The sequence below is a fragment of the Lactuca serriola genome, chromosome 1 (assembly GCF_051521515.1).
Source record: "Lactuca serriola cultivar US96UC23 chromosome 1, Lser_US96UC23_V15, whole genome shotgun sequence".
Classification (NCBI taxonomy): domain Eukaryota; kingdom Viridiplantae; phylum Streptophyta; class Magnoliopsida; order Asterales; family Asteraceae; genus Lactuca; species Lactuca serriola.
In genome coordinates, this window is record NC_136408.1 from 132,808,183 (window position 1) to 132,880,271 (window position 72,089).

The window sequence follows — 72,089 nt, forward strand, 5'->3', positions numbered from 1 at the left end:
TTTGACAGTATCACGAAGCCTCAAATAGTGTAGTCACTTACTTGCAGGGTCGAATCTATATGTACAAAAGAGTAGCACCAACTCCTACTCGTAAACCTAGTCTATATCAAAATGTGAGTATTGTATACACTACTCGCGGCGGGTGTTGCTCTGAGGGCCATGAAATGAAGATATGAAATTCTCTATTACCCTAATCTTCACTCTGGCTTCTGTCACTTGAAGTTTTTCTTCTATCATATGTCTTTCTAATGCGACTTGACGTTCTGAAAACTCTCTAACCTCGGCTCGAGCTGCGGTCACTTCCTCCGGAAGAGCCTCGATGTGGTTTCTGGTCTGATCATGGTCTTTGTCCATGCGACGAAGGCGAATTGCGGTGACCTTAGTGGTGGCACCAACTTCCTTGATGTGGTTGACGGATGCCCTTGCTTGTTCACCATGGTGAGCGATGCGATGAACTATGAAAGGGGGCGCCCTGTCTGCTGAGCCCCCTATGTCGAGATTATAGAAGCCTCGTTCCACACTATAGGGAGGGTGTTGGCCATGTTCCTGGCTTCATCTCTTCAAATCTACCGCTCATCGAGGCGTCGGGCCCTGAAAGTTTCGTCTGGGAGCGGGAACAGGATGTGGATTGTAGACCTGTGGTTCCGAGTCGGTGTCTTCCTAATCCTCCTCCCCATCTTCTTCCTCATGTGAATCCTCTTCGGGGTCTTCCTCAATCATTTCCTCAGGATCCTCTTCGATCTAACCAACATTTCCCTGCTTAGGGAAATAGAGGTCTCCGGGTATATGAAATCCTGCCATGACGTTTGTGCAAGAATAGGAATATGAGAAATACATGAAAAACTTAAGTATATGATTCTGTAATATTTTTAAGGGATAATGAATTTTTAATAAAAATATTCTTAATAAAATTTTTGTGATGTGACCCATACCGGGTCCTCCTGTAATTACTTAGTGTATATACTGTATATAATCAAGATCGAATAGACCGTCAAATAAGTAGCTCTACTCTAAGCCCACAACGAAACAAGGAACAAGATTTAAAAGTGGAATCACAAATCTTGAGTCTATAGAATCTTAATTATATATAGCCTTAACATATACACTTTGCAATTATAGATCTACCAGTAAGGGTCCTTGGTTTTTTTATGTGAAGGATTTGATTTATTCTGGTGAGAAGGTCCTTTACGATTACTAGTTTTAATAAATATCGAGGCCTAAACATTGTTGTTACGGTTCTTATTGAATCATAAAATACTCCTATACTATTTTGAACTTTTATGTTTGGTTCTAGAGTTTCTTGGAACGTGAGGTTGGTAAGTTTTAGACTTGTTGCCCACCACGACTATTCCCAGGCATATGCTAGTCACCTCTCGGATAAATATAATTGATCAGGCTATATTCATCCCAGACCTAATTAAATATCCCAAGGCATACTCATAGTGTTTAACTCATCCTTTTACTTTTTTTTGTTACTGTTACGACACTGAACTTAGTGAGTATGATTGTACTTATACTTTTATAAAAATATCATAATATTTTAAAGTATACTGCTACGAAAATTTTACTTCGGAGAGTTTTAGTCCCATTATATTTATAGTTTGTATATCTTACATGGTTTGATATACTTAGTTCACTATAAACAATGCTCTCATACCAATTTGTCACATCCCCAAACATGGATGGCGGAAATGTTCGGGGGTGGATGACGTCATATACAGTTTCCTAACAACTGAGTAATAGTAAAAAAAAAAAGGAAACATAACAATCATAAATATAAATGAAAGAGTTACATCATTGTAACTATTAAATGTTTTAAAAGCTAATTAGAATATGATGGCAAAAGATTTGTTTGACGCCTTAGCATCCCATCCACAAAAGCTGGTGGCTACCCGTTTTAATGATTCCGTGAGAATACAAGTTGTATGAAAATGTGTCAGCAATTAAGTTGGCAAGTTCATAAGTGGTTTTTATGAGAAAATGTGTCATTTTTCCTGGTGAAGTGATAGAGTGTGTTTTCCAAAATATCTGATATTTTCCTTTAAGATGAGTTGTAGTCTTAGAACCCTCGAGACCGACATGTATAAGTTTTTTGTGCTTAAAGTTGGTAGTACTTAGTTTTAGTTTACATAAAACCATTTAAATATATTGTTCTTGAAATTCTCGTTGTAATGTACTAGGAAATAGCGTAATGTAGTTATATATATATATATATATATATATATATATATATATATATATATATATATATAACTGTTTAGATGTTTGTTAGCCCCCTAAATCAAAATATATTATTAATACCCCACGTAAGATATTATAACCATGCTAGCAACTAGTTGACCTGTGATGGCGTTCTTCAGACGTCGGAATGTTATGACATTTGTCACCCCAAACCTATCGGTCTAATTGTAGCTAACATTTTAGGTATGGGATTGTTAGTCCCATATAAATCTACACATAAGTATTACACTCTCCCTACAAAAGATTATGGTTAATATAGTACATGACTTAAGTTATGTACTTAAAAGTACAGTGAAGCCAAATGTCTCACAAGATTTGTATCAACAGGTTTACGTATGAAAAATCTCTTTTTCTTGCAAATGTATGTATTACCCTTTCATAGTGTTTATATAACGTAAAAATAATTATATTTTTATATAATTATTTCCTGGTCTCAAAAGGGTTAAATAGTGTGAATGTTCAACAAACTATACCTATATTAGTTAATAAACTCATGTTTCGTTGAAATGAAAACTTTTGCGTTTTAAACACTTTTGCATGTAAAGATTTATAAAGTTGATAGTAACGTTATTCAACCTATTTATCAATTTCACATAAAATCTACATAAAATATGAGAAATCATAAGTAGCGGTTTGTATATTAACACAAGTTTCCTTGTGTTTTACTTGTATCCCCCTCCCTTAAAATATAGAAAATCTTGAAAAGAGTAAGGTTATGAACTCATCTTATATGAATTTACAGTTTGATAACGAGGTGACGGTGATGATCTTTAAGTTTAAACACTTGAAGGTACTCGTATCCTAATCGTTGTTAACACATAATAATGTGTAAATTTGATGAACAAACATGAAATGTATTTGTAAGAACACTAGATTATATGAGAAATACTTACAACTATCCTTGAATCGGCTTGGAAGACGGTATTGTTTGTGAGAGAAAACAAGAATGGGAAGAATGGGTTTGAAGACTTTAGAGAATATAAGGTGAAGTTATTTAACTGTGAATGAAGAACGGTGAAAGAGTTTCTAATTGTGGTTTATATATGGGATAAGAGTGAAATGAATTGACCGTGAGTTAATGTTTACATTGGTATGTGTACTTATCAGGTTGGGAAGGTAATTTCAACCAATCAAGTGGCACCATTTGACCACCATTTGGTGATTTTTTCCAGTATAGGGGTGATTTCGGTCAAGGCATGACTGAAATCCGCTTGTATACTCATCAAAATGTTGATTTCGGTCATGGTATCATCCAAGGAATAGTTTTCAGTCCAAGCAAAGAGATTTCAGTCGTAATGGGCCTTAAAATAGGTGCTTTCGGTCTTGTGGTGTTTCCATGAGGGGTGATTTCGGTCCAAGGCTTTGGATTTTAATCCATAACAACCGAAATTTCATACCATTTGATTCCCAAAATCAAAATCCCTAAAGCAAAATCCCTAAAGCATTGTAATTCATTTGACTTTTGTTGAGTTGAGTTGTCTTACGTTGTCTTATATTGTCTTATGTGGTCTTGTGTTGACTTATATTGACTTTTAAAGGTTTATTACCACATGCTTTTCAAAGTATATATTTATATATTAACTTATATAAATATGCCCTTTTGTCTTTCAAAGTTCTATTGCATCAAAGTTACGTTGCGAATTCACTTGTACACGGTAGAAGTTTTGACCTTGTTTGTTTTAGAAATTTTCAAGTTGTCACACCTCGACCGTTGGTCATTGAGTTCTTCATTCTGTAGGGGTTATCTGAAAGATTCTAGGAGTGATGGTTAAGTCCAAGGGATGTGTCAGCCTATCATCAAGTGCAATATGTTTTATGTTCTCTTGGCCTTGGGTATGTTACCCTCTTTGAGTGTGTGAGATTTTGGATTCAGCTGACTCAGGTTTATAGTGGCATTTCGAAATACTCTAAGAGTTAGATGCATTTTTGTGGAATCTTTCTAGTTTTGATCAAGATATGAGGTCTTATTCCGAGAGTTCATGGAGTTAGATATCAAGGTCGTGATCATCGAAGTGATGATCTCGTACCTCTCCTACTTGGCACTTTGGTGGAACCTGTCTAGTAAATCCTGGTGCATCTCATAGGGATAGTAGTCCTCATAGGAGTTTTGGAGTTCTACAGTCATAGTCGCGAGCATGATGCAATTGATTTTCGTAGCATATCGCTCGTAGGCCTCAATGGTAGTGATCTCCTTGGGAGTAGAAGTGTTGACATTTACCTCCTTCAGCTCCTTGTCGAGGACATACTCCGTGTCCTCGTAGCGGGTAACAATTCGAATATTGTGGATCCAATCGTTGAAATTGGTCCCATCGAAAATCACCTTCCCACAAAAACTCATGAGTGAGAACAAGTCGAAAGAGGTTGAGCCTGAAGCGTTGTTGTTGTTTGAGTTAGACATTTGAGAAGGAAAAGAGACAAAGTTTGATTAGATAAGAATCCCCAATTAAACACCCAAATGAGAAATTATGGCTAGGATCCAACAACATTATTTTCTATTTAGAAGAGGGATGTCGTAATCTGACCAGCAAATAAGTTGAAGGTAAGTGAATGACGATTCACTAATTTCCACCATGAAAAATGAAAAGGAAATTAACTTTTAAAAGTATTCAAAACTCCTAGATCTTTTGAGATTCATTGAACTTTTCAATCGCATGTTTAAATCTCGATATGCCCTTCAAGTTTGTGACCGGGATACTGCGGATCACAAACAAGGTGTGAATAACCATGAAAATGTACTTGGTGCTCCCAATGTTACAGTTACCTAATGAATGTGCCGGTTAGCCACACAGGCTCTATTGATCTATGACAAACATCGAGTCACCCTTTCCTACCTTTTGTAGACCCAAATTAGTGTGTCGGTTAACCACACACGCTCCACTAACGTCTTGGCAAGGGTACACAGTGTAATTTCATGGAATAGCATCATTTTAACATTTTTCCTAAAGTAACTAAGATTAGGAATTTTATAAAAAACATTTAGTTACTTTATTAATCATTATACTTTTAATAAGAAATTAGTTGCCCTATCCTACCCGTTTAGATGCCCTATATATATATATATATATATATATATATATATATATATATATATATATATATATATATATATATATATATATATATATATATATATATATATATATATAATCATTATTCTTATAATATTATAATAATATAAGGGTTGAATTTTAAACTTGTAAAATTCTAGGGTTTAGAATTTAAATATTTCAAAATTAAACTTTTAATAATAAAAAAAAATTGATTCTAAAAATTGATGGCAAGTTTTGAAACATTTCAAAACTATCTAGATCAAATTTTAAATAATATAATTAAACAATTAATTAGTGATTATCTGATTTTGACCTAATCTAATTCCATGCGAGATAATTCAACAAAATAATTCAAATAATTAAGGTTTATCATATAAGGCAATAATTATGTAATTAATTGATAAATATATTTTATTTTGACAAGGATAATCAAATCATATTAATAAAAATCAGAGTTTATCAATCAAAAACTATTTTGGTAATTATCCTAAGTCAAAATAAGCCAAAATCCGGAAAATCCCTCTGTCTGACACTCTAACTTGCCGAGTCACCGTTTGGACTCATCGTGTTCATCTGACTCGTCGAGGTCGTCAGGGGACTCGACGAGTCTGTCAGGCAGAAGGCAGATTTTTCGATTTCAAGCAATGAATAAACACACAATGCATCAAAAACAATAGAAACCAAACAAGGCTCTAACACCACTAATAGGGTTTGAGCAATACAACAATCCTATGATGCACATGCAAAACCCAAAAGCTTTGGATCTAGGTGTCTCTATTGTACATGCAAGTTATCCAAGGCTTATAAACCTTAGATCTAGCATACAAAATCTAAAATAATAACTAAAACAAGTTTAGATGATTACCTTTCACAAGCAGCAAGAATCTTCAACTTCAAGAGCTAAGTATCACAATTGTAATATGTCTAATGGCTTACAAACACCAAGGCAAGAAGATGATCTTTGAAGAGATGGAATGGAGGCTCCAAATTCGGCTCTAGAACTCTTGGGAATAAGTGGTAGCCGATTTTGGGTGCCATATGGTCCTTTATACAGGTGTGCTGCTAGGGTTTCAATCAAAACCCTAATTGGATAGCTTAGGCCTTAAGCAGTCCAAAGAACCTTCTAGAATAAGGTCGTGGACGAAATCATAATGGGCTTCCACTCTAATTTCCGTCCCCTTTATATACATGAGGATCTACAGACCAAATTCAATTACCATATAATTGACAATATCAGTCCCCTTTATTTAATTAATCTCTTTTAGCCACAAAATTAATTCTTAATAAATTCTTGACTATTAATTAAACAATATGATTTCTCTTTTAATATATTTTTCTTATAATATATAAATAAACCATAATATCCTCTCTCTCCATTAATCATCCATTCAAGTTGCTTTGGTGAAGGCAACCCGAAAGGACCATGCTACAACTAGGTCAAGTACATACCAAATATAGTTATGGACTTAGACACTAATCCAACAAAGCAAACATCTCATGGTTAGAATCGTCATTTTAATATGAAAACACACGATATGCTTTTATATTGAAATTCAGATAAGAAATGTGTTTAGTAAAGAACCAGTGGGCGCATAAAGATATTCCTAACTTTGTATTAATGAGACATAGTTAATCATGTAAAACTAAATGCTGACTATCTAAGGCTTGGGTTGTGTTTTGTTTGCAAGAAGAGTCCCCAATGGCATTTTTGTTATTTCCGGATGTAGCTTAGTACGCTGGGCGTACACCTTGGTACGTTGAGCGTACTCAGTTTCATGCTAGTACGCTAAACGTATGTTGGTACACAAGCGTACGCAGCCAGGGTACAAACCCTAAATTTTAGCTTTTGGACCATATTTAAGCTCCTTTATAGCCTTATGCACCCTCTTATATTCAAACCCTTCCCTTATTTCAAAACCCTAAGGAGTGCGAGTGCTTTGTGAAGCTTGAAGAGCCTATTTTGGTGTCATTTTGGTTTCATTTTGGTGGCTTGGTGTAGAAAGAAGAACCTTTAGGTTGTGGTGTTTCACTCGAGACTTTGGATCCAACATTTGGTCCTCGATATTGCAAGGAAAGACCATGGGGTGGCTCATGGCACTTGTATGTTTTGTGTATGTGGTATTTTGAGGAATTCATTAAGCTTTGTTCTTATAGTTTATATTTATGATTGTAGGTACTTCCGGTTCTAAAGGGAAGGGCCCAACGTAATGACATAACATCCTCCCCTCACGATTTCCGCATTTGAAATAATTATACTATGATGTTTTGAATATTATGATTTTATGTTGGTTTTGAAAAATTAATAACTGATTTGATAAACTTTCAAATGAAACTTTTCACCACTATTTTGGGCTGTTACACCTTGACTCGGAAAGTATTTCCAAGATGAAAGATTTAGGAGAGACAATATACATTCTTGGAATATAAAATCTATGGATATAGATAAAGATGAATGTTAAAGTTTTAAAATCTTTATGCGTAAGTTGACAATATCTTGAAAGAGATCAATATATAAGATTCATTTGGAGTACTCTTGACATTGCCACATGACACCATTTCCAACTTGCCTCAAAAGAACCTAGCACATAGGTTTGTGCTTGATATAATATCTCATATTCGATTTGCTTTGATACATTAATTCAACATTTATGCCATATTATACACAAGGCTATGTATATGATTAATGTTATGAGCATATCATAAGATATCAACTTGATACAAGGGCAAGGCATTAGATGACTATAAGGACACTCTAAGAGTATTTAATAAAAACTAAGAGAATATACAAGAGATAACTAGTTTAAAAGATCTTTATGTAAAAAACTACACAAGATGCTAACTTCGATATATATATATATATATATATATATATATATATATATATATATATATATATATATATATATATATATATGAACTATAATTAGATTATGAATTCATTATTAATGAAGTATAAGTTTTGTTAGAATGAGGTCCATGCAAAACACAATATCATAGTCCACTACAAAATAAGAATACACTACTTTAGAAGCTATAATCAAATATGATTGGATAAATGAGTTCATGGTAAAACTAAGTTGAGACCTTCCATTCAGGGATGAGCTAAAAATCTTTTATTTAAGAATCCCAAATGTGATTCTTTGTTATTTAAGAATTTAATCTTTTAAAATTGGGTTATTATTATTGTATTGGGGAAGCCCAAATGTGATTATTCATGTTTAGGTCAAAGGAAGGACTTTCTTAATAACCCAATTTTAAATAACAAAGAATCCTTTTTTGGGCTCTCCTAATCCAATTTTTGGTTTTATTGGACTATCCCTACAATACAATAATAACCCAATTTTAAAAGATAAAATTCAACCATTCTACGCTCCCGTTCCGCAAGCTTCATCCAACAAAATAGGTTTTCAGAATACATTGCGGTCCGGAAACACTGAGAATTCTCAAAAAAAAAAAAAAAAAAAAAAAAACAAATAAATTGGGCCTAATTCGTTTTCCATGGACTATAGTCCTCTAACTGGGCTGCAGTTTCGTTTTGGGCTCTTCCCAAATTAACTTTTTCATATCATTGGACCAGTCCAAGTACATCAAAATGGACTCTAGAAATGATCGCTAACTCTTTTAGTTTTATGTTATAGAAATGGTCCTTCAATTTTTTTTACAAACCATAAACACATATTTCGTTTAAAAATTTGGTGTTTTGCTAGTTATTATCATGCATAATTTTCTTTTTTATATATGAGACTTTCTACCATGCATCGTTTTGTTATATATAATAACTATTATTTGTAGGGTAGCAAACAAAAATAATGCTAACCTACCGATTAAAAAGATCATTCTTCAGTTCTTTTTAGAGTTTTCATTAAAATATAATTTTTTTTTCAAACACTCATCTTTTTATTTTTTTTCCTCAGACCAAACTGGAGCTCTTTCAAATTGGTTTGACTGTTCGGGTTTTTTCCCCCGGCTTTGTAATTAGTTTTTTGAACTAATGTAGTGATTTAATGGATTTAATATTTAACTCACATCCTTTAAACCTGCTTTAATTTTTTTTCATACTATATAGTGCTTATGTACTAGTTGGCATAGCATCATTGTATTGTTGTTTGCGATTATAGTATTAACGGATAAAAATCATTTTAGTTTACTCTTTAAAATATGACATAAATTTTATGACAGACTTTTTATGCCTGTCATAAAAGCCCTGTATGTCGTAATTGGTCTGTCAAGAAAAACCTTTTTTCTAGTAGTGTCTCCCAAACACAGAAGCCAACTGTTTTTTTGATTTTTGATGAAAAATAATCACATGCTAGACCATCCATAAGAATGCAATATCAATCATCTTTATAGATCATAACATATTTTCAAAGTAGACATCACTAACATATGATATCATAATGTTAGTTATCCATATATTTTCTTTGTTTTACTATATACGTTTATTGTTTACTGGTTGTGAGACCTATATACTATACGGGTTGGGTAAACAAAAAAAATTAATATGAAGGTTTAAACAAAAAATTATTTAAGTTTCAAATTTAAAATTTGAATTTAAAAACAAACATATTTAATATAATATATGATTAGTAATATTGTAATTTATTAACTATTTTCATTTAAAACAATTATTAATTGAGGTGTAAATGTCCTGTATTAATTAATAAAAGACAAAAAAAATGAGAAAATGACAAATGTAAAAACATTTATTCAAAAATATTAGAAAATGCTATGTGTCCAAATGAATGAGACAATGACATATGAAAAAAAGAATTTGATTTATTAAAAGGGATTATTAAAATTTTTATTTTTAGCTATTAATCGTTTTTAGTAGTTATATAAATGAATGTGTTAATAAAATTTTATGCAAATATATGAAATAATAAATGAAAAAAATATAGAATCATACCTAATTATGTTTGCATGACTTTCCACATCGATAAATTAGACCATCTATATTTGTAGTTACCTCTCACATGGACTACCAGTATGCTCTAGAAAGTGGTCTCCACCTCAATAACTATTTTATAAATATTTTGATTATTTAGAAGCTTAAATTATTCATTTAATCATAAATATTAATATATTATATTATTAATTATTTGATAAAAAGTTATATGTAAATAATTAATTGTTGACAAAATTGCAAGAATGGTCCCTGTGTTAGGTCGAAATTGCCACTTTGGGCCAAACATGTTTGGACTAGCATTCATGGTTCAAAAAATTTCATTTTCTTGCCATTTTGGTTCAGTTTACATTAAACTTTTTTGTAATGATGATTTTGTCCTTGGTTTTGCTTTTTCATTTTTTTTTATTTATTGATATAGTTTAATATTTAAAAGAAAAACAAAAAAGAAAATACATCTCTCTCTCTTTCTCTCTGTCTCTCTCTCTCTCTCCTACCTATATTCCTCACTGTTTTCGGCTAGAATCCTCCAAAACCACTGGTCATCGCCGCCACACCCCATGACCACCGATCAAGTCCACCACCATCATTGATCAACGTCGATAACAACACCTGTGAACACCTCTACTAACACCCTAGCATCATATGAAAGTCAGATCGAGCTATAGATCTAGACTGAGAAGGCTACAACCACCACTACCAATCAAAATGTATCAAAAGTGTTTGTTGATCGGAAAACAAAAGAAGGGTGGCGGCGACGATACAACGGATAAACTAGAATGAACAAATATCTCCAGTGATGACGGGCGACGATACGACCATTGGAGCTTCCCCAAACCAAGCTTGGGTTTTTAATGAAAGGGGTCGGACGGAGCTAGGGTTTGCAAACCCTAAACTAGTGAAGGTGAGAGCAAGGAAACGATGACGTAGTAGTTGTCGGCGGTGGCTACCTATGTTCAAAGTGGAGATCTGGTAAGATAGGGTGTTCAACGGATCTTCACCTTCAAACAACCACGAATCCGAAAATGTTGTAGATTTGGTAGGAGGACGCTGATCTACACCTTTTACGACGAACACGAGGACGTTGAAATCCCTTGGGGGGTTTTGATGCCTTTCCAATCTTCGTCTTTGAAGCCCTTCCCTACCGCTGAAAACCCTAGCAACTCAATGAAGATGATGGTTGAGCCGCTGTAAACTTTGAAGTTAGGGTTTATTGGCGGCTTGGGTTTTCATTTCTTGGTGCCTAAGTCGCTTTGTTAGAGCTAGGATGATCAATTTGTCAGAGCTAAGAACAACGGAATAGTGGGTGAAGGGATGGGTGTTTGGTGGTGCTACACGACTGGAGGGAGGCGGGGAGGGGTTGCGAAGGTGGTGGTCGGTAGTCTCCTTTCTTCGTCGGAGGAAGAGATGGTGAGAAATGACCGGGCCAACTTTTTTTTTGTTAAGAGAGAGAGAGAGAGAGAGAGAGAGAGAGCTTTTATTTTTTGTTTTTCTTTTAAATATTAAACTATATAAATAAATAAATAAATTGAAAAAGCAAAACAAAGGGAAAAATCGTCATTACAAAAAAGTTTAAAGTAAATTGGACCAAAGTGGCAAGAAAATGATAACCTTCGGACCATGAGTGCTGGTCCAAACCTGTTTGGTCCAAAATGACAATTTCGACTTAACTACAGGGACCATTTTTGCAATTTTGTCTTAATTGTTTGTAAGTTTAATCATATATCTATATTTACATAACAAGAACTTATATATATATATATATATATATATATATATATATATATATATATATATATATATATATATATATATATATTACTAGGTTATATTGTACATAGATAATTATTATGCGGACGTGTGGACAGTGTTATTTATAAGAATTACTAAGGGAATAAGTTGTTTAGTAATTTGACTACGTTCAATCTTATACAACTATCGTTATTTTCATGTATTGTCACTAATTCGTATTCATTTTTGTTCATACATATTGTTTTCTCTCATTTTTATTCTTACAAAATACGACTCAATAAACATTTTGACAACATTATGACGGAATGAGAATAATAATAATAAGTCTATAATAACCTTATAGACGATTTAATTAGTGAGAATGTGTAAGAATGACAATAGTTATATAATATCAAACATATTTATATTATATAACAATATATTTTCGTTGTCATTATCACAGAATAACACTGTTCATACGTTTGCACAATAGAAATCAATCCACATTTGAACCTATATATATATATATATATATATATATATATATATATATATATATATATATATATATATATATATATATATATATATAATATGAGGTGTGTGTTTAATAATGTGATGGAGTGTGCAATGCTTTCACTAGTTGCAAGATACATGTTGCAAGATGTAAGATGATTGACAATTAAAATTAATCACATGTTGCAAGATGTAAGATGAATTTGCAATTAAAATTCATTTGCAAGAAGCAAAGTGCATGGTATTAATTATGTCAATTTGGGCTTGCAAAGCATACTGCAATTTAATTTGAGAATGCGATAGGTAATGTCTCAATAACACCACACTCATTATAAAAAGCAGTAAAAGTCATTAAAAAACGACTTCCAATAAAAATGAGTTATAACTCAGATTAGGATGTACTTGGAAAATAGTGTGGGGTGTCTTTAAAAATCCTTCTTTTTGCGATACATATACATTCGCTGTGTGTATATATATACCATGCATGCATGTCCAAGGATCATACATTCTATCTTGAGACATTATTTTCTAAACAATAATGGAAACTCAACATATTATTCGGTTAAAATATCCCTCCTTGTTCCTGCTCCCCGAAAGCTCTTTTTCCACAACAGTCAAATCACCAGCACGTCTGGGCCGCATATTCCGCCATGTGTTACTAGCTTCCCACGCCTCTGCCCCAGCCCCTAAGCGGGAGAAAGATGCAAAAAAACGGGTCGTCATTACAGGTATGGGTCTCGTCTCTGTGTTTGGAAATGATGTTGACATATACTACGATCGTCTCTTAGATGGGGAGAGCGGAATCAGTTTAATAGATAAATTTGATGCATCAATATTCCCAACACGATTCGGTGGCCAGATTCGTGGATTTAAGTCAAATGGGTATATCGATGCCAAAAGTGAGTCTAGACTTGATGATTCTCAACGCTATTGCATTGTTGCTGGGAAAAAAGCTCTTGAAGATGCTGGTCTTGGAGGCCACGAACTCTTCAAGGTATGTAATTCCTTAGTATTATTTTCAAGACAAAATGCAAAAATGATTTCTGTGGTAAAAAAATTTCTGAGTTTTCGTCCAAATTAACCTTATTTTTTTGGGATCATGGATTCGTGGTTCTTTTATCCATGTTTTTATGTGAAGGTTCCCTCCAAAAATAAAAATGACTATTATACTTTTTTATTTTTATTTTTATATTTTTTAATATCTATTTTAATATTTTAATAATTAAAACAATAGAAGAGGGCAACACATCATCATCATCCCCCCCTCTCTCTCTCTCTCTCTCTCTCTCTCTCTCTCTCTCTCTCTCTCTCTCTCTCTCTCTCTCTCTCTCTCTCTCCATTGAAGCTACCACCAAACACCATCATTAGTTTATGTTCTTCATCTTCTTCCCCTTTTCACCAAAAATCGTATCTAAATCTGATGAACACCCACGAACAAAAATCGTATCCAATATATGATGAACCCAAAGCAACCCCTTTGTTCACAAACTCACATGTTCAATTTTGATTTTGTTCTTGAAGAGAGGAAAGAGAGGAAAGAGAAGAAAGAGAGTTCGGATCCACCAAAGAATAGCTTGACATAAACATGTTTTTAAAATACACAATCATATGTTTGTTTTCCAGAATCGACTTCACACAACCATACACCCACACATATTTGGGTTTTTAGATTCGAATTCACACATACACACATATGAAGTTTTCAGATTCGATTCCACACACCAACACACAACTACTTTTTCATCTAAAGAGAGAGAAAAGAGCTCAAGATCATAGATATACGATTTTCTATTTGATTTTGGGGTTTATTCTTGAGAGTTCAAAGTAAGAAAACTCAACCCCACATATCTGCAACGTATAATTGCAACTATCAAGGATTTTGATGTTGGCTGTTTTGGCGTCGATTTTAAAAGAGAAGAAAGAAGAGAAATCAATCTATTACAAGAGAACGAAGGGGTGCGATTTTGCTGGAGTGATGATCTGATTTTTTGTGTATGTATGTGTGTTTATCTGATTTCGTGTGTGTGTTTTTATCTTATTTCGTGTGTGTATGTGTGTGTTCATCTGATCTAATTTTGTGTGTGTGTTCATCATATCTGATTTCGTGTGTGTATTCATCGGATTAGGGACGAACTCAAGAACAGACCCATATTTTGTGTATTGATTTTGTTTTTGCGATGATTATTTTGCGAAGATGAAGTCACAGAAAAGGTTTAGGTGGAGATAGAGGTGACAACCATAGTAGTGGCTGACTGTGGTGGCGAGGATGGTGGTCAAATGATGGTAGTGGCGGACGATGTTCTTGAGTGTTCTTGAATCTATGAATATGTTCTTGGGTGTTCATCAAACAAAAAGAGAGAGAGAGAGAGAGAGAGAGAGAGAGAGAGAGATCCTCAAATTTTCTAATTAATAAAACTTTAAATTAAACAGAAAAAACATAAAAAAAAAAAAATATATCATAAAAGCAATTTAGTCTTTTCAGTTTTCTAACGGACGAAAATCATAAACATGGTCAAAAGTACGGTAATACAAAAAAGTTGAGGTTTCTACAGAAAAAAAATACATAGCTAGGCATGAATCATTTTTGCAAATTTATCTTTTTCTCAAAGTATTTAAATTTTTTATATGTGTACGTGCAGATTAATAAGGAACGTGCTGGTGTGCTTGTTGGATCAGCAGGGGGCGGCGTCACAGTATTTTCTAATGCTGCGAAGTCTCTCACAGAGAGGGGTTACAAGAAAATTACACCATTTTTCATTCCTTATTTTCAAACAAACATGGCAGCAGCTCTTCTTGCAATTCATCTTGGCTTTAAGGGACCAAACTACAACATCTCAGCTGCTTGTGCCACATCCAACGCTTGCTTCTGTGCTGCAGCTGATAATATCCGTCTCGGGAAGGCTGATTTGATGATTGCAGGTGGGGTCGATGCTCCACTTATTCCTTTGGTATTCGGAGGTTTTTTTGCTTGTAGAGCATTGTCTCGAAGAAACCATGATCACCACACAGCTTCATGATCACCACACAGCTTCTAGACCATGGGACAAAGAAAGAGATGGGTTTGTTTTGAGCGAAGGTGCTGGTGTTTTGGTAACTTCTCCACCCATGTTTGATGAATTTATCATTTCAAACTTCGCATCTGTGGATATATATTGATCTTCTTTGTTTCAAGGTGATGGAAAGTTTAGATCATGCAATGAGAAGAGGTGCACCCATACTTGCTGAATACTTGGGAGGCTCAGTAAATTGTGATGCTTATCATATAACTAATCCACTACCTGATGGATTCTCGGTTTCATCTTGCATTCAAAACAGCCTTGTAGATGCTGGTGTATCGGTAGAGGAGGTAGGTCAACTTTTTGTCATTTTTTTAGAGAAACGCGTACTTTATATTGTCGAACAAAATCTTGTAGGTGAACTACATCAATGCACATGCAACTTCAACCGTGGTAGGGGATCTGGCTGAGGTCAATGCTCTCAAGAAGGTGTTTAAGAACACCGAAGGGATCAAAATCAATGCAACGAAGGTGAAGAAGCTAATTGTCTGCTTTGGCTGTTCAGTAATCAGTATCAATAAAGTATTGACATTATTTTCTTGTTTTTGTGTTCAGTCTATAATTGGACACAGTATGGGAGCATCTGGAGGTTTGGAAGCCATTGCTACAATCAAAGCGATTCAAACAGGATGGTTGCATCCCACCATTAATCAATTTGTATGTGCTTGTTCATTATATTAAATTTTCTTTTCCTTTCATAGTTAGACTATGATGATCTTCACGTCTTCATTGCAACTGTAGAACCCAGAACCTACAGTTGAATTTGACACCGTTGCAAATGAAAAGCAACAACATGAAATCAACGTTGGTGAGTTTGTTTCTTTTTCTCCATGCTTCAACTGCGATTTTAATTTAGTTTGCTTATTGAAACTCTTCTTGGATGCAGCCATCTCAAATTCATTTGGTTTTGGTGGACAAAACTCAGTAATAGCATTTTCTGCGTTCAAGCCTTGATATGATCATACTGAATGTTCACCCGATCTTTAGAGAAACTATATTCCCTTCCAAACATTTGATCAAATTGTAAAATGGGACAATGCTTTATTACCAAATATAAGTTTCATGTGAATATGTTATAGTGTTTTTTGTTGAACCTGACGTCAAGAACTCATCTACCATCTATTATAATAAATGAAGATCGATTTTGACACATGTCAATCTTTCATAAGATTTGATATTTGTCATTTTATAATATTTTTAAAATTAAAAAGCCACATAATACTTATAATTATATATGTAAACTACTAAATATAATAAATACGATAGTAAATTGCAATTAATAACTTTCTTTATTTCTTATTTCGAAATTTTATTTTTGAAAAATAATTATTGTTTAAACTTTGTTATTTAATATTTTTTTAATCAGTCTATACTGAGTTAATTAATAAATAGCAAGTGAAAAAGTACTATGGAAATTTGAAAATGAGAAAATTCATACACACCAATTAAATGTATACTATGTATTAACCCTCGTTCTCCATGGGGCTGCCTAAAATAATTTTGATGTTTTTTTCCTAGAGCATAAACACGTTGTTCCAACAAGTTCTTCAAACATGGACAATCAAAGCTTTGAATTTGGAAAATCCAAATTGTGATTCAAAATTCATCTCCACTCCAAAAAAAAAAATAGAAAAAGTATTAAGAAAATGATAGAGAAAATGGAATCATACCATTTTCAGGGCTCATGTCCGACATCTTCTTAACATCTGATTTTGAATTCTCTTCCATATGTTCTTTCTCTTTCTCCAAAATCTCAACTTGTAAAGTGGAATCATCTATCTGTTATCTTGAACTATATGAAAGGTTTCTTTGGCAAATGTACTTGTTTTGTTTGAATATGATTATATGACACACCCATAAGAATAAAATTATATCGGAGGTGTTGAAACTTCATAGTTGCAAGAGATTTAAAGAAGAATCACGCATCTACCCTCATCCACTCTAATAAATGAAGTTTTTTTGTCACTTATCATTTTTTCAAAGCTTTCGTCACATGTTATTATATGAGATTTTACAATTATTTAAATTCCATATGTCATTCTTTAGTATCTTTTTTTATTAATCAATAATCAATTTCACTAATTAATGAGTGTACTATTATATATGTAAAATACTCATTCTATTTAAATTTTGTAAATTTGCAAATACATTTGAATTCAAATGGATGCTCTAATGACACAATTAATGTGGTGTATTTTATGATTAATTTGAATTGTAACAAATTTATTATTTATTAAAATTTCATAAATAAACATGTCTATATAATACATCTCTATCTCTAACCTAATAAATAAAAAAGAACATTATCTTCAAAAAAGTATTTGAAAATTTTGATTCATAACAACTATTTACAATTTGTCAATAATTTTTTTTATTAGTATAGATTGAATAACTACTTATTAATCATTTCGTTTGTATTTATTTCGAATGTTAATTTAAAAAATATTTAATATTTACACTTTAATTTTCAACATCATTATTTAAAATATGTCAATAGTTTTTATTAGTATACATTGAATTACTTACTTATTTATTATATCGTTCGCATTTATGTAAAAGTATTTTTTTTTAAAAATATTTAATATTTATACATTGGCATTAAATATTTTTTTTAATAAACTCGTGTAGTATACGAGTCTCACACCTATTAATTTTTATAGCAAAAAGAAATTTATTCGAATTTCAATGATTATGAGGTTGAATGTGGCTTTTTGGCTAAACTTATAAGCTATTGTTATTTGAATTACCATGTTTACTATTATTTATGAATTTGAATTTAAATTAAATAAGTTAATTAACATACTTATTTACAGAAAGACTATATAAAAGTCTTGAATGTCAAATGGGCGCGAAAATATTAAGTAGAATTCTATCATTTGACACAAAATGTTTTTTTATTACGATAGAGATATGTTTTTTAATAGTTAGATTATAAATGAAATTTAGAAATACCATAACGATAAAAAGCACCACTCATGATGAATTTGATATAAAAATTTAGGTAGAATGAAGATGTCTAACTGGATCCAAATCTAGGACCCGGTCATCAGTCCAAAATAGCTTGTTTGTTTTCCCTTCTCTACCCTTGGACTCGGTCCAAATGAAGGACTCGATCCTCAATTTTGTGATGATTCAGTCCGCTGGAAAAAAATGGCCGACTGGAAAAGCGACGCATTGTACCCTTGTGTTCTCCATCTCCACCCTTCTTCTTCCTGCTTCACTTGCCAAACGCCAACACCATTCGGCGATACCCTCACCTAACAGCTTCTTCCTCCAGCAGACCCTTTCTCCTCCGACGTTCCCTTCCTCAGGTGCCGCCCTCCTCTAGCGCCTTATTCCACCATGATCTCCAAACCAATATGTTCTTTTTCTCCCATTATGAATTGGTTTTTCTCCTCTGTTAAATTGAAATTGAAATTATTTTTCTCCTATGTGAAATTGAAATCGATTCTTTGTGAAATTGAAGTTGACATCTCCATCCAAATCACAGCCTCTAGAGTTTATGAACATGAAATCGATTATTGTTGAAATTGTTTTTCTCCTCTGTGAAATTGCTCGATTGTAATTTGTGTACTTAATGATTGGATGGTATGCAGTGTATGCAGTATATTTGAACGATTGGATGGTATACAGTGTATTCCTGTTGAAATCGTTTTTCTCCTCTAGACTTGAACTGTTCTATTACGGTATCTTTGGAAAGAGTTTTGTGGTCACCCCGCTGTGTAGGTTAGAGTATGCAGAGAGAAGATGGTATGCAGTGTATTTGCCATGAAAAAACTTAAGAAATCTTAAAGGCTTTGTAGAGGCCAAGTATGTGATCTTGTTGTTCTAAATAACGTTAATCTTTGTTATAGAATTCTACTTTTATTGTTTTTTTAATCTAAAATAGGGTCACGTAAAATGGGGAAAAAATGATAAAAGGAATTGTTAAATTATAAATCATAAAAGGAATTATTAAAACCAATATTGTTTGAGGGTAATACGGTCAGTTTGCACTGTCAGTCAGATGTAAAATCAAACAACAAGTTTAAGTTAGAAGTTAACCCAATTAGAACTTCTAACCCAGCCAGCTTCTAACTCAGTCAGCTCTAACCCAATTAGCAACTATCAAACGACCCCTAAGTGAATTACAGCGCATCCAATCAAAAACATCTACATCTACCTATATGTAGTAAATAGTTTTTGACTATGCTTATTTACACTACTAGAACAATACCAATTTTCCCATTAAAAATTTCGAAAAAAATGTATCTATGTAAAATACCCAACGGATTACCATTTAGTAATAGAACTCGTAATTTTTTTAATCTTAGGGAGTTTCTTCAGGCCCCGTTTTCTGCACATTAGATTAAACGGAGTGTATGGGATTATGATACGGATAAAGCTCAAGGTCCAAATGTTAGGGTATGAAGTATTGTCTAAGATGGAGCACTTAGGATCTATATGGAGCATTTAGTGTAAGAGTGGAGCATCAGGAAGGAGAATGGGGCATCAATGATGTCTCATGCTTCATGATGCACCACTTTGGAAATTTGATATGCCACCAAGTTACATGATATGCCACCAAGTGAATTGACATGTCACCGAGTGACAAGATATGCCATGAAGTGACTGGATATGCCACCAAGTGACAAGATAAACCAAATTGACATGAGATGCAACAAAGTGACAAGATATGCCACGAAGTGACAAGATATGCCACCAAGTGACAGGATATACCACCAGGTGACATGATATGCCACCAAGTGATCAGATATACCAAAGTGATAAGATATGTCACTAAGTGACAAGATATGACACTCAATGACACCATATGTGCCAGTGGAATATTGATGGTACCAATACAATGCCTCTAAAGGATGGAGGTTCTAGAAGTGTATGCATGGCATCCCATGATTGTGTAACGACCCAAAAATCATGACTAAAAATTTCTTTTGAATAACATTACTTAAACCATGATTGTCAACCATAACATAAGTCTTAACATAAAATCAGAGTACTAATTCAAAACAATATCTTATTATCAGAGTGAAGCATCCCAGGCTGACTAATTATGGAGTGTGCCATGCGATCATCCCGAGCTCTTCCCTCCGCTACCGGAAGTACCTGAAACCAAAACTGAAAATTATACTCACGAAACTTAGTGTACCACATACCATACAATAACATATAAAGCACATACTTGGCCTTGCCCACTGCATCGGACCAAAGTCCGGACTAACTGGGGCCTTGCCCCCTGCATCAGAACGAAATCCGGAAACTGCATCGGACCGAAGCCCGGACTAACTGGGGCCTTGCCCCCTGCATCGGACTGAAGTCTAGCTAACTGCATCGGACCGAAGTCCGGACTAACTGGGGCCTTGCCCCTTACATCAGACCGAAGTCCGGCTAACTGCATCGGACCGGAGTCCGGACTAACTGGGGCCTTGCCCCCTGCATCAGACCAAAGTCCGGCTAACTGCATCGGAATAGAGTCCAGACTAACTGGGTGAACATAGCATAGCATAATCATAACTACTAGCACAAATACATATACTGCATACCGCTTCGGACCGAAGTCCAGAACACATAACACAAAAACATACCTTAATCACAAAGACATCAAGCACACTGAACTACTGCATCGGAGCGATGTCCGGAAACTACTACTAACTAGACGGTTTGGCATTGTGGCCATAGACTCGTTCCTACTGGAAGGAAACTCACCTGAACTGCTGAACTCTGCTGATGATTCTCTGGCTGATGTCCGACAATTCTCTGAACTGCTGCTCTACTAGCTCCTCGAGCTACTAATATCAATATAACACTTAGTTCCAAACTGAACTCTAGAAGTCAAACTAAGTCAACTCTGGTTAAAGTCAAAGTCCTGGTCAAATTCAACCTTCCAGTTGACTCGACTCGCCGAGTCAACCCGTAGACTCGTCGATCCCTAAAACTCAGAAGCTCTCAAAATACGACTCAACTCGTCGAGTCACCCCAGGACTCGTCGAGTTCAACGATCTCCGAGTCCAATCCTGTCCAACTCAATCAGTCACCACTCAACTCACTGATCTGTGTCTTAACCAGAAGAGGTTGGGGGTTCTGCGACCTGACTCGTCGAATCCAAGAACAGACTCGCCGAGTCCTAGGCAATCTTCAACAGACTCGCCGAGTTGTTCTTCCAACTCGCCGAGTCAATGCACATATTCATACAACTCGTCGATTTCACCCATGTAACTCGCCGAGTCTCTCCAGTTCTCAATCCATACAATGGCTTTTCGAGCCATGCAGGGGCTCCAATCCATAGATCCACCCTTCTACAGTCTAACCCTCACATAAAGTTGCAAACTTTATGTTAAATCAAGGAGATATAGACCCAAAACACTCTAGGGCTAGGGTTTAAGACAAATATGCTTCACCAATGACTCATTGATTACTGCTTTAAGACATTCTGGACCATAATAACCCTAGATCTGAAGTAGAAACCTCAGATCTAAGCCCCAAACCCGAAATAGACCTCAATCTTGCCAAAATATCCCCAAATCTCATTCAAGAATATATCTAGATGCAAAAAGGGTGATGGTAACAGCTGGTTACCTCCAAGATGACCTCCTACTGAAGAATAATCCAATTCTCTGTAAACCCCCTTGATCCAAGCTTCTTGATCTTCAAGATCTCTTCACAAAAACCACTTATCTAAGCTCCAAATTTTTTCCAAGGACTCTCACTCACGATTTAGGGTTTCTGGATCTCAAAAGGGTAGCAAAGAGGCTAGGGAAGGGATGTAATGTTCTTGAAATAGGAATTTTCTTGTCCAGACCAGACTCACCGAGTCCACTAGCCGACTCGCTGAGCCGGTCACTTACTTTATGCCCCGGATCCCGCTCCGACTCGTCGAGTTCCTCCCTGGACTCGACGAGTTGACTCTTCAATTAGAGCCTTTCCTTTCTTTTATTGGTCTTTCTGATTCTGGGTGTTACAACTCTCCCCCACTTAAAGTAGACTTCTTCCTCGAACTCCGCTATGTCCAGTTGTTCTGCAATCTGCTTTCAACACTCCAGCCAGAAGAATCCAACTCTCGCTGGCCACTTCCGTTGACCTTTCATCCGTTCATTTAGACTAAACACAATTCCTCGCAAATAACAATCCTCCAGTGCACTCTAATTCCCCCAACGATCCTGAGAAATCAAATTACTCAAATGGCCATCCTTCGCAAGGCCCTAAATTCTGCAGATGAACGAATTCCTTGCAACAAGATCACATCTACTCCATCTGAAATATGTTGTCTCGAGATGGTTTGAATCCCTGAGAGAACACTCATACTAAATCATTATAGATGAACCCCGCGAGGGTGACTTAACATTACTCAACAATCTGTTACGCTTACCATACATGAGATCCTCAAATACCATTTCTGCTGGAAACCCAAAACTGTCTGAAACACTAACCTACGGAGCCAAAGCACTCCCTGTTTAGTCACCTCACACAACTTCTGAACAAAATCCTTCTCTAGAACTAGTTTCCACTAGTTATCATGTCATTAAGGCTCTAACAACCTCCTGATCCAACCGATCGGTTCTGTGCTTTGAATCCTGGTGTTACCAAATCACGGCTAAACGTGACTGCTACATGACCAATTGTAGCCTTATGCCATAAATGACCTTAAGCCGTCCACTGCTTCCTTTCTCCCATAGTTGTAGTGGCGCTTCCACAGTCTTATCTCTGGCTTAACCAGATCTAACCTGTCTGGGTAAATTCCAAAACCTAATCCGTGGATTCCATATCCTCACTACTACACCCGAACTGGTGGGTACTACTGTCCTTCCCGCGTCCTAACCACGGACTCACGCTGTCTACTCACCTAGTGAATGCTACGGCTACTCCCGTAGATTTACAACACTCTAATACTATCTGATTGCTAGTGAATGCTACGGCTACACCTGCAGACTTACAACACTCCAACACTATATGACTGCTAGTGAATGCTACGGCTACACCCGCAGACTTACAACACTCTAACACTATCTGGCTGCTAGTGAATGCCACGACTACACCCGCAGACTTACAACACTCTGACACTATCTCATTTGCTGGTTACTTATCGAAACACATCCGACGACGAGTATACGCACGACCTATCATTCGAGACTGAACCCATGCCCTGACTAGAATCCCCAACCTGATTCCCTAAGGCTTGCTGGCAAACATTACGGGAACGCGATCTCCTTACTGGCAAGTTTTTCCAAACTTCCATCTCAAACTATCCTCAAGCCACATAGCTGTCTGGGCTATCTTCCCTTATGATAAGGATGTGAAACTTATCCCAGTTTCAAAACTACTCCTACTTCTAAATCCTTGGATGATTCTCTCCCACTTTGATTCAACTAACGTCTTACAGCACACAATGTTGGAAGGATTCTCAATCCTTCTTACCATTCTATGTGCAATCTGCTGAAAACCATGCTTACCATTGCTAGTGTGTCAATACTAACCAGTCCAAAAGATCACACCACTTCCAAGAATCCGAATACATCTCCGGTAAATACCTGCTAGACCCAGGAAGCTTCGAATCTCAATTGGAGACCTCGGAAACTCCCACTGTATCGCGGCCTCTAACTTAGCTGGGACAATTAGAATACCCTTCTGATTGACAAGGTACCCAAGAAATTGCACCTTGCACAACCAAAACTCACATTTGGAGTACCTTGCAAAAAGTCTCTCCCTCCTCAAAGTCTCTAGGACCTCCCTCAAGTGCTCCTCATGCTGAAATATAATCAATCTATACCCACACGACACCGTCCCTAAGGTAATGAGATACTACCGAATCTCACTCATACTTGCTTTAGTTACTGCATCCGTAAGACCCTGCTCTACAGGTGATGATCTCTAGCTATCACTCCAAATCCTAGATATACAAATGGCATATGACTCACTCGCAAATAGGTAATATAATATTCCAATATATGTACCTACTAAATTGGTGCCGTAACATATCAATAACATAAATAATAATAATTGACAAGAAGGTAAAATATATGTACCTCCAACATCTCGTGCTGCTCGCATCCTTGCTGAAATCAACCGGAATGCTCTGCTCCGAGCCGTGGGCGCCCTGGCCCGACCCTGCCGTCTGCTGGCGGTTCTCGAAGTCATAGGGGCAGGAGCTGTCACCTGCCCTGCTGAACACAAACTTGGACAGTGGGCCTTCTTTTGGCCCCTCCGACTGCAATGGAAACATATTGGGTCAAGTCCCTGGGCGATGGTAGCAGTACAATCTTTGCTAAAATGGCCAGTCCGACCGCACTTGAAACAGCCAGGATCGCCACTTTTACTACTCCTACACGTACCCCCGTGCGTCCTGCCACACTTGCTGCATCAGTTGCGGCCCTGGAAGTCTCTTAATCTCGAACTCAGCCCTTTGTTTCTTTTACCCGAACCTGTGGGCCACTGAACCTCATCCAGTTTCCTCTTCCTTTCTGACTCCCGATCAATCTCTTGCTCCTGCGTTACCTCGTCATCCCCATCAATCTTCGGAACAACCACTGTCTGATCCTGGAGCTTCTCGGTCAACCTATCAATGACCTTCTCGACGATGTCGGGTAGCTCCTGGCGAACGACCCGCGAAACCTCTGCAACAACCCAATCATGCAGAGAACTCTCATGCGGACAAGGTGTCCCACTCACTCCCGACCCCTGATGGCAAGAGCTAAAAATAGGATCCCCCTCCCTGATGGATCCCTGGGATCCATAAGAATCGGGCTCTAGACGAGCCCCAAACTGCCCTGAAGTTATCCCGACCCTAAGGGCCTCAAGACGACTGTCCAAAAGCTCCTCGATTGTCTCCCTAACCGAACCGAATATCAGAGGAGTCTGATCAATGATGTTGCACATGAGCTTTGTAGAATGACATCTCTCATCTAATCCTCAAACTGTATGGCTCTAGAGCCCGAGCCAGATCCCTCCCCCGTACTTGAACTGCCAATTGGTATATCGTGCAACGTCACCATGCTAAAAAGAAATCTCATTAATGGTTAGATTACTCATCGCTACTAAGGGATCTCACACATACTCTACTAATTATGTGGTTTCGTCTTGGACCCTCTTGAATCGAGTACGGATCCTCTACTTTCAAAAGTACAGGCCCATACTACCTTCCACATCTATCCGTACTTTCCTCAAGAGTTACCTTAACTCCACCAACTCCCTTCTATTGCTACTGACCCCTACTACTCTCATCCTAGGCTTGCTCTAGAGAAATCTCTGACTCAATCAATTCTAGTCCTCAGCTGCTGAAGGCCTCTTTATAATGCCGATTAGTCATCACCTGAATATCATCACATGTGACGAGGCTCAAATAATCATTTGAGTAAAAGACTCGTCCCTACAACGGTTAGACTCAGACAAGAGTTGCGCCATATGGCCAAATCTAGCAATCTGAGATTATTCAACCCTGATCACATGTGATGTGACGTATTCACCTAATGGCTAACTCCCATCACTTAGAGTCCCACAAAGCACAAAGCAAGCAGCATTCGGACATAGGAAACTACTCAAGCAATTCTATCCTCATAATGAGAACTGTACTAGCATACAATTTTAAGCTCATACTATTAGGCATAACCTAAACAGGCTATCCTACAACTGTCTACTCAATACTACCATGCAATTCTCATAAAGCTGAAGCACATATAGCAGGCACATAAGGAATCCTCCTAGATCCTTAGTCCTATTCTGGAATGTTGTTCTACTGAAGCTAAAAACTGATAATCATAATATAAACTTGTATGAGTAATTTGGGAGTACTTACTTGAGCTTGGTTGATTGCATGCACCACACCCTTTTCTATTTTCAAAGTTCTTTCTTTCCAAAAATTCTTTTCGCATTTGCTAAATGATAGTTAGTTTTCTTTACTTCTTTTTATAGTTTATTTTAGCATATTTCATTCATAATTTAGATAATTTCCATGCATATTTTCCTTTTTGTTATTTTATGACTATTTCTGGTAGTTTCGAATCTTGTGAGCATAATTGCAGGTTTTCGGGTCTAGCGGAGCGGGAGTGTCCGGGACATATGGGAAGCGATGAGATTTGGTAGACAAAAATGATGTTAAGCTTGGTGATTGTGGAGATGATGCATGGAGCGAGCTTGATGGTTATTTGAAGGCTTGGAGAGAAATAAACTTTAAATTTGCAAGATGCGGGAGTTTGTTCAAGCGTGCGGAAATTGTTAATCGGGCGAGTGCACGAGCTTTGGAGGATTTGGAGAGGTCAAATTGGGCTTAAAAAGAAGAAAAAACTTGAAGAAAATGGGCTAGGAGGTGATTGGACTCGATCTGGGCTAGTGAGATCTGCTTTGGAGGCCCAAAAACTCAAAAAAATACCCATGTCACGCACCACCCGCGCAGCAGCACGCGGGTCGCGCAAGGCCCTACAGGGGCATTTCCGGGAATTCATGTTTTAAGCTATATGGGGAAGGTTGGTGCCTATCTTTTGTAGACTCTTGGACATCCGATTTTGGAAGATTCTCTCTGGAGTTTTGAAGACTTTTGTAGGCCAAGAACACCCCAAGAACATCATCTTTTTACCTCTTGATTCTTGCTTAATGTTTGGTACAATCTTCTCTAACTTTGTTTCTTTGAGTTTAGTCATGCTTGGCTAAACTAATATTGGTTGACTTTTTGTTGAATCCTTTGAACTTTAGTTGGATGTTGAAGAATCCATGAACTTGTTCTTAAATCTTTATGGAAATGTTTTGTGTTTTATCATATTATCATTACTAGTATGTTTTTATTCATGAGTTTAAATGTGTTTGTGGTGATTAGTTGGCTAATTTCTTGATTAAGTAAAGGATCCTCAAATTAGCAAGCAACAAACGATTTTTTTGTTGTTTTTGCTTCACAGAATCATAAAAACATTTTCTCCAACATGGTAGTGAAAGCAATTGACTCCTCTTGGATTTGGTGACTTTTTGGTTCTTAATGCTAGTTGACTTTCACTAATTGCATGCAATTTGGGATTAGTGACTTTGACTAAGGAAATTGTTATGAGCTTCTCTAGCCATTTCAACAATTAAGAAAAGTCTAGGTAATCTCAAGCTCCTTGGATTTCTATAGCCAAATTAAGGATTTAAATCAAATTATTACACCATTGGATTCTATTGATATGTTCATCAAAAATCAAAGTGAGGAAACTTTAAGTCAACCATCTCTCCCTTATTGATTTGACATCAAACTCTTATTTTTGTTGAAATTGTTTAATTAAATCATACTTAATTCTAGTTTGTTTCAAGTATTTCAAAACACCAAACCCCACCCCCCCCCCCCCCCCGCCCCCCATTTTATTTTTATTGTTATTTTACAAGTATTTTTACAAAGAGATTTTTCATAGAGTTATAAACTGAACCAATCTCCGTGGGTTCGACCCCTTTACCACTATACACTATTCTAGTGTGTAATATTTAGGGTTATTATTTTTGTTGGCCTCGACAACCACCAAATTTTTGGCGCGGTTGTCGGTGATTGGTTTATTTTTAATCAATTTGTTTCTCTATGCCCAGATCTCAGCGTACATGTGACTTGATTTACAACCTAGAAATTGAAAAAGAAGCAAGGCGTTTGGCGAAGGAAAAACGAGTTGAACGTGGTCAAACTTCTAACCCCCACGGGGACCCGGAGGTTGAACCGATTCATTAAGTGATATAGAACCCGATTCTAGTCCCGACCCTCGCCAAGAAATTCCCGAAACACCACCCCTACAACAAAATCCACCCATTGTTGAACCAATTACAATGGCGGACGGAGGAGAAGTTCCCGAGAGAACCTTGAGGCAAATGACGGAGACCGATGTTACACAAACTCCAACCGGTATCAATTACCCGGTTTTGGAAGGAGGTTCGGAATTGAAGTCAAGTTTAGTCCATCACCTACCAACTTTTCATGGATTGGAAAATGAAGACCCTCATAAACATTTGAAGATGTTCCACATTATTTGCAATGGCATGAAGCCACAAGGGTCAACCGATGACCAAATCAAGCTAAGGGCGTTACCCTTTTCATTAGCCGATAGAGCAAAAGATTGGTTATTCTATCTTCCACCGGGGTCAATCAACTCATGGATCGACATCGCAAGAGCTTTCCTTGATAATTTATATCCCACTTTAAGAGTCTCAAGTCTTAGAAATGAGCTTTCCATGGGACAAACTCCACAAGTGATGGTTTGTGGAATATGTGCAACAATGGGGCATCCTACGGATATGTGTCCCATCCTTCAAGAAGATGTGGAGCATGCGAACGCCACAGGAGAGTTCCAAAACTATCACAACAAGCCATCCGGTTACCAAAATGCATATAATTCAAGTTGGAAGCCAAATCCCAACATGAGCTACAACCCAAGACCATTGCCTCAAAATGCATTGGTTACACCATCCTATCCACCACCACAACCTCATTACCAACACCAACAACCACACTATCAACCCAAACCGCACCCTCCACATCATCATCAACAACCTCCTCAATCTCAACCAAGTAGCTCAGGAATGTCTCTTGAAGATATTGTCAAATCTCTAGCCACTAGTACCCAACAATTCCAAAAAGAGACAAGGACTAGTATCTCCAACCTTGAAGCACAAATGCGAGATATAGTTACATCCATAAGCAAGTTGGAATCCCGTGGTAAACTCCCTTCTCAAACCGAAAAGAACCCAAATGCCAATGTGGTGACCTTGAAAAGTGGCAAACAAGCCGGAGAAAGTAGTTCAAAGAAGAAGCCAAGGGAAGAAGAGGAAGAAATAGAGATCATTCCCATTGAAGAACCTATAATCAAAAATGATGCACAAGCTGGAGTTCCAAAGAAGACTACCCCTCTAGTAACACCAATAGCCACTCAACCACCGTTCCCCTCCCGACTTGCAACTTCAAAGAAGAACATGGAGGAGAAAGAGATTTTGGACACCTTCCGAAAGGTGGAAGTAAACATCCCTTTACTTGATGCAATCAAACAAATCCCGAGATATGCAAAATTCTTAAAGGAGCTTTGCACCAACAAGAGAAAATTGAAGGGAAATGAGAAAAATTTTGATGAATGAAAACGCATCCGCGGTTTTACAAAGGAAACTTCCACCCAAGTGCAAAGATCCTGGAATGTTCATGGTTCCTTGCAAGATTGGAGATGTCACTTTTAGTAGTGCTATGCTTGATCTTGGTGCCTCTATCAACGTCATTCCCTATTCGGTGTATGAATCATTGAATGTCGGACCCTTAAGTGAAACCGGTGTCATAATCTCTATTGCGGATAAATCAAGTGTCTTTCCTAGAGGTGTTTTGGAAGATGTCCTAGTGCAAGTGAACCAATTGGTCTTCCCGGCGGATTTCTATGTAATTGATCTAGATGAGCAAGTGTCCTCCAAATCAGCTCCAATCTTGCTTGGGAGACTGTTTTTTAAGACGGCTAGGACGAAGATCGATGTGTATGCGGGAAGTTTGACAATGGAGTTTGATGGCGAAACAATCAGTTTTAATATCCTAGTGATGTTTCATCTTTGTACTTTGTTGATGTTGTTGAGCCAATTACTCAAGAATTGTTTGATTTATCTAGCGGTGATATGTTGGAGATGATCTTAAGCAAAGGATTCGATTGTGGGAAGCTAGCCGAGCAATTAAAGCTTTATTCTTTGGATCCGGAAGTTGAGAAGTTGGTAAATAAAATGGAGATGAAAAAATACACAAGATTAGATGTCAAGCAAATTGAATTGCCCCCAACTCATACAAAATTGCCTCCATCCCTTGTTCAACCACCCGAATTGGAATTGAAGGTCTTACCTCAACACTTGAAGTATGCCTACTTGGGAAAGAATGAAACCCTTCCGGTTATCATATCAACTCATTTAACCGAATTTGAAGAAGAGCAACTCCTCAAGGTGTTGAAGGAGCATAAAGAAGCCATGGGTTGGACGATTGCGGATATCAAGGGATTGAGCCCCTCTACTTGTATGCACAAGATCTTGATGGAGGATGAATGTAAGCCGAGTCGGGATGCACAAAGAAGATTGAACCTGCCAATGATGGAAGTTGTGAAGAAAGAGATTTTGAAGCTCCTTGATGCGGGGATGACGTACCCAATCTCGGATAGCAAGTGGGTGATCCCGGTGCAAGTCGTTCCAAAGAAGACAGGAATCACAGTGGTCGAGAACAACAAAGGTATGATGGTCCCCACACGTGTGCAAAACGGGTGGAGAGTATGTATTGACTACCGTAAGCTCAATGCAAGCACAAGAAAAGACAATTTCCCATTGCCTTTCATTGACCAAATGTTAGAAAGGTTGGCTGGGAAATCTCATTATTGTTGTCTCGACGGGTATTCTGGTTTTCACCAAATCCCGGTGGCACTGGTAGACCAAGAAAAGACGACATTTACATGTCCATTTGGTACTTTTGCGTACCAGAGAATGCCATTTGGATTGTGTAACGCCCCGGCCACTTTCCAACGTTGTATGGTTAGTATCTTTTCGGAATACGTTGAAAACATAATTGAGGTTTTTATGGATGATTTCACGGTGTTAGGCAACTCTTTTCAAGAATGTTTGACCAATCTCACAAAAATTTAAAAAGATGCATTGAAACAAACTTGGTTTTGAATTTTGAGATATGTCATTTCATGGTGAGTCAAGGTCTCATTTTGGGTCACATTGTGTCTAAAAAAGGAATTGAGGTAGATAAGGCCAACATTGATGTTATTCAAAGCTTACCTTACCCGAATTGTGTTCGGGAAGTTCGTTCTTTTTTAGGCCATGCAGGTTTCTACCGATGGTTCATCAAGGATTTTTCAAAGATAACAAGACCAATGTGCCAACTCTTGCAAAAGGAGGTCGATTTCGAGTTCAATGAGGCGTGCAAAGAAGCTTTTGACAAGCTCAAAGAGTTGCTTACATCCGCTCCCATCATGCAAGCACCAAATTGGGATCTCCCCTTTGAGATCATGTGTGATGCAAGCAACTATGCGATAGGCTCCGTTTTGGGTCAAAAGAATGGGAGGGCCTCCCACGTGATCTATTATGCATCAAGGACACTAGACAATGCTCAAAGCAACTACTCTACCACGGAGAATGAGCTATTGGCCATAGTGTTCGCCTTGGAGAAATTTATACAATACCTACTTTGTACCAAGGTCATAGTGTATTCGGATCACGCAGCACTTAAGTACTTGATGACGAAGAAAGATGCAAAGCCGAGACTCATCCGGTGGATCCTACTGTTACACAAATTTGACTTGGAAATTCGGGACAAGAGTGGATACGAGAACCTCGTTGCCGATTATCTAAGCCAGATCACTTCAAATGAAACTCCTCTCCCATTGCAGTACGAGTTTCAGGATGAGCATCTCTTTTCCCTTACTCAATCTATTCCTTGGTATGCCAATATCGTTAACTTTTTGGTCACAAAAAGGTATCCCGACACATTCACACGTGCTCAAAAAGACAAGTTGAAAAGTGACGCAAAATACTATGTGCAGGATGAACCTTATTTGTGGAAACATTGTCCCAATCAAATCATTAGGCGATGTGTACCCCAACAAGAGCACCGATCCATTTTACAATTATGTCATGAATTTGCTTGTGGGGGACACTTCGGACCTAGCCAGTCTTTGAGAAAGGTCCTTGAGTGTGGATTATTTTGGCCAACCATGTCACGCGATTGTTATATGTTTTGCAAAAGTTGTGAGCGGTGCCAAAGGACGGGAAACATTTCGCAAAAGAACCAAATGCCCCAAAATCCAATTCTTGTTTGTGAAATTTTTGACGTATGGGGGATTGATTTCATGGGCCCATTTCCCGTCTCATTTGGCAACGTTTATATTTTACTCGCAGTTGACTATGTTTCTAAATGGGTTGAAGCCAAAGCCACAAGATCGGACGATGCCAAAACGGTTATCGAGTTTTTAATGTCTAATGTTTTTGCAAGATTTGGTGTGCCTAGGGCTTTAATTAGTGATAGAGGGACGCACTTTTGCAACAAAACGATGGAGGCTCTATTAAAGAAGTACAACGTAACCCATCGTGTCTCTACCGCCTACCACCCTCAAACGAATGGTCAAGCGGAGGTCTCGAATGGTGAAGTGAAGTCTATTCTAGAGAAAATAGTGAATCCGACAAGGAAGGATTGGAGTTTGAGACTTGATGATGCCTTATGGGCCTATCAGACCGCTTATAAGACCCCGATAGGAATGTCACCCTTCAGACTGGTTTTTGTAAAATCTTGTCATCTTCCCGTCGAGTTAGAACACCGTGCATTTTGGGCGGTCAAAAAATGCAATTTCCATATTGATGAGGCAGGAAGACATAGAAAGCTTCAACTTCAAGAGTTAGAAGAATTGAGAAATGACTCTTATGAAAACTCGAGAATTTACAAGGAAAAAACAAAGCTCTTCCACAACAAGTCCATCACCCGGAAGAATTTTGAACCGGGGCATAGGGTTTTACTTTACCATTCTCGATTAAAGTTATTCCCAGGAAAATTAAGATCAAGGTGGATTGGCCCATTTGTTGTAATAAAGACTTTTGACCATGGAGCAGTCGAAATCTAAAGTGAAGAAACGGGACAAATTTTCAAAGTCAATGGGCACCGATTAAAGCCATTCTACGAAGGTTTTAATGCAAGTGTTATTGAAATCATCCACTTGGAAGTCCCGGTGTGTTGAACCAAGCTAGAAGGACGTCTCGCCTAAGACGTTAAAGGGGGGCATTTTTGGAAAGCTTTATGTTTTCATGTGTCTACGTTCGAATAAGGAAGTTTTGAAAATGTTTTGATGCGTCTTTTGAAGTCATTTTTGAAGAAATCAAGAGTTTCTAGGTGTTTGGGGCCTTCCGAATCAAGAACTAGTGAAGAAACGGAAGAAAACGGGGAAAAATTCAGAACCGGGACCAGAGCCATGCGCGACCCGCGCACGGTTGCGCGGCTGATGTGCGCGGCCACACTCCTCCATGCAACAAAAGCTATCTTCGTAACTGCATAGGTTGCGCGACCCGCGTGCTCTCCTTGCGTGACCCACGTGCTGCCTTGACGACCGACCCCTATTTTGTTGACCAGCTTTGACTTTTGTTGACCAGGTGTTTTAATGAGTTGACCAACGTTGACCGGGTGTTGACCACACTTGAATATGGATTGAAAACCTCCTGCAACTCTTCTTCTTCATTTCATTCTCTCAAACACCCACCATTCTCTCTCAAACTCTCAAGAACACATAAACCCACTTTTCACTAAAATTCGATTTCCCGGAGTTCCACCGGTCGGAATCCGACGAGACCACCGCCATTCTTCACCATTTTCCGTGCTCTACAAACCCCACCCGAAATTTTCTCCAATCCATTGTCGGGTTTAGGGCGCCACCACCACCCAACTCGACGTTTTCCGGCCATTTTCCTGCCAACTCCGGCCACCTCTCGCAATTCCGACACCACCACAGTATTTCTTTTTCCAAGCTCTTTACATCTAACCGAACAAAACCACAAAATCTCACCAAAAACTTTCCCGGGAATTTTGAGCCACCACGAACCGCCGCCGGATTTTTCACACAAATCAAGTTGAAAATATTCCTTCAGTGAACAAGTCTTGCATTTCGGCACCCACAAATAACAACATAGCTTGGGGTGCGCGGTAGCGGATTTCGGGTTCGAGTTCAATTTTGGGACAATTCGGGTATTTTCTTTCCTTGGTTTTTATTACATTGCATTGTTCCAATTCGATAATTGCATCCAATTATGCTTTGGAAATTGCCTAGGATCGTTAGTTGTTGCCCGGTTTATTTGGAAACATTGATTTGAGAATGGTTGAGATTGGTAAATTTGCTTGGAAATTTGTTCAAAAATTGTTTAAACTTTGGTTGAGATTTTCTCATTTTGTCTCGTAATGCTACCGAATTTTTGTTGGGATTGTCAAATTAATCGAGTGGTGTTGTTGAAACCATTTTAAATTGTCAAAAGTTGGGTGCCATTATTTCTTGGAATTTTTGTGTTCGGTTTAAAGATAGTTGCATTGATTTGAGAATGGTGAGGTGAGGGATTACGTTGGTGAAGTTGTTTTTGATATTGTAGGTTTTGAAAATGGGCAAGACCGCAGCTCGGACACGCACCCATGGATCATCGATCGATCCTAACCCGCAAAAGGACGCCGTCGGTCCATCACGCAAAGCAGCCGGTAAACGGAAAAAAAAAGAGGAGAAGAGGGAAGCGATCCTTCCCTTACAAATGCTGAAATCAAAACCTATCGCTCCAACCTTCGGGGTCGCACAATCTGGCCGAAAAAATTCTACCATAGAAATTCCATGAAAAAGCTTGGGGTGCATGATGGTGTATACAATTTGTTCCTACAACTGGGTTGGCGTGGTTTTCTTCAACATTGTGACAGAACTTACGAGGAACCCACAATGGAAATTCTTAGCACATATGCACGAGATGATGCAGCGGGAGTCCTCACATTCTAGTTGAAAGGGGAGCATCATAGGCTCACATACGAAGAGCTTGATTCCATCATGGGTATAGACGATCCATTCTACATCAGCCCCCAAAATCAAGAGTACCAAGATTTTCTACGTTACCCGGATGCAAACTTTTGGATGCAAATTTCCAGTCTCACAACCTTTAACCTAAGCCGACAGCGAGCCATACACATCGTTCACCCCTGCTGGCGAATTGGTCACCGAGTTCTCACGACGAGTATCTTCGGGCGCCTCGAGCCTGGTCAAATCAACAGATGTGAGCTATTTTTCCTCCGAAGTATGAGGCGTGCACTCCCCTCAGTTTTTCGGGCTTCTTTTTAAACAAATGCGACTCCATACGCCAGCATTCCTCGGGGGAAATTTTCATCGGGGGACTTATCATGATCATAGGTCGAGCCGTCGGCCTAGACTTCCCGACTCCCGAGTACATACCTGTCGACACCCCACCGAACTTTCTGCTAGACTGTGACGCTCTCATCCGGATGGAGATGTTGCTCCATCGGGGAACTCGGACGTACAGTTGGTTAGACTCTGACAAATCCCCGGTTTACATCCTGCCAAGTTAGATCGGTTCTTCTTTCGAAACAGAAGAACCCGACACTTGGCTTCCTCCATATCAGTTGACCCAAGCAGGTGTACTCCCAGAATTCGTTGATGATGAGGGTGACGACGCAGAGGAAGAAGAGGAAGAAGAGGAAGAAGATGACGAAGAGGACGACGAGATGCCCGAAGCTGAGGACCATTTTGACCAGCCTTCGATGTAGTAGCCGATGTTTCAGCATGATCAATTCCAGGCCCCTCCACAACGTTTTGACCAGCCGCATCATAAGGGGGGACACGAAGTCCCACCATACTTCCCCCCTACGTTCTTTGACCAATTTGCCACAATGTTCTCCACGGTGCAGCGCATCGACGCCCAAACGCAAGAGAATACGAGAGCCATCCAAGATGTGGCAAGCTATGTTGATCGATTGGAGCAGTCCTTCCGTCACACTTCCCGCTAAGTCTAGGATATGTTGGACTACCACTATCGCCACGGGCATTTCCCGCCGCCCGACCCTTCGATTTAGGTCATTTCCGCCCTTTCCTTAAGCATTGAGGACAATGCTTGTTCTTAAGCTTGGGGTGGGGCATTTCCCTTATCTTTTAATTTTTCATGCATTTTTAACTATGTTGCATAACATTTTAGTTTTAAGCTAATTTTCATTCATTTTTTTTATATATAAAATTCCAAAAAGATTTTATTTTCTTCTTTTTCACCTTTTATATTTTTGCATAACATTTAGCTTAGGCATTAACATTCATGCATTTTTTATGTCTATTTATTCTCACCCCCTTGGATGCCATGGAATAGGTTCACAGTTATTGTATCATTATTGGTCCAGCACTAGTGCTTGTCCCCGAGTAGAATCCATATCCGGTCTTTTTACATCAGCATATCTTTTTGCGATTTTCTTAGGATTTTAGAGAAATCTTTTAGTCCGCATGTGGACATTTTCATTATTTTAAAAAAATCACAAGTTTGAAGAGGAGCTTACATTATATCTTTATGCTCCACACGTGGTCATTTTCTCACTTAGACCATTCAGATTATTTTACTACCCTTTCGGTTCCACTTAGACACTTTAGGAACAAAATTTTGAGTCAAAGGGTTATCTTGTTAAAAATTTCGATTGTTATTACATTACCTTCAAGTATGGTAACAAAAAAAAGGGGGCAGGCAAATTCCCAGCTACAGAAATCTGAGAAGGGTGACCGGTTCAATAATTGAACTAAATTTTCTAAGATTTTGGTCACCCAGCGTTTGATATTCATTTAGTTAGGTATGTTTTATTGTATATAGAGCGAGTTGTTTTTCGCAAATTGGGGATGTTAGGGAGACTGTCGAGTTGGATACTACGGGAGGTTTGGGCCAACACCAAGTGAGCCGATTCCTACAACGGTGCCCGAGCGATTAAACCTAGTTACACATGAGAGAAACCAGAAAACATGAGATCAAAGTGTTCATTTAAAGAAGAGCTCCACTCGAGCCCATCCAGCTGCTTTCTCCTACTACATATATTCTTCATTGTATGCATGTTCCATTGAGGCTGTGACTGCTCATCCCTCCTTACTCACCTAAAGGAGTTGTCCTGGCTGTGGTTTATGGTACCATTGTCATCGGATGAAAAAATCGTGAGGTAATAGCAAGATCAATTCTGACCATGTTGACTAACGGTGATCAGGTTCTGCGGCTCTATCCATTCTTTTTATTTTCTCTAGGATAGTTCATCCCAAGTTCATTTTAGTCTTGTCTTACTTGAGGACAAGTAAGATTTAAGCTTGGGGTGATTTGATAGTTAGTTTTGTTTACTTCTTTTTATAGTTTATTTTAGAATATTTCATTCATAATTTAGATAATTTCCACGCATATTTTCCTTTTTGTTATTTTATGACTATTTCGGGTACTTTTGAATCTTGTGAGCATAATTGCAGGTTTTCGGGTCTAGCAGAGCGGGAGTGTTCGGGACGTATGGGAAGCGATGAGATTTGGTAGACAAAAATGATGTTAGGCTTGGTGATTGTGGAGATGATGCATGGAGCGAGCTTGATGGTTATTTGAAGGCTTGGAGAGAAATAAACTTTAAATTTGCAAGATGTGGGAGTTTATTCAAGCGTGCGTAAATTGTTAATCGGGCGAGTGCACGAGCTTTGGAGGATTTGGAGAGGTCAAATTGGGCTTAAAATGAAGGAAAAAACTTGAAGAAAATGGGCTAGGACGTGATTGGACTTGATCTGGGCTACTGAGATATGCTTTGGAGGCCCAAAAACTCAAAAAAAAAACCATGTCAGGCACCACCCGCGCAGCAGCACGCGGGTCGCGCAAGGCCCTGCAGGGGCATTTCCGGGAATTCATGTTTTAAGCTATATGGGGAAGGTTGGTGCCTAGATTTTACAGACTCTTGGACATCTGATTTTGGAAGATTCTCTCTGGAGTTTTGAAGACTTTTGAAGGCCAAGAACACCCCAAGAACATCATCTTTTTACCTATTGATTCTTGCTTAATGTTTGGTATAATCTTCTCTAACTTTGTTTCTTTGAGTTTAGTCATGCTTGGCTAAACTAATCTTGGTTGACTTTTTGTTGAATCCTTTGAACTTTTGTAGGATGTTGAAGAATCCATGAACTTGTTCTTAAATATTTATGGAAATGTTTTGTGTTTTATCATATTATCATTACTAGTATGTTTTTATTCATGAGTTTAAATGTGTTTGTGGTGATTAGTTGGCTAATTTCTTGATTAAGTAAAGGATCCTCAAATTAGCAAGCAACAAATGATTTTTGTGTTGTTTTTGCTTCACACAATCATAAAAATATTTTCTCCAACATGGTAGTGAAAGCAATTGACTCCTCTTGGATTTGGTGACTTTTTGGTTCTTAATGCTAGTTGACTTTCACTAATTATATGCTATTTGGGATTAGTGACTTTGACTAAGGAAATTTTTATGAGCTTCTCTAGCCATTTCAACAATTAAGAAAAGTCTAGGTAATCTCAAGCTCCTTGGATTGCTATAGCCAAATTAAAGATTTAAATCAAATTATTGCACCATTTGATTCTAATGATATGTACATCAAAAGTCAAAGTGAGGAAACTTTAAGTCAACCATCTCTCCCTTGTTGATTTGACATCAAACCCTTATTTTTGTTGAAATTGTTTAATTAAATCATAGTTAATTCTAGTTTGTTTCAAGTATTTCAAAACACCAAAACCCCCCATTTTATTTTTATTATTATTTTACAAGTATTTTTACAAAGAGATTTTTCATAGAGTTATAAACTGAACCAATCTTCGTGGATTCGGCCCCTTTACCACTATACACTATTCTAGTGTGTAATATTTAGGGTTATAATTTTTGTTGGCCTCGACAACCACCACTAAAACTCTTTTTCTTTTTAAGTTTCTTTTTCTAAAATTTCTTTCAAAAGTGTTTTTTTCTTTTGAAAACCTCATACCATTTCCTTAGTTTGAGTTCAGACACACCTGAAAGTGTGTCCGAATCCCTCAAACCAAGGCCATGATACCAACTTGTAACGACCCAAAAATCATGACTAAAAAATTCTTTTGAATAACATTACTTAAACCATGATTGTCAAACCATAACATAAGTCTTAACATAAAATAAGAATATTAATTCAAAAAAAATCTTATTATCAGAGTGAAACATCCCAAGCTGACTAATTATGGTGTGTGCCAGAGTGAAACACGAAGCTAAGTGAGCTCCCCAGAACTACCACATACCATACAATAACATATAAAGCACATAATGGGCCTTGCCCACTGCATCGGAACAAAGTACGGACTAACTGGGGCCTTGCCCCCTGCATCGGACCGAAATCTAGAAATTGCATCGGACCGAAGCCCGGACTAACTGGGGCCTTGCCCCCTACATCGGACCGAAGTCCGGCTAACTGCATCAGACCGGAGTTCGGACTAACTGGAGCCTTGCCCCCTGCATCGGACCAAAGTCCGGCTAACTGCATCGGACCGGAGCCCGGACTAAATGGGGCCTTGCCCCCTGCATCGGACTGAAGTCCGCCTAACTGCATCGGACTGGAGTCCGGACTAACTGGGTGAACATAGCATAGCATAATCATAACTACTAGCATAAATACATATACTACATACTGCGTCGGACCGAAGTCCGGAACACATAACACAAAAGCATACTTGAATCACAAAGACATCAAGCACACTGAACTACTGTATCGGACCGAAGTCCAGAAACTACTACTAACTAAAAGTGTCGGCATTGTGGTCGTAGACCCGTTCCTACTGGAAGGAAACTCACATGAACTACTGAACTCTGCTGATGATCCTCTGGCTGCTGTCCGACAATTCTCTGAACCGCTGCTCTACTAGCTCCCCGAGCTACTAATATCAATATAACACTTAGTTCTAAACTGAACTCTAGAAGTCAAACTAAGTCAACTCTGGTTAAAGTCAAAGTCCTGGTCAAATTCAACCTTCCTGTTGACTCGACTCGCCGAGTCAACCGGTAGACTCGCCGAGTCCTAAAACTTAGAAGCTCTCAAAATACGACTCAACTCGTCGAGTTCAACGATCTCTGAGTCCCATCCTGTCCAACTCACTGATTCACCACTCAACTCATTGATCTGCGTCTTAACCAGAAGAGGTTGGGGGTTCTGCGACCTGAGTCGTCGAGTCCAAGAACAGAGTCGCCGAGTCCTAGGCAATCTTCAACAGACTCGCCGAGTTGTTCTTTCAACTCGCCGAGTCCATGAACATATTCATACAACTCGTCGAGTTCACCCATGTAACTCGCCGAGTCTCTCCAGTTCTCAATCCATACAGTGGCTTTTCGAGCCATGCAGGGGCTCCAATCCATAGATCCACCCTTCTACAGTCTAACCCTCACATAAAGTTGTAAACTTTACGTTAAACCAAGGAGATATAGGCCCAAAACACTCTAGGGCTAGGGTTTAAGACAAAGGGGCTTCACCAATGACTCATTGATTACTGCTCTAAGACATTCTGGACCATCACAACCCTAGATCTGAAGTAGCAACCTCAGATCTAAGCCCCAAACCCGAAATAGACCTCAATCTTGCCAAAATATCCCCAAATCTCATTCAAGAATATATCTAGATGCAAAAAGGGTGAAGGTAACAGTTGATTACCTCCAAGATGACCTCCTAATGATGAATAATCCAATTCTCTGTAAACCCCCTTGATCCAAGCTTCTTGATCTTCAAGATCTCTTCACAAAAACCACTTATCTAAGCTCCAAATTGCTTCCAAGGACTCTCACTCACGATTTAGGGTTTCTGGATCTCAAAAGGGTAGCAAAGAGGCTGGGGAAGGGATGTAATGTTCTTTAAATAGGGCACAACCCCCGGGATTAGGGTTTTTCTCGTCCAGACCAGACTCGTCGAGTCCACTAGCCGACTCGCCGAGTCAGTTACTTACTTTATGCCTCGGATCCCGCTCCGACTCGTCGAGTTCCTCCCTGGACTCGACGAGTTGACTCTTGACTTGGAGCTTTTCCTTTCTTTTCTTGGTCTTTCTGATTCTGGGTGTTACAGATTGGTTGGATATTAGGCCATCCCTTAGTGAGATAATTATGGATGGACCTGTCCCATCAGAACTAGGGTTTCCCATGCTTGCATATAAATAGGCTCATATCCCATCATTGTAAATTGTTAGATTTATATGAGAACTCAAAGTAAGATATAATTTAAGTGCTTGTAAAAGTTCCAGAAAGTTAATAAAATCATCTCTCTCTCTTTCTCTCTCTGTCTCTCTCTCTGTCTTTCTCTGTCTGTCTGTCTGTCTGTCTGTCTGTCTCTCTCTCTCTCTCTCTCTCTCTCTCTCTCTCTCTCGTTCTCCAACGGACGTAGATCTTTTGATTTACGTTTTTCAGAAGTTTTAATTCCATGAGTTTACTGAAATTTGCTTTGATATTTGTCTAAAGTGATTAACTTGTTTTATTGTTAACCCCATCAAACCGATATCAGAGCTATGTCTGAAGATGGGATAGTTAAGATTGACAATTTCAATGGAAAAGATTTGGGTTTCTCGAAGATGCAAATTAAAGACTACCTCTACTAGAAGAATTTACATGAACATTTGTCAGAAGATAAGTCGGTCCTTATGAAGTATGAGGATTAGGAGTTTTAGATCGACAAGCACTTGGTGTAGTAAATTTATCATTGGCAAAGAATGTTGTTTAAACCATTGTTAGTCAGAAGACAACTTATGGGTTGATCAAAGAGATATACAACATGTACGAAAACCTTCAGTGGCGAATAAGGTTCACATGATTTGATAACTGATAAATCTGAAGATGAAGGAATATGGCTCGGTGACTCATCATGTTAATGAATTTAATTTAATCTTGTCAAGGTTGACATCGATTGAGATTAAATTTGAAGATGAAGTCCAAGAATTGCTATTATTATGATCATTTCCCGAAAGTTGGCCAGGAACAGTAACATCAGTCAGCAGCTCAGCTGGAGGTGCCAAGTTGACATTTAAAGGGATATGCGACTTAATCCTTGGTGAGGATGTGTGCAGGCGAAGTGATAGAGAATCTTCTAACAATATTCTTAGTACCGAGGAAAGAGGAAAGAAGGCCAATTGAGGTAATGAAGATAGAGAAATATCTAAGTCAAGGAAGATAGGTTTATCGAAGAACAACAAGGACATCACCTGTTAGAATTGCAAAGAAAATGGTAACTTCAAGAATCAATATACAAAGACTCTTGCAGAAAAAGGTAAGAATGAGATGAGCATTGCATTAGAATCTGAAGGATATGCTCTTATCTATGCAGTTGAAATCTCAATTGAATCATAGATCATGGATTCTGGTGCATCATTCCATGCTAGTAACTCCAGAGAAGTAATGTAAATTTCAAGCAGTACGAAGGGAAGGTCAGACTAGCAGATAACAAGGGCCTTGATATTGCAGGTGTTAGGGATGTGGTCCTCAAGACTACTTTGGGTATGAAATGGGCTTTGAAGAATGTCAAGTTCATTTTGGACTTAAAAAGAATGTTTATATTAGTGGCAAAACTTGATGATGAAGCTCACCATGTTACTTTTGGTGATCATTAATGGAAGGTGACAAAGGGAAACTTAGTGGTTTCCAGAGGTTAGAAGCGGGGTACACTTTACATGGTGGAAGGTTATGATAAAGAGGCATATGTTATTAAAGAAATTGGGGTATCCACTCTACGGAACCAAAGACTTGGGTATATGAGTGAGAAGGGAATGAAGATGCTTGCCTCCAAAGGAAGACTTACAGACATGAAGAACATGACAATGGATTTTTGTGATCCATTTGTTCTTGGTAAACAGAAGAATGTAACTTTCACAAATATGGGACATCCGCCCAATACAGTGAAATTGGAACTTGTTCGTTAAGATGTTTATGGTCTCACCTCAGTTGCTTTAGTAGGAGGATCTTGGTATTATGTTACTTTCATCGATGACTGCACAAGGAAAATTTGGGTATATTTCTTGAAGCAGAAGTCTGAAATTTTCAGTGCTTTCAAGAAATGGAAAGCAATTGTGTTGAATGAAACTAACTTAAAATTTGATTATTTATGATTCGATAATAGGGATGAATATAGTAGCAAAGAATTCATTGATTTCTATGTTGAACATGGAATCAGGATGCAGAAGACCGTTTGAGAAACACCTCAGTAAAATGGAGTATCTGAGAGGATGAACAAAACATTGAATGAAAGAGTGAAGAGCATGAGATTACATGCCGGTTTACCCAAGATATTATGGGCAGATGCAATCAATACGATTTCATACACATTCAACAAAGGACACTCAGTCCCCATAAGGTTCAAAATTCCAGAGGAAGAACGGCAAGTTTATGAGGTTTCATTCATCCATATGAAGGTCTTATGTTGTGTATTGTATTTAATAGTTAAAGACTCTGAGAGAGACACGCTAGAGGAAAAGTCAAAGAAGTGCACCTTTATAGGTTATGGGTTGGACAACATGGGATACCGCTTTTTGGATAAGATGTAACGTCTCAAAATCACAATAAATTTAAACTTTTTAAAACGACCCTTTACTAATAAGAATGCTTACAAAACCATTGTTTCCAAAATATTATTTAAAATCAGAGTGTCCCGAGATCAACAACATAAAAATACAGGATGTATACGGTCACACCTTCGCCTTCTGGCAATCATCAGAAGTACCGGAAACAATAAACTAAACCGTAAGACAAAGCTTAGTGATTTCCCCCAAGGTACCACCACATAAAACATATCAAACAACAACATGCATAAATGAGCCTTTAGCCTAAATGGACTGCCTCGTAGGGCCTACAACCTATCTTGACCATTCCCAAGATTTCATTATGAGTGGACCTCCTCGTAGGGCCTATAGCCTATCCGAACTGCTCATTAGGCCTTCGACCTGACTGGATCGCCTTACAGGGCCAACAGTCTATCCGAACTACCGTAGGTATCTTGGCCTTCAGCACAAAGTTGGACCATCTCAACCCAACCAACCATTACATGTCGGCATACACATAACATACAAACATATAACTAGGCATCAGAAAACAAGCATATTTACAGATCACTACCGCATGCTAACATCCTATATACCAGGATACTGGTCGAACATATCTATACATCATAATAACATACTATCATATAAAAGGATATAGAATCCACTAGGCCGTCCTTGGTGCCTTCGACCCATAGGTACAGTGAGGAAGACTCACCTCTCAATCTGAACAATAGTTGATGAGGTCCCGACTCTGAATCTCAACTCTGACCGACCCCTATCAATACAAATGACCAATTCTCAAACACAATCCAAAATACCCTTAAGACAAACTGGGTTACCCTTGGTCAAAGTCAAAGTCAACCTGGTCCAAATCAACAAGTCAATTGAGTCAACCCAGCCGAGTCAACTCGGGGCGCGTACGCGGGGCATACTCGAGTATTGACCACCATCGGGGAGGTTGACCACATATTCCCTATGTACTTAGATTACGCAGGATGTACACCAAGTCTTCCTAAAAACACCTGAAGAGCTTAATTCATTAAGCTCTCACGTCTAACTTCCAAATCTAAGGATAAAATACCATAGAGCGTCATAAATATTCCAACTTTGTGACTTTGCATGTCCGTTAAGTGCTCAATACCCCAAAGTACAACATATTAATGCATTAAGAACCTCTAAAGAATGCATGGAACATAACTAAGCAACGCAACTACATTTTTATTACTCAAGACCATTCCTAAGGTCTGAAAGGATGAATTATTGGGTCAAGAATATGCCATGCTAAAAAATCACCACTTTGGGGCCAAAAAGTGTCTTAAAAGAGCAAAACTCTAGATCTACAAGATGGAGTGATCAAGATGCTAACTTTTTACCTTTGGGTGGTTGCTTTCAATGAATAAATCACAAATCCAAGGTGCATCCTAATTCCAAGCTCTTCACAACACACTTTTCTCCTTCAAGAACATTTCTAAACACTCAAATGGGCTTCAAAAAAGGCACTCTTTTACCTAGGGTTTGCTTGGGGTCATTCTCACAGAGAGAGGTTGAAGAAGGAAGGGGACATGAGGTTATAATGACGTTTATAAAGGGCCAAAACCCTAAAAATTAGGGTTTGGACATCTTGTGCATACATCCTGCGTACGAGGTACATGCCCATCGTACTAGGGTCCGCCTTAGTACACTCAGCGTATGCTTCGTACGCCCAGCGTACTAACCCAAAGCCCAAATTACCACAATGCCACTAAGGGCCATTCATGCAATCTTTTCCAATTCCAAAGGCTAAAATACAACATTATTCAAACATAGGGTCGAGATTGAAATTACCTTGACATTGGGATGTTACAATTTGGTCCCACTTAAATCAGACTTCGTCCTCAAAGTCAGTTGTTGTAACTAACCCAGGTTAGTGATCCCGCATCTCCACCTTGGGCCACTCAAACGGTCCTCTCCAGAACCCAGTCCAAACTAAAAGTCGGCTCATTCAGGAGAATGCCTTCCCATACTATCCTTACCCCAATCTTAATGAAATCACACACCCGGGCCAATAATGAATCCTTGTCTCGCTAACTTTTACCATTGAAACAAACCATCACAATTCTCCCAAAATTCAGAACTCCAATACCTCGACTGACTCTTAAGCAAGCTAAACTATCTCGGAACACAGTTATTACAACTTCTCTTTACAATTCGAAACAAATGGAACCCTTCTGACCCTGAGTTACCTTGCCGATAGCATTGGGAACCAGGACTCCTGACCATTCACTGTTGTTTCACCCTTCATCCAAAAACAAGGCGACTTCCAACACAAGCCTCAATTAGATAACCATTAAAAAAATAGATATGACGCTGGCATATTCTGCAACTTCCCATCTATAGAACCGAACTTCTAGTGAGAACCCCAAAGTTGGGGACTTTCAAAACTACAACCACTGAAACAACTCCATCAGTATGCTTCTAGGGATCGGGAACCCATCAATCCTAAACTGCTGAACCCAAACGTCAGGATTGATATTCATCCATTTGCTGGACCTACCCCTTATCTTTGACTAAGAACACCATCAAACACACAGAAAGAAATACTCAAAACACGATGATCGCAAATTTCACCAAATCCCAAAACCGGAAGTTGAACCAAAAACCTAGATACAACCTTGATTCTCTGACACATCATTCCAACCCACTACTCCTATGAACAAGGATGGTCAATCCACAAAATTTTTATGTTGTATCCAACCCTTATCAAGTCAGTTGTACCTCCACCTGACAATCACTCGAGATTTTTGGACAAATTCCTCATACTGGAAACCAGACTCCTAACAGACAGCCCACAAGAAAATGGGGTCCACCACATCTACCATTCATTAAGCGACATTGAAACATCCCAAAAATACGACCCGAAAATTTCATTTTAATATAACCAAAAATCATAAAACTGAGTATCATATAATAAAACCATACGCTACGTATCTCAAACTACACTAAAATACTGTGAGAAAACTATGTCACGACTATATCAAAACATATCTAAGAAAAATTGTATCAACTCCCAGGACAAAAACTGAAGTTGTGGTGTGTGCGATGCCATCATCCCGAGCACTTCCCTTTACTTGCGGAAGTACCTGAAACCAAAAACTGAAACCGTAAGCACGAAGCTTAGTGAGCTCCCCCAAACTATCACATACCACACAATAACAAATAAAGCACATACTGGGCCTTACCCACTGCATCAGACCGAAGTCTGGAACTAGCTGCATCGGACTGAAGTCCGGAACTGACTGGGACCTTGTCCCCTGCATCGGACCGGAGTCCGGAACTAACTGCATCGGACCGAAGTCCGGAACTGACTGCATCGGACTGAAGTCCGGAACTAGCTGCATCGGACCGAAGTCCGGAACTGACTACATCGGACCGAAGTCCGGGACTGTCTGAACATAACATATCATAAAAACGTATTTGCTAACATATCACATATACTGCATCGGACCGAAGTCCGGAACACATAACACAAAACATGCTTGAATCACAAAGACGTCAAGCACTCTAACTACTGCATCGGACTGAAGTCCGGAACTACTGCTAAATAAATGGGCCGACATTGTGGCCGTAGACCCGTTCCTACTGGAAGGAAACTCACCTCGTGAACTGGCTGATGTGTGTATGGCTCTGGAAGCTATCTGCTGCTGCTCCGGTATCTCCCCGGCTACAATTCCGTCAACACACTCAATCAAATACTAATCACTGTATTGGGGTAAAATGACTCTTTTACCCCTGGTCAAAGTCAACTCTCCCAGTCAAAGTCAACCTACAGTTGACCTAACTCGCCGAGTTGGGCCGCCAACTCGCCGAGTCTCTATTCTCACTACTCAACCCTACTCGTGGCTACTCGTCGAGTATGGCATCAAATCGACGAGTTCCCTTTCAATTCTAAAACACAGGCAATTTGCATCCGACTCACCGATTTGTATGAACAACTCGACGAGTTGTTCTTCGAGCTAAGAAGATTGCCTTGGACTCGCCGATTTGTATGAACAACTCGTCGAGTCCCTCCATTACTGAGTCTGACCTCCAACTCACTGAGTCCACTCTACTACTCACTGGTCCCCACTCGGCATCACTCAAAAGGGGAAAATCGGGGACTCGCGACTCGACTCACCGAGTCGTTCTTTCGACTCGCCGAGTCGCTTGCATGCAGCTACTCTAAACTCGATTCTGCTTGAATCCAGCGTATAAAACTTATAGATCTGGGCTCACTTAGCTCGATTAACACGTAAAGATTCTATCTTTACATGCCCATAAGCATCCATGAAGATTATAAGGCTCAAAAATCATGATAAAGGCTAGATCTAGGGTTCTCATGCAAAGCAACTTCAAAAAGACAATAGATCCGGGCTCTACAACTCCTAAATGAACAGATCTAGGGATATCTCGACCTATTAAGGCATCCATACAACTATAAGGTTTGGAAAATACATCAAACTAGCCCTAGAAGTGTTCTAATGGAGGTTTTAAGCATAAAACAGAAGGATTCCGAGAAATACCTCAATGAACTCTGATTTTGACCTTGGATCTTTGCCCTACACCTTTTCTCTTTGGTCCTTTCTTCTTTTTCTTCTTCAAACCTTCAAGATTTCACACAAAACACTTTAATCAATCAAGGGGGGTGGATTAGGGTTTCTCACAGCTCTCTGAGGGTGAAGGAGGCGAGTTTGGGGCACATAACATTGCTTAAATAGTGAGCAAACCCGGGGATTTAGGGTTTCTTCCTGGCAGGCAGACTCGCCGAGTCCCGAATATGGACTCGCCGAGTCGCCGACTTACACGTGCTCGAAATACCGTCCCTACTCGATGAGTCGGGCTATAGACTCGCCGAGTCCCTCTTGAAAACTTCTAAATAAATACCATGGAAGCAACATACCAGAGACGGGTCGTTACAATTCTCCCCTACTTGTCTCAGACTTCGCCCTCGAAGTCTGCTACGGCTGAATCTGCAAATAACTCCGGGTAGTGCTCTCTCATCTCCTCCTCAGCCTCCCACGTCCACTCAGACCCCTTCCGGTGCTGCCACTGCACCTGCACTAACTGAATTACCTTGTTCCTCAAGGTCTTTGTCTTCCAGTCCAGAATCGCGACCGGCCTCTCAATATAATTCAGGCTGCTATCAACCTGAATGTCTTCTAAGGGAACAACTGCTGACTCGTCCACCAAACACTTCCTGAACTGAGACACATGGAAAGTGTTGTGGATCTGGCTAAGCTCTGCTGGAAGATCCAACCGATAAGCAACCCGACCCACTCGGGCCAAAACCCTGAAAGGACCAATGAACCTGGGACCCAGCTTGCCCCTCTTCCGAAACCTGATGACACCCTTCCAAGGTGAGACCTTCAGAAGGACCATATCGCCCACCCGGAACTCCAAGTCTGAACGCCTCCTGTCGGCGTAGCTCTTCTGCCGACTCTGCGCAGTCTGCAGTCTACTACGAATCTGTTGAATCAACTCGGTCATCTTGAGCACCACCTCTATGCTCCCAATGACCCGCTGACCGACCTCGCCCCAACAAATCGGGGTCCTACACTTCCTCCCATAAAGCATCTCAAAGGGAGGTCGATCAATGCTCGCATGATAACTGTTTTTATACGAAAATTCCGCTAACGAAAGATACGTATCCCAACTGCCACCGAAGTCTAGGACACATGCCCGGAGCATGTCCTCGAGAGTCTGAATCGTCCTCTGGCTCTGCCCGTCCACCTGAGGGTGGAAAGCGGTGCTGAAATGGAGACGAGTACCCATCTCTTCGTGAAACCGCTTCCAGAATCTGGATGTAAAACGGACGTTTCGGTCTGACACCACTGATACCGGCACTCCATGACGTGACACTACCTCCCGCACATAGATATCGGCTAACTTTTCTGTCGATATGCTCTCCTGGATCGGTATGAAATGAGCACTCTTCGTCAACCGATCCACTATAACCCAAATCGAATCTACCCCACATGCGGTCCTGGGAAGCTTGGTGATAAAATCCATGGTGATGTCCTCCCATTTCCACACGGGAATGTCTAACGGCTGCATCTTGCCGTGAGGCCTCTGGTGTTCTGCCTTGACTTTCCTGCAGGTCAGGCACTTCTCTACATACCAGGCGACATCCCGCTTCATGCAGGGCCACCAGTAATCGGGTCGAAGATCTTTATACATCTTCGTCGCCCCCGGGTGGATAGAAAATCGAGACTTATGAGCCTCGTCCATCAACACCTGCCGTACTCCGCCCCAGTACGGTACCCATACTCTCCCATGAAGGGTCAACAACCCTCGACTATCATAATCAAACGAAGCTACTCGGCCCACTATCCTCTCACACTTCTGTCTCTCCTCCTTGAGGCCCTCAACCTGAGCCTCCCTGATCCGTTCCAACAACGGAGTAATCATTGTCATCCTCAGACATAAGTATCTGACAGGAGCTGCTGACACCTTGCGGCTTAGGGCGTCGGCCACTACGTTGGCCTTCCCTGGATGGTAAAGGATTTCACAATCATAATCCTTCAGCACATCCAACCACCTCCTATGTATCATGTTCAGATTCGGCTGATCCATTAGCTACCTCAAACTCTTGTGATCCGTGTAGATGGTAAAACGGACCCCATAAAGGTAATGTCTCCAAATCTTGAGGGCAAACACAACCGCCCCCAGCTCTAAATCATGAGTAGGATAGTTAGCCTCGTGAGGCTTCAACTGTCTCGAGGCGTAAGCTATCACATGGCCTCGCTGCATCAATACTGCTCCCATACCTGTGATTGAGGCATCACAGTAGACTACAAAATCCTCTACTCCCTCTGGCAGGGTAAGGATCGGAGCCTCGCACAACCTCTGCCTGAGGGTCTCAAATGCTGCCTGCTACTCAGACCCCCAATGAAACACCACCGACTTCTTGGTCAGTCGGGTGAGTGGCATTGCTATCTTGGAGAAATCCTGAATGAATCTCCGGTAATACCCTGCCAACCCTAGGAAGCTCCGAATCTCGGATGGAGACTTCGAGACCTCCCACTGCATCACGGCCTCTATCTTGGCCGGATATACTAAAATGCCTCTCTGGTTGACAAGGTGTCCAAGGAACTGCACCCCGCGCAACTAGAACTCGCACTTGGAGAACTTTGCGAAAAGTCTCTCCCTCCTCAGAACTTCTAGCACCTCTCTCAGGTGCTCCTCACGCTGCTCCTGCGTCTTGGAATACACCAAGATATCATCTATGCATACTATCACAGACCGGTCCAGCATCGGCCTGAACACACGGTTCATGAGGTCCATGAACGCGGCTGGAGCGTTGGTGAGCCCAAATGGCATCACCACAAACTCATAATGACCATACCTGGTCCTGAAAGCAGTCTTCTGCACATCCTCATCTCTAACTCGCATCTGATGATACCCGAAACGTAAATCAATCTTGGAAAACCAAGGTGCTCCCTGAAGCTGGTCAAACAAATCATCTATCATCGGGAGTGGGTAACGGTTCTTCACCGTTACCTTATTCAACTCCCGGTAATCTATACACATACGGTGCGACCCGTCCTTTTTCTTCACAAACAAAATCGGAGCTCCCCAAGGCAAACTACTTGGTCTGATGAAACCCTTGTCTAGTAGCTTCTGCAACTGTGTAGACAACTCCTGCATCTCAGGGGGAGCTAATCGATACGGGGCCTTAGCTATCGGTGTCGCACCCGGAATCAGATCAATCTCGAACTCTACCTGTCTCTCTGGAGGTATCCCAGGCAAATCCTCTGGGAATACATCAGGGTAGTCTCGCACTACCAGAACATCATCTACTGCCACCTTACCCTTCTCCCGGGCATCCAAAACATAAGCTACATATCCGGCGCAACCCTGCTGAAAATAGCGCCTCGCTCTCGTGGCTGAACAAAAAGCTGGTCCGCGTTGTGTCCTCTCGCCCTGAATCACTAACTCTCCCCCACTGGGAGTGCGAACTCTCACTAGCTGTAGCTCACAATCAATCACCGCCCCATTGGGACTCAACCAATCCATACCTACTATGACCTTATTCCCACGCAGGGGAATAGGGACCAAGTCCACCGAAAACTGCTCGTCGAACAACTGAAGAGAACATCCTCTATGCACTATGGCGACCCTCACGGTCATGTCATCTTCTATCTCAACCTCTAGTGGACAATCCAGCTCCCCTGGAGCTCTACTAAATCTCTTGCTAAGCGCTAGCGATACAACCGATCGGGTATCCCCCGAATCAAATAATATTGTAGCAGAAATGCCGTTCACAGAGAACGACCCTATACAAAACATATAATCATAAGCAATAATCAATCAATAATAATATAGAGATGAAGGGAAGATACATACGCTTCACCACATCAGGAGTCGCTCGTGCCTCCTCTGCTGTCATCTGAAAAGCTCTACTCTTCGCCACTGGCGCCTCGGCTCGGCCCTGCCGGCCATCTGTAATCCTCCAAGTAGCAGGGGTAGGTGCAGCCACCTTCCATGCTGCAGCTAAACTCGGACACTGGGACTTTTTATGTCCCCTCTGATTGCACTGAAAGCAAATCAGATCTGATGCTGCAATGGCGGTAGCAGGGGCCGTACAATCCTTGCTCAAATGCCCAGTCCGACCGCACTTGTAGCAGCCGAAACTCCCTGCCTTGCACACCCCATCGTGCAATCTCCCACACTTGCCACATCGACCGTGGCTCTGCTGACTCCTGGATCTGTGATCTGAAACCTTGGGCTTTTTGCCCGAACTACCTGTACCCGAAACCGCCTCCGGTTTCCTCTTCTTCTCCATCTCAAGGTTAATCTCCCTCTCCTGAGCCCTAGCAATCATGTCATCCAGCGTTTTACAGCTAGACCGGCTCACAAACTGGCGGATATCGCTCCGCAACATCTCATGATAACGGGCCTTCTTCATCTCCTCATCGACTGCATATTGAGGAACAAGAAGAGCCCTCTCCCTAAACTTGGCGGTGATCTCCGCCACGGTCTCTATAGTCTGGGTGAGGTCCTGAAACTCTCTAGCTAACTGTTGCACCTCAATAACCGGTGCGAACTCCGCCCTGAACCTGGTAGAGAAATCAGCCCAGGTCATGGCATCTAGCGCTGCATCATCTCCAATGGTATGTCCGACCTCTTCCCACCAATCCCGTGCCCTGTCGTTCAGAAGACAGGACGCCAATCTAACCTTGTCCCCCTCGGGACACCTGCTCGTGCGGAAAGCATTGGCCACATCCGCCAACCATCTAGTACTCGCTATGGGGTCCCGCACCCCGTGGTAATCTGGAGCTCCACATGCCCTGAACTCCCTGAAAGTAAGTGTGCGCGACCCCATCATGGCCGCCACCTCGGCACGGAAGGTGCCCAACCTCTCATCCATCAGCTCTAGGATACCCTCCTTGATCGAACCGAAGATCACAGGAGTCTGCTCTAGTATGATACGAGTAATCTCTGAAGAAAGAAACTCTCTGGTCTGCTCATCCATATGCTCGGCCCCCGAGCCTGATCCTGATCCCTCCCCGGCACCGGTACTGCCGTCTGCTAGCCTCGAACGCAAAACCACCGATACTACTACTAGCTTCCTGGCCTTGCCTCAGCCTTCCTTGATTCGAGTACGAATCCTCTGCTTTCAGTAGTACGGGCCCATACTACCTTCCACATCTATCCGTACTTTCCTCAAGAACTGCCTTGACTCCACCAAGTCACTACTACTACTACTACTACTGATCTCTGCTACTCTCATCCTAGGCTTGCCCTAGGGAAATCTCTGACTCCACTCAAACCAGTCCTTAGCTGCTGCAGGCCTCCTTATAATGCTAATTAGCCATCACCTGAATACCATCACATGTGATGAGGATCAGATAATCCTTTGAGTAAAAAGCTCGTCCCTACAACGGTTGGACTCAAACAAGAGCTGCGCAATAAGGCCAAATCCAACACTCTGAGATTATTCAACCCTGATCACATGTGACGTGACGTATTCACCTAATGGCTAACTCCCATCACTCGGAGTCCCCACAAAGCACAAAGCAAGCAGCATTCGGACACAAGAAACTACTCAAGCAATTCTATCCTCATAACGAGAAAACTGTACTAGCATACAATGCTAAACTTATACTATCAGGCATAACCTAAACATGCTATCCTACTGCTGTCTACTCAATACTAGCATGCAATTCTCATAAAGCTGAAACACATATAGCAGGCACATAAGGCATCCTCCTAGATCCTTAGTCCTATACTAGCATGCTGTTCTACTGAAACTGAAACTGGAACTAAAACTGAACTTGTATGGGTAATTTGGGAGTACTTACTTGAGCTCGGATGATCGCATGCACCACACCCTTATCTCGTTTAAAATTTATTTTCTTTCTAAGTGCTTTTCAAAATTCTTTCGAAAACATTTTCCTTTTGAAAACCTTTTTATTTTCCCCTTAGTTTGAGTTCAGATACACCCGGAAGTGTATCCGAATCCCTCAAACCAAGGCTCTGATACCAACTTGAAACATCCCAAAAATACGACCCGAAAATTTCATTTTAATATAACCAAAAATCATAAAACTGAGTATCATATAATAAAACCATACGATACGTATCTCAAACCATACTAAAATACTGTGAGAAAACTATGTCACAACTGTATCAAAACATATCTAAGAAAAACTGTATCAACTCCCAGGACAAAAACTGAAGTTGTGGTGTGTGCGATGCCATCATCCCGAGCTCTTCCCTTTACTTGCAGAAGTACCTGAAACCAAAAACTGAAACCGTAAGCACGAAGCTTAGTGAGCTCCCCCAAACTACCACATACCACACAATAACAAATAAAGCACATACTGGGCCTTGCCCACTGCATCAGACCGAAGTCTGGAACTAGCTGCATTGGATCGAAGTCCGGAACTGACTGGGACCTTGTCCCCTGCATCGGACCGGAGTCCGGAACTAACTGCATCGGACCAAAGTCTGGAACTGACTGCATCGGACCGAAGTCCGAAACTAGTTGCATCGGACCAAAGTCCGGAACTGACTGGGACCTTGTCCCCTACATCGGACCGGAGTCCGGAACTAACTGCATCGGACCGAAGTCCGTGACTGTTTGAACATAGCATATCATAAACACGTATTTGCTAACATATCACATACACTGCATCGGACCGAAGTCCGGAACACATAACACAAAACATGCTTGAATCACAAAGACGTCAAGCACTCTAACTACTGCATCGGACTGAAGTCCGGAACTACTGCTAACTAAACGGGCCGGCATTGTGGCCGTAGATGCGTTCCTACTGGAAGGAAACTCACCTCGTGAACTGGCTGTTGTGTGTAGGGCTCTAGAAGCTATCTGCTGCTGCCCTAGTATCTCCCCGGCTACAATTCCGTAAACATACTCAATCAAATTCTAATCACTGTATTGGGGTAAAATGACTCTTTTACCCCTGGTCAAAGTCAACTCTCCCGGTCAAAGTCAACCTACAGTTGACCTGACTCGACGAGTTGGGCCGCCAACTCGCCGAGTCTCTATTCTCACTACTCAACCCTACTCGTGGCTACTCGTCGAGTATGGCATCAAATCGACGAGTTCCCTTTCAATTCTAAAACTCAGGCAATTTGCATCCGACTCGCCGAGTTGTTCTTCGAGCTAAGAAGATTGCCTTGGACTCGCCGAGTTGTATGAACAACTCGTCGAGTCCCTCCATTACTGAGTCTGACCTCCAACTCACTGAGTCCACTCTACTACTCACTGGTCCCCACTCGGCATCACTCAAAAGGGGAAAATCGGGGACTCGCGACTCGACTCACCGAGTCGTTCTTTCGACTCGCCGAGTCGCTTGCATGCAGCTACTCTAAACTCGATTCTGCTTGAATCCAGCGTATAAAACTTATAGATCTGGGCTCACTTAGCTCGATTAACACGTAAAGATTCTATCTTTACATGCCCATAAGCATCCATGAAGATTATAAGGCTCAAAAATCATGATAAAGGCTAGATCTAGGGTTCTCATGCAAAGCAACTTCAAAAAGACAATAGATCCGGGCTCTACAACTCCTAAATGAACAGATCTAGGGATATCTCGACCTATTAAGGCATCCATACAACTATAAGGTTTGGAAAATACATCAAACTAGCCCTAGAAGTGTTCTAATGGAGGTTTTAAGCATAAAACAGAAGGATTCCGAGAAATACCTCAATGAACTCTGATTTTGACCTTGGATCCTTGCCCTACACCTTTTCTCTTTTCTCTTTGGTCGTTTCTTCTTTTTCTTCTTCAAACCTTCAAGATTTCACACAAAACACTTTAATCAATCAAGGGGGGTGGATTAGGGTTTCTCACAGCTCTTTGAGGGTGAAGGAGGCGAGTTTAGGGCACATAACATTGCTTAAATAGTGAGCAAACCCGGGGATTTAGGGTTTCTTCCTGGCAGACAGACTCGCCGAGTCCCGAATATGGACTCGACGAGTCGCCGACTTACACGTGCTCGAAATCCCGTCCCTACTCGATGAGTCGGGCTATAGACTCGCCGAGTCCCTCTTGAAAACTTCTAAATAAATACCATGGAAGCAACATGCCAGAGACGGGTCGTTACAGACATCCGACGCACAACATAATATACTATTCTAAATAGCTTTTCCTAACCACATGATCCAATCCAGCTGGTCACCGAGTCTCCTGACTCCCTAGGACAATGCACTGGCATCCAACCATACCAATAAGACTAACGATCTAAGACCTAAGGGTCTTAACGAAATGACTATCGAGTCTAAGGATATTCAACCATCAACCCACTATCTTGTAGAAAACCCATTCACCATTCCTTTCAACGCTAACCAAACACAACCCAATCCATACCATTTCATCGCGTACAATTCCTTACATAGTATTGATGGGTTTTGAGCACTATAACATCCCTATGGTGCACATACAACCCTAATTCTTTGGATCTAAGTTTTCTCAAGTTATACATGCAATTTTCATATTTCCAAAGCATGAAGCCTAACTAGCATACAACTTTGATAATTGAAACACAAAAACAAGTAAGATGATTACCTCTTTGTTATAGCTTGTAGAACTTGGCCTTACAAGTGCTTACCACCTCAAATGTGATGCCTCAAATAATTCACAAACACCAAGAACAAATGTAGGATTATGAGAGAGGTTGGGAAGCTCCAAAAACGGCTAGGGTTTCTTGTTGGAATTCTCTTATGTCATTTTAGGAGCTTAGGGGTTACATTTATTGTGTAGAAATCGACGGGTCACTTGTAAACCCTAGTTCATTCATATAGGCTTTTAATCCAATAACTTTTTTGGACTAACTCTTCATGGACTATCACATAAACTTAGTCCATCAACAATCAACACGGATCATTAGCCCAAACTATTTGTATCACTGATTTACATAATCAGTCCCCGTTAATTTAATTAGTCTCTTTTGATCACTAAATTAATTCCAAATTAATCTTGATCAATACCAATAATATGATTTCTCAATTAATATATTATTCTTATATCATGTTAATAATTCACAAATAACCTATTTCTCAAATATCCATCCTATCAAATTGCTCCGGAGAAGGCAACCCAAATGGACCATGCTACTATCAGGTCAAGTACATACCGATTATAGTTATGGGATTAGACAGCTAATCCAACAAGTATAGGCTGCTACCAGCACAAAATCAAACAAAAACATGGTCACACCCAACCAACGAATGGGATAGACGGTTGTATTCCTACTCCAAGTCATGGGCCACAAACAAATTAAGAACCGTACCAATGAATTTGGACTAGGTAGTCTAGTTGATTAGTTGGTCTACTAGGAATCAGGGGGTGTCTTGGGTAGATCCAAAATGTGAATTTTTGGTTAGCAGAATGTGATTGTACGTTCGTATGGGACCAATAATTAAGAATCGTGTTGGGAGTACCCTTTGTTTACGGGTGCAGGTTTATAGGCATCGACGGATGATCAAAGGTTCTGCTTCTCCGGTATTAGTGGGATAATTCAGGGTCGAATATATTTATTCGATTCAGGATGTAGAATGGATTCATTATCATTGGGATTAATAATGATTATGTCTTCCTAAGAGATAGACATGGTTTTGGGGTTTTCGGATATGGGCCAGAGTAGTAGTGGTTACTATCTATTGTTTCGGTTGGTATAACAGGTTCGCTTCTTTGCTAAAATAAGAGATTTCTGTTATGAATGGGATTTGATAGTGGTATTGGAAGATATTCGACTATAAGAGATGATTGTTCGATCTAATTAGGAGCTCAAGATGTTCGGGAAGGATTGATCGGTGAAAAAGAAGCAGTGGTAGGAGATGATTTTGAGGATGAAATCTAATTTAAGTGGGGGAGAGTTATAACACCCATGTTCTAGATTGGCTAAGCTTACATTTATCAGGAGCCAAAGATGAAGTTTTGAAGGAAACTTTGTGCCACAACCTAGTGCAAGGATGCCCAAGACGTGGCAACGGTTTGGAGGATCATGGGTTTATTTGGGCCGGCACGGCATGGCCAAGTATTGCCATAGCATGGCAACTGTTCTAGCCCGAGCCTATAATTCGTTTGGGTTTTTTCATATTTAAACCTCTATAAACCATTTATAGGGTCCATCATCATCCATCAACACCCTTATACCTTAAAGAGATCTAGCTCACATTCCCTTGGTAATTTGTGACCTTTTGGGAGCCTTGTTGGCTTGGAAAAGAAGAAAAGGAGAAAGAAGGTAGTTTACTTTCTTAGTGCTTGTGCGCTAAGGGAAGAAAGATTGAGAAGTCAAAACTTTCAAAAGCGCACTCAATCTTCTCAAAATCTCTTAAGATAAGAAATATTTACGCTACAAAAAAGAGAGAGCAAAGAGATCATAAAGAGCTTACTTATAAGGTACGAGCTTAGAGCCTTGTGTCACACTGGTATGCTAATCACTTCATTATACGACTCTGGGATGGTAGTCGTTTGGTGAGACAACACTGGAGGATGCAAAGAAGCTTCGTCACCCTTCTTGCATTTAGTTTCTTCTACTTTTTTCATCGATATTGGGTTGGTGTTTACTGTAACGCTTGTGTAGCCTATGGCTTTAATTAGAGGGATTGTTGGCTAGAGAAGAGAAGAAGGATCTCCATTTGTGGAACTTGCAAGGAACCAACATCATTTGCATCTCAAGTAGCTTCTGGACCTTTGTAAGTTTCAAAAGCTCAATCTTTATGATTTGAAGTGGCTATATCTAAGAGATTGTCCCATGTTCTTCATGTTTGAGCAAGTTTGGAAGGATAAAACTAATAAAGTTGTCAACTTTATGACTCTCCTAAGTCCCATGAGCATCTTATTTTGTGGATCTAGACTTTGGTTGGATTTCTTATCTTTTTGCATGAGTTTTGGTGATTTTTTGTTTATTTTGACCTAAAAGGGATTGTAGACATGTATTGGACATGCATGTACATTAAGCTTTTATCTGTATGATAGATATGGTATTAAAAACCCTTCTGGGGTGGTCAGGTAAAAGACTTTTCAGAATAGGGCTTAATGGTTAAGACATTGTGGTTTTTTTTGCCTTATTTGGACCTAGGGTTGCATGTCTTAATCTATTTTGGTGCCTTTATCCATTTAGACCATAGAATGGACCATATCTGAGCTTTGGAGCTCTTGGAATCAAAGAAAACAACATAATCCATTAAGTTGTTGGAATCTCAGCTCCCACGGCGTGGCCACAGGGCACCACGACATGGCAAATGAGAAATTCCCATCTGTTTGGTTGTATAAGGGCCACAATGTGGACATGGAAGGCCACGACATGGCATTTGACTAAAGTTAACGCTGGTTGTTGAATTTGACCGTTGACTTTTGGTATGGGTTGACTTTTGGTTAAATTTCTATTTTTAGAAGGTAGAATTAGGATTTACCTTGTATGGATTGTTAAGAGGTATTTAACACCCATCAATTGGCGGTGAGAGCTGCTAGATGTGATCGGTGTGACATTGAGATGGGATTGTAGTCAGCTTTGTGAATCAGGTGAGTTTTCCTCATGGTACTTGTGGGCCGAGGGTACCAATACCATCCCACTAAGTATCCTAGTATATAGGACGTTGTTATGTTGTAGTGATTTGTTAGATTTACATGATTATCTGTTTGTTGGTTATAATAATAATAATAATAATAATAATAATAATAATAATCCATATTGTATTTAAATTGTTTTAGTGTTATACATTATATATGTTTTGTTCAAGATATAAACATAGAAAATCTTTAGTCTGAACAAGTTCGATTCATGATATGCTCATTTCCTTTCCATCTTTTCGAATTTTATAATAAACGTTGCTCGCCACCTGTACTACTCAACCTGTAAAAAAGAGCAAAATCAAAAAGGAAAATTGCAAGTTTGCAGCATAAACGAACCTAAATTCCAACTTTGGGCAAAATCAACATTTTCGGCCAAACTTGAGACTTTTCATGACATTATCCCAAATTAAAAATAAGAATTATCTATGTGGATTCCATGTGGAAAATTGCCTATTTTAGTAACACCGATGAAACCAGTAACTATTTATGGCATATCCTTAATTAGCCGGTAAACCGAGAGTTTAATGATTATATGGGAAAAAAGTAAGAGTAACTTACACGAATGGTCCCTATGTTTTAGGGTAATGTGCGCGTTTGGTCCTTATTTTTTTTTAACTCAGACGGTGCTTAAGATGTATTTTTTGTTGCGCGTTTGGTCCATATGAAACCTAAAAAGATGGTATTGCCCTTATTTATTTATTTATTTATTGTTTATTTCTTATTTTATCGAGTAAATTACATGAATCGTCCCTCGTGCCGGTGTCAAAAAGCACGTTCAGTCCTTATTTTCAAAAGTTAATTCAGATCGTCCCTCGTTTGGTTAAACGTTGCACATGTCATCCCTCATTAGTTTATATTTGCATGTTTCATCCCTTATGAAGCATGAAATGACTATCCTGCCCTTTTTTATTTTTTATTTATTTTATTTTTCTTACAACTATTGATAATATAAAAAAAATTAAAAAAAAAACACACCTCATCCCATGCTAACTATTTCCTTCTCCAGGTCGCGACCTGTAATATTCAAACGACAAAACTTCAAAAATGGTCCCTGTGGTTTCCGAAAATCTGAAGTTTAGTCCCCTAATCTTTAAAAACCTCACAGATGGTCCCTATGGTTTCAAAACTTTTAATGGTTAGTCCTTCCACCCAACTCCGTCAGCTTTCTACCATTAAGTGAGAAGTATTTTCGTCATTTTAATACCCAAGGACCATTAATGAGGTTTTCTATTTTTATAAAAGAAAAAAATGAAATTTAAAGGTTTCTCTCTCTCAGTCAGTTTCAACTAATTCCCAATCTTACGATGCTAGCAGTGACAGTGAGGACGAGGGATAGGGTTCCGACAACTTCAGGCGATGTAAAAAAAACAATGGATCTCATCTTAATCTGAAGATGATAACCGACAACTTCAGGGATAGGTTTCTGCCATTGAAGGAACTCAACCATTGAAATCACCAAGATTCCAGAGGTAAGAACTCCCCCTCGTTGACCATGTCGGAGTCATTACGGTCGTCAGAGGGTATTACCTCGTTGGTGTCATCGAGTTCATCATCGTCGATAAGGTAAGTAGCAAGACGCACATGCTGCCTTCGGTGCATTTGTGTTGCGGTGTATACTTTGATCCATAGCTAAAAGATAACCCTTTTTTCCAGCAATCCTCCCATTCCTTCTTAGATAGGTGTCAAGTATCGGGGTTCTGATTTATAGGTAGGGTTTTATCGGGGTAACAGGTAAAGGGCGGCCTATTAAAATTGAGGTGTGCTTAAAATTAGGATTTGGGTAACCTAGAACTGATATGGGTCGTTAATGGGGTCCGACACTAGGGAGAACGACGGTGGAAGGAGTGGATCAAGTTTTGAAAGTCGTCTTCCCGTTGTACAATCCCATTTCCATCTCAACGTTCCTCGAGAATTCCATAGCTTGGTCGCATGTAGAGAGGTTGAGTGTTCTAACCCAATTTTTGATTTATGGATTTACTCCACGAAGAAACAATCTGATTGATTGCTCTTCGGATTGATTGGGAATCAGATTGGTCAAGGCTTCAAACTCTGAGATGTATTCTTCTACTCCTTTTTCTTGAAACAGGGAACCCATGGCCTCGTGAGCATTTCGGAAACGTGTACCACTGAATGATTGAGTAATTTGGTGCAAAATTGTTCCAAAGTTGTTTGATAAGCAGGTTAGTGTACCAATGATGAGACCGAGAAAGAGAGAGATATTAAATTTCTTTCATTTTTCTTATTTTTAATAAAAAAAAATTAAGATAATAAGAGAAAACCTTATAAATGGTCCCTTGGTATTGAAATGACAAAAATGCCACTCACTTAACGGTAGAACGTTGACAGAGTTCGGCGTAAGGACTAAACATTAAAAGTTTTGAAACCATAGGGACCATCTGTGAGATTTTTAAAGATTAGGGACTAAACTTCAGATTTTCAGAAACCACAGGGACCATTTATGAATTTTTGTCTGTTCAAAATGAAGTTAAGAGCTTTTCATGGGTTGAATTTATAGTCTATAGGTGTTTAGTATTATTTTATATCAAATATCCATTGAATGAAATTGATTCCCATATGGGATCATCTATCATTCATCTCTCATCTTCAACATCAACATCAACACCAAAATGTGACCAACAGAGAATCCCCATGTACCCTTACGAATATGATAGCCATCATCTAAGTCAACATCGAATTTTCACATATCCAGTTAATTCCATCGACCCCTCTAAGAAATATATTATAATAGATCCTGACAATCTGATTAGGACATTCGACCCAAATCAAAATAGCGGATGATCGAACGGTTGGGAGCAAAAAAATTTAGGACTGTGAGCTCAACAGTCTCTTTTCCAAGACCACTGCACTTGCATATAGAAGCAAAGAGACGATATATAAGGGTTTAAGGTTGTTTAGATGGGCCGATATCGCAGCGGGTGAGGTGGAGGGAGAAAAGACCGTAGCAACAGTCAAGGTTGGGCTCGACGACTTTGAGGAGAAGATGAATCAATGGCTAGGATGAACGATTCGACAAATAGAGGAGACATTGTATAGAGGAGTTGATGAGGAAGAATCATTGGTGAGTGATTACCCCAGTAGCAATCCGTAGTCGGATTTGTCGTCTAGGGTTTGAGACTCTGATGAGATTTTTTTTGATGACAAGAAGAATTATTAACTTCGACAAGCTAAAGAAGAAGATGCATATGAAAAGAAGAAGATGTGATTGTTATCCAATTTGATTTCAACAATGGTGGTCAAATTGTGACATGGTTCAGGAACATAAAAGGAAAAAAAGGGCGAGGGGTGAGTAGTGTGGTTGGTGGGTTTCTTTTAATTTTAAAAATGATAAATAAATAATAAAAAATTAGAAAATATATTTTTAAGGTTAAAATAGTCATTTTATGTCTACATGGATTACTCAAGTGAAAAAAAAATAATAAAAGGACGGTTCGAATTAATTTTTAGAAATAGGGAACTAAACGTGTATTTTAGCACCTGCACGAGGCACGATTCACATAATTTACTCTATTTTATATTGAAAATGTTTAACAGATGAGGTGGGTCCCACCCCTAACGCTCAGTTTGGCCCATCCTCTGATTTCTTCCATGCCCGTTCTTTAATTCAAAACAAATTTGGATGAAAGCTTGAATCGACCACTTCAGATACCCACTTTCTTCACAGAAAAACTACACCACCAAGACCTTCTTCTTCTTCTTCTTCTTCTTCTTCTTCTTCTTCCTCCTCCTCCTCCTCCTCCTCCTCCTCCTCCTCCTCTCTCTCTCTCTCTCTCTCTCTCTCTCTCTATATATATATATATATATATATATATATATATATATATATATATATATATATATATATATATATATATATCGTCGATTTCTAGATTTATTTTCATTATTTTCCGGGTGTTCATCAAGATCTGTAAATCGAACTTAGGGTTATTGAAGGGTCAATCACCATTACCAATGACCACTATTACTTGCGGAGACTAGGTGAATCATCGATTTTGAATGGTTTCTTTGGTCGGAGATGTATGTGGCATTTTTGGAACAAATAAATCATTGAAGTCTGACGGTGCACTGGTCACCGGAGTACCTTGGAATGGAGATGGAATTGAATTGTTGGCGGCAACTAAAATCCAACGCATCCAAGACATTGTATAGAGGAGTTGATGAGGAAGAATCATTGGTGAGTAATTACCCCAGTAGCAATCCGTAGTCGGATTTGTCGTCTAGGGTTTGAGACTGATGAGATTTTTTTTGATGACAAGAAGAATTATTAACTTCGACAAGCTAAAGAAGAAGATGCATATGAAAAGAAGAAGATGTGATTGTTATCCAATTTGATTTCAACAATGGTGGTCAAATTGTGACATGGTTCAGGAACATAAAAGGAAAAAAAGGGCGAGGGGTGAGTAGTGTGGTTGGTGTGTTTCTTTTAATTTTAAAAATGATAAATAAATAATAAAAAATTAGAAAATATATTTTTAAGGTTAAAATAGTCATTTTATGTCTACATGGATTACTCAAGTGAAAAAATAATAATAAAAGGACGGTTCGAATTAATTTTTAGAAATAGGGAACTAAACGTGTATTTTAGCACCTGCACGAGGCACGATTCACATAATTTACTCTATTTTATATTGAAAATGTTTAACAGATGAGGTGGGTCCCACCCCTAACGCTCAGTTTGGCCCATCCTCTGATTTCTTCCATGCCCCTTCTTTAATTCAAAACAAATTTGGATGAAAGCTTGAATCGACCACTTCAGATACCCACTTTCTTCACAGAAAAACTACACCACCAAGACCTTCTTCTTCTTCTTCTTCTTCTTCTTCTTATTCTTCTTATTCTTCTTCTTCCTCCTCCTCCTCCTCTCTCTCTCTCTCTCTCTCTCTCTCTATATATATATATATATATATATATATATATATATATATATCGTCGATTTCTAGATTTATTTTCATTATTTTCCGGGTGTTCATCAAGATCTGTAAATCGAACTTAGGGTTATTGAAGGGTCAATCACCATTACCAATGACCACTATTACTTGCGGAGACTAGGTGAATCATCGATTTTGAATGGTTTCTTTGGTCGGAGATGTATGTGGCATTTTTGGAACAAATAAATCATTGAAGTCTGACGGTGCACTGGTCACCGGAGTACCTTGGAATGGAGATGGAATTGAATTGTTGGCGGCAACTAAAATCCAACGCATCCAATGGTTACCATCGTTATCCTTTTCCTCTCCAATCCAATCAGCAACCACGCTTCGTCTATTCACTGCTCCTTCTCTAATCGTAAACCTAGTCACACCTTCATTTTCACCGTCCCCACCGACAACTTCATATGCCACCACGACCACAATCCTTCTTCCTCCTCCATCCCATCCCCTGCCAGAAACCTGCATAAGTCCCTGTTAAATGTGACTTGAGCATTTAGAGCATTCTCATAGAGTAATTGGGTTCAATGGAGCACTTAGAACTCAATGGAGCACTTAGGGTTCATGGAGCATGTGACAAAGGAACGGATCTTTTAAGGAAGGAATGGATCATAAAACAAAGGAATGGATCAAGTGACAAAGGAACAAATCTTCTAAAAGGTGTTTTCGAGCAACATGGAGTAACATGGCCCAACATGTTGACTCATGAAGATGTTAAGCCAAGGTGATATTCAGCTAAGGTGATGTTGATCCATGGTGAGGTTGAGCCATGAAGATGTTGAGCCAAGGAGATATTCAGCCAAGAAGATGGTGTGCCATATATATAAGAAGTTACACCAAAAGGAGGATGTTACGCCATCTTGATGAGATTTTGCGCCATGGTGAAGATGTTACGCCGTCATGGACCATCTTGGTACATGATGTGCCATCTCGATTCCTTTGTTGTGCCATGTTGATCCACATATGCTTAAAAGATGATCATGCTCAAGAAATGCACCATTTTGTGCCACCATGATGGATGATGGACCATTAGTGTTCATGATGCACCACCTATCCATCATGTTGCTCTACTATGGTCGAAGTGGTCCATCATGTGTGTTGTTGATGATCATCGGTTGTATGACATGGAAGAATCTCTGTAAAACTTGTACTTGTAACCTCATGTATAAATAAGGATGCATGCTAGGTAATTGTTTATCTTAAATTTTAGAGTGTTAGGCGAATCTCTGTGAAAATTGTACTTCTAACCTCTTTTTGAGAGATCTGAAATATAGAATACTCCCCTCCTGTCGATGGATGTAGGTCTCCTTAACTGAACCATGTAAATATTGTGTCTTGTGTTCTTTTGGTTTTGCTAGTGATTCGCTTTACTTCCTAACAAGTAGTATCAGAGTTGCAGTTTGTATTCCTATGATTGAAGATGCCTACTCACAAGTTTGATTTGGAGAAGTTCACTTTGTAGAAGGTATAGTGAGGCACCGCACATCTCCACCTTGACTTGAGCATCCTCTACCATCAAGCCCTGAAGGAGCTTACCTCATGTGAGCATCAACTAAGTCCAAGAAAATCTTGAACTTCTCCATGGGCAATGACATTGTTAACATGTCTGCTGGATTCACCTTGGTATTAATCTTCAGAATTGAGAACCTATCTATTTCCAGAATGCCACGACTGGAGTTCAATCTGACATCAATATGCTTCGCCTTCTCATGATACGTAGGATTATTTGCAAGATTCAACATGCTATGATTGTCACAGTACAATGTTGGATTCTCCATATTCAGACCAGGACTCTGAATAAGCCCATGTAACCATATATCCTCCTTTATTCCTTCCGTCATAGACATGTACTCAAATTCAGCTGTAGACAAACCAATAGTATCTTCTAACGTTAACTTCCAACTGTTGGCACATCCGAACAAAGAGAAAAAATAACATGTATGTGACCTGTGATTCAACAAATCACCTCCATGATCAGATTCAGCATATCCAACCAATTCAGTCTTCGTATTATATTCGTACACCAAGAAAACATCCTTTTATTCCCTTCAAGTATCTTATGATCCATTTGACAGCTTCCCAGTGAGCCTTCCCTGGATTACTCACAAACCTTCTTACCACACTAACTGAATGATTCAAATTAGTTATGGTATAGACCATTTCATACATAACACTTCCTATAGCAGTAGAGTAACGAACCCTGCTCAAGTACTTCCTTTCTTCATTACTTATGGGTATAGTACCAAGTTTAAAGTGAGCCGCCAAAGGAGTTCCAACTAATTTGGACTGATCACAGTTGAAAGACTGTCGAACTTTCTCAATGTACTTTTGTTGAGAAATACACAACTGTCCCGCTCTTCTATCCCTTTTAATCTCCATCCTTAGTATCTTCTTTGTTGCTCCCGAATCCTTCATCTTAAACTCATTCTTCAGGGGTTGCCTTCAAGTCATTTATTTTAGCCATGTCCTTGGCTACGATGAGCATATCATCAACATATAGCATCAGATATATGTTGGAATCTCGTGACAATTCCTTTGAGTAGACATAATTATCAAGATGGTTCCGAGTGTAGCCATTCGAGATCATGAATGAATCAAATCTTGTGTACCATTGTCTTGGAGACCACTTCAAACCATACATATATTTCTTTAGCAAACATACATGATCCTTTTTTCGAATAAAGGAACCCTTCTGGATGGGACATATAAATCTTCTCCTCTAAGTTCCCATGAAGAAATGCATTTTTCACATGAAGTTGTTCAAGCTCCAGATCAAATGCATTCACGATGGCCAAAAGAACCTTAATTGTCTTGTGCTTCACGACCGGTGAGAACACCTCGTGATAATTAATTCCTTCTTTTAGAGAAAACTCTTTCGCCACCAACCTTGCTTTGAACCTAGATGGTTCAACTCCTGGTATCCTTTCCTTCTTCTTAAAGATCGATTTGCATCCCATTGGTTTTGCTCCCTTTATTAATGGAACTAGATCCCATGCTTCACTCTTCTCTAATGATTTCATTTAATCATTCATGGTCATCAACCAACTTGTTGCTTCATTGCTCGCCACTGCCTATTTATACGATTAAGGCTCCTCGATGTCAATGTCTTCTCAAGTTATGAAAGTGAAAGCAATGGATTCAAGGTCACAAGAATTGACACATCCCACATATCTAGATGGTTGTCAAATAACCCTCTTTGATCTCCTACTTGATATAGATTCTAGCCCATCATCCTTTCCGACATCACTACTAGACGAAGATCACATGGGTTGCTCTTAGGTTTCATATTCTTTAGTTTGTTCACTACCGCCTTGCTCTTCATCACTTATCACAACTCTGTTTTGAGTTTGAGATGAAAACTTCACCTTCTGGCTAGCACCTTGATCTTTGTTCCTTGCTTGACTTGTATTACCCCCTCCCTGGATACCTATGGCAGATTTATCAAATGTTACATCTCTGCTCATGATAAATTTAGGGTTTCTTCCTTCTTCTGTACACCACAGTCGATAACCTTTTACTCCTGTCGCATATCCTAGAAATATGCACTTCATTTCACGTGGCTCAAGTTTACCCTCATTCACATGAGCATATGCGAGGCATCCAAATATTGGTAAACCAGAATAGTCAGAGGGTTACCATACCTCTTGAGGAGTCTTCAAGTCAATAGCAGTTGATGGTGATCTATTCACTAGATAGCAAGCAGTGTTCATTCCTTCTGTCCAAAATTGTTTAGATAAGTTATCAAATTTCCGCATGGACCTTGCATGTTGCATACGTGTTTGGTTCATCTGTTCAGCCACTCCATTCTGTTGTGGTATGTGTCATATAGTGTAGTGCCTCACTATACCTTCTGCCTTGAATAAGTTTTCAAGTGAAGCATTGCAGAACTCTAACCAATTGTCAGTCCTTAGAGTATTGACCTGTTTCCAGTCCATTTCTCAATCATGGTCTTCCACTCCTTAAACTTCCCAAACACCTCGTCTTGAATCTTCAGAAAGTATAACCAAACATTCCTTGAATAATCATCAATGAACCTCATAAAGTATGAGCATTCTCCTTGAGAATTTACTGGTGTAGGACCCCATAGATCTAATTGAACATATTCCAGGATTTCCTTGCGTTTGTGTTGACCGGTACTAAACTTCACTTTGCGATGTTTTCCCTTGACACAAGCTTCACAAAATTTTATCTTCCCAGTAGCCTCTCCATCAAGCAGTCCTTGTTTACTTAGAACTAATATGCCCTTCTCACTCATGTGCCCCAACCAGCCTTACCAATGTAGGATTAAGTTTGCATCCTAACAGTCACCCTACGTTAAAAGAAGAGAAGATATAGAGGAAGGTTGTCAGAGGTAAGAGAGTATGATCAGATGGTAAGGCTGGTGGTGTTTAATGGTGAGTGGAGAAATAGGTGGAGTCGTTCTTAATCTCACTTAAAGTAAAGTGGGAATTGAATTTTTGGGTTACAAGGTAAGCCTGATGGTGGGAGTGGGGAAAGGCCCATGGGTTTTTTTTTTTAATATTTAAATATATAATTAATAGTAACAATTAATTATTTTAAAAACAAAATTTTAAAGGGAAAAATAATTTTTTTATACGAGAGGTACGAAGCAGGCAACAAAAATACATTTTAGGTACCTTCCGAGTTAAAAAAAATTACAACAAAACACACATATTACCCTAAATCAGAGGGACCATACCCTTATCCTTGTTTTAATCCAAAACCCCCCATTATTGTTCGCCGTATGTGCTTTCTCCGACGTAACAAAATCAATCCATTCGTCGTATGTGTTTGCTTTTGAGCTTTTTTTTTCCTTTGTTATTATAGTAAATTTTATCTTTTTTTTAGTTTTTACGAATCAAGCTCGAGCTTATTAGTTGCTTAGCTTGTATTCTTTGATATCTGTTTTTCATATACTTAAAGTATAGGTTTTAAATGGCTAAGTGACCTTAATTAGTATGTTTAATCTCGTTCTAATAGTTACACACTTACACTAAAGTTATATTTTAGCCGTTTATTTTTGTTGAATGTGTTGCGTGGTATGTTCGGAAATAAGATTATAATCCAGATGAAGGGGAAAATGATTTGTCGTATATGTTGACATGTTGTTTGTTCATGGTATTATATACTAGGTGTGAAACCCGTGTACTACATGGGTTTATTAAAAATAAAAATTTAATATCAATATTTAAACATTAAATATTTTATAAAATAACATTTTTGTAAAAATAATTTAATTCTTTTAAACATTTATAAAAGAAATCAAATATTATTTAGAGAATTTATGAGACTTTTTTATCAAATTAATAGAATGATTTTCTTCCCTTATAAAATTCATTAGAATTTTATGGAATTTTATTTTAAAATATGAAAATTCTCAAAAAATAACAAGTGGAAAATAAATTCTAAAACATCCACAAAATTACATGTGGTAAAACTTTTGAAAATTAGACAAGTGGTAAAAAAAAACCTATATTTATTAGGGAGGATATGAATATATGATCCTCTTCATCAGTGAATTCAAAAAAACGCTTTTAAAGAAAATGATATTGTCCACCCTTGATTCCAGTACTATAATCTGAACAGCATGGAAAGCTTTGATATGTGGATAAGATGTATCATTATTCTAATTTCTACAGCTGTGCTTCTATGACAATTAGCTTACACAAATCCAACTTATACTAAATAATTCATTTATCTACTAAACCATTAATACAACAAAAATTATCAACCAAATCATCTCAAAATTATCTAAAATATGGAATTTTTCTTATTGTCATCAAAACTGCAAGCCCCATGTCTTCAGCAGGAGTCGGTTTCATAAACCAGAGGACCGGTTTGCATACTCCTGAACCAGTGACCCAAACAAAGAAGCTCTCTCAATCAAGCGTGAAGGTTTGTCAAATTCTTTAGCATAACCTATTTCCAACAATTCACAACACAACACAGTGAGTTCGGGAGGTTGAAAACCAGAAGCACAGAAAGTGTTTCAAGAGAAGAACGAGAAATTACTCACCAGCATCAATGACAAGAACACGATCACAATCCATGACTGTTGGTATTCTATGAGCAATGCTAATGATTGTACATTCAGCAAAGTCTTCTCGTATGATTTTCTGAATGACAGCATCTGTTTGTGAATCCACTGAAGCTGTTGCTTCATCCATGAACAACAATCTACTGTGCTTCAGCATCACTCGACCCAAACAAAGAAGTTGTCTTTGTCCCACGCTCCAGTTATCCCCATTATCAACAACTAGGAACGAAATCAATATGTTCAAACACAAAAATTAGATCAAAGAATTCTTCTTACATCAAATCAAGTGGTAGTGTCAGTTTGTTTCTTCTAGTTATACCTGGAGAATCCAGTTTTCCAGGTTTTGAAGCTACAACATCATCAAGTTGGCATCGTTCAAGACTCTGCAAAAAACAAGTTTCATGCATGTATAAGATATTGACTGAGATTCATAAAACGTGTCATGCATGTTCCATGGAAAAATAAAAATTACGTACGTACCCTCCAGATCTGTTCATCGGAATATTGGCCAATAGGGTCGATATTGCTTCTCACAGTGCCTTCGAAAAGGATCGGTTCTTGAGGAATGATTCCAAAACCAGACCTGAGATCATGGAGTCCGATGGTGGAGATGTTGATGTCATCAACGATTATGCTTCCGCCAGAAGGCTCCACTAACCTAAACATGACTTGGATCAGAGTTGATTTTCCACCTCCGGTTCTACCAACCACACCAATCTTTTCACCTCCTTTAATGCTCAGTGTAATCCCTTTGATCACCAAAGGCGTGTTTGGACGATATCTTACCTGTGCTCACAAACCAATCGTTCAACAGCTTCAAAATCTTAAAAACTGTTGTAACTTGTATTTAGGGTGGGATAGGCTGAATTATTGTAAGAATCAAAAGATTTGTGAGAACTTGGCAACTAATAATCTGCTTAACATTTTTCAAACCATAGATCTTCTCTAAATGGTGCGTGTAAGTCATATCTAAATTCAAAAAATGATTTGACATTTTTTATTTATTTTGGAAATTTACATGTATGCACAATCAGTAGTTATATGAACCGATGATAAACATAGGGTAAATTACACCATGTATGCACAATCAGTAGTTATATGAACCGATGATAAACATAGGGTAAATTACACCAATAGTCCCTCGTGTGGATGCCAGAAAGCTTGATTAGTCCCTATTTTCAAAAATTAACTCGGACCGTCCCTAGGTTTGATTTTTCTTGCATGCTTAGTCCCTATTGACATGAAATGACTGTTTTACCCTTAATTATTTCTTTTTAGATTTTCTTTTATTTCTTTATCAGTTTTAAATAAAAAAGAAAATAAACCAAAAATCCCCACCCCTCCTTACGACACTTCCGTTCTCACCTCCTTATTCCTCCGGCAACACCTCGATCTGAAACCCTCCATCTAAAACTTCATCGACGACTTCCGTTGGTGGCGCACAGGTGAAGAAGGTGATCGCCGACTTCCGAAAAAGCATCACCATCGTAGTTCCACTAAAAAAAACTTCTCCTCTTTTCTTTAACTCAACCGA

General features: G+C 39.3%; 2 protein-coding genes and 1 pseudogene across 3 annotated transcripts in view; 2 read left to right on the plus strand and 1 right to left on the minus strand.

The window, feature by feature from the left end:
* Positions 1-12,940: 12,940 nt before the first annotated feature.
* Positions 12,941-16,566, plus strand: LOC145098775 (3-oxoacyl-[acyl-carrier-protein] synthase I, chloroplastic-like; annotated as a pseudogene). Its single transcript, XR_013704584.1, has 7 exons — positions 12,941-13,435; positions 15,081-15,531; positions 15,614-15,787; positions 15,855-15,968; positions 16,053-16,154; positions 16,239-16,305; positions 16,384-16,566. The product of XR_013704584.1 is annotated as a 3-oxoacyl-[acyl-carrier-protein] synthase I, chloroplastic-like (transcript).
* A 13,056-nt stretch (positions 16,567-29,622) lies between these two features.
* LOC145061671 (uncharacterized) lies at positions 29,623-33,055 on the plus strand. The gene is made up of 5 exons (XM_079009210.1): positions 29,623-29,909; positions 30,002-30,377; positions 30,825-31,077; positions 31,647-31,706; positions 32,082-33,055. The coding sequence occupies exons 1-5, from the start codon at positions 29,623-29,625 to the stop codon at positions 33,053-33,055; spliced, it is 1,950 nt and encodes a 649-aa protein (XP_078865336.1).
* Positions 33,056-70,092: 37,037 nt separating this feature from the next.
* The window catches only part of LOC145098780 (ABC transporter C family member 4-like), an 8,554-nt gene continuing 6,557 nt past the window's right edge, over positions 70,093-72,089 (minus strand). Inside the window, exons 8-11 of the mRNA XM_079036387.1 lie at positions 71,036-71,341; positions 70,875-70,938; positions 70,535-70,774; positions 70,093-70,437 (exon numbers count right to left, since the gene is read on the minus strand). Coding sequence (XP_078892513.1) covers positions 70,337-70,437; positions 70,535-70,774; positions 70,875-70,938; positions 71,036-71,341 — 711 coding nt within the window. The 3' untranslated portion in view covers positions 70,093-70,336. The remainder of the gene's footprint in view (positions 70,438-70,534; positions 70,775-70,874; positions 70,939-71,035; positions 71,342-72,089) is intronic.

What these genes read in the sequence shown, in the direction of transcription:
- LOC145061671 (XM_079009210.1), top strand. Translation starts at nt 29,623, where the DNA reads ATGGTTCCTTGCAAGATTGGAGATGTCACTTTTAGTAGTGCTATGCTT. An exon ending in ATTTAACCGAATTTGAAGAA is followed by an intron (nt 30,378 to 30,824) that starts GAGCAACTCCTC and finishes TATTGTTGTCTC; the next exon opens with GACGGGTATTCTGGTTTTCA. An exon ending in GACCAATCTCACAAAAATTT is followed by an intron (nt 31,078 to 31,646) that starts AAAAAGATGCAT and finishes CCAAGGTCATAG; the next exon opens with TGTATTCGGATCACGCAGCA.